This window comes from Nyctibius grandis, chromosome 15, assembly GCF_013368605.1.
Source record: "Nyctibius grandis isolate bNycGra1 chromosome 15, bNycGra1.pri, whole genome shotgun sequence".
Classification (NCBI taxonomy): Eukaryota; Metazoa; Chordata; class Aves; order Nyctibiiformes; family Nyctibiidae; genus Nyctibius; species Nyctibius grandis.
In genome coordinates, this window is record NC_090672.1 from 6,955,551 (window position 1) to 7,009,946 (window position 54,396).

The 54,396-nt window shown below is 57.8% G+C and overlaps 8 protein-coding genes across 8 annotated transcripts; 6 read left to right on the forward strand and 2 right to left on the reverse strand.

The window, feature by feature from the left end:
- Positions 1 to 614: 614 nt before the first annotated feature.
- Positions 615 to 2,763, forward strand: LOC137670633 (uncharacterized). Its single transcript, XM_068413562.1, has 4 exons — positions 615 to 772; positions 1,139 to 1,602; positions 2,081 to 2,109; positions 2,178 to 2,763. Exons 1-4 carry the CDS (start codon positions 739 to 741, stop codon positions 2,761 to 2,763), a joined length of 1,113 nt encoding a protein of 370 aa, XP_068269663.1. The 5' UTR covers positions 615 to 738.
- A 1,684-nt stretch (positions 2,764 to 4,447) lies between these two features.
- Positions 4,448 to 5,296, forward strand: LOC137670634 (CMRF35-like molecule 6). Its single transcript, XM_068413564.1, has 3 exons — positions 4,448 to 4,531; positions 4,641 to 4,979; positions 5,145 to 5,296. The coding sequence occupies exons 1-3, from the start codon at positions 4,495 to 4,497 to the stop codon at positions 5,294 to 5,296; spliced, it is 528 nt and encodes a 175-aa protein (XP_068269665.1). The 5' UTR covers positions 4,448 to 4,494.
- A 297-nt stretch (positions 5,297 to 5,593) lies between these two features.
- Positions 5,594 to 6,725, forward strand: LOC137670606 (CMRF35-like molecule 2). The gene is given in 5 exon segments (XM_068413525.1): positions 5,594 to 5,633; positions 5,755 to 6,093; positions 6,260 to 6,338; positions 6,341 to 6,388; positions 6,575 to 6,725. Coding segments are annotated over 5 exon segments (657 nt in total).
- Positions 6,726 to 7,016: 291 nt separating this feature from the next.
- On the forward strand, positions 7,017 to 11,618 carry LOC137670550 (CMRF35-like molecule 1). The gene is made up of 7 exons (XM_068413454.1): positions 7,017 to 7,092; positions 7,214 to 7,552; positions 8,198 to 8,348; positions 9,188 to 9,294; positions 9,840 to 9,892; positions 10,800 to 10,937; positions 11,206 to 11,618. The coding sequence occupies exons 1-7, from the start codon at positions 7,053 to 7,055 to the stop codon at positions 11,341 to 11,343; spliced, it is 966 nt and encodes a 321-aa protein (XP_068269555.1). The 5' UTR covers positions 7,017 to 7,052; the 3' UTR covers positions 11,344 to 11,618.
- Positions 11,619 to 14,972: 3,354 nt separating this feature from the next.
- Positions 14,973 to 28,643, forward strand: XYLT2 (xylosyltransferase 2). Its single transcript, XM_068413510.1, has 11 exons — positions 14,973 to 15,124; positions 20,758 to 21,229; positions 21,700 to 21,875; positions 22,205 to 22,407; positions 22,795 to 22,875; positions 23,030 to 23,246; positions 23,665 to 23,841; positions 24,754 to 25,016; positions 25,154 to 25,349; positions 25,795 to 26,128; positions 26,490 to 28,643. The coding sequence occupies exons 1-11, from the start codon at positions 14,990 to 14,992 to the stop codon at positions 26,810 to 26,812; spliced, it is 2,577 nt and encodes an 858-aa protein (XP_068269611.1). The 5' UTR covers positions 14,973 to 14,989; the 3' UTR covers positions 26,813 to 28,643.
- A 7,491-nt stretch (positions 28,644 to 36,134) lies between these two features.
- On the reverse strand, positions 36,135 to 39,730 carry MRPL27 (mitochondrial ribosomal protein L27). The gene is made up of 4 exons (XM_068413472.1): positions 39,663 to 39,730; positions 37,843 to 37,965; positions 37,025 to 37,092; positions 36,135 to 36,555 (listed from the first exon to the last, which is right to left on the reverse strand). The coding sequence occupies exons 1-4, from the start codon at positions 39,682 to 39,684 to the stop codon at positions 36,349 to 36,351; spliced, it is 420 nt and encodes a 139-aa protein (XP_068269573.1). The 5' UTR covers positions 39,685 to 39,730; the 3' UTR covers positions 36,135 to 36,348.
- Positions 39,731 to 39,997: 267 nt separating this feature from the next.
- Positions 39,998 to 44,371, forward strand: EME1 (essential meiotic structure-specific endonuclease 1). Its single transcript, XM_068413565.1, has 9 exons — positions 39,998 to 40,483; positions 40,577 to 40,703; positions 40,786 to 40,913; positions 41,103 to 41,195; positions 41,648 to 41,769; positions 42,006 to 42,141; positions 42,661 to 42,776; positions 43,642 to 43,831; positions 44,195 to 44,371. The coding sequence occupies exons 1-9, from the start codon at positions 39,998 to 40,000 to the stop codon at positions 44,369 to 44,371; spliced, it is 1,575 nt and encodes a 524-aa protein (XP_068269666.1).
- Positions 44,372 to 46,269: 1,898 nt separating this feature from the next.
- Positions 46,270 to 50,834, reverse strand: LRRC59 (leucine rich repeat containing 59). The gene is made up of 7 exons (XM_068413385.1): positions 50,639 to 50,834; positions 49,990 to 50,049; positions 49,314 to 49,472; positions 48,890 to 48,994; positions 48,222 to 48,294; positions 47,603 to 47,776; positions 46,270 to 47,065 (listed from the first exon to the last, which is right to left on the reverse strand). The coding sequence occupies exons 1-7, from the start codon at positions 50,741 to 50,743 to the stop codon at positions 46,821 to 46,823; spliced, it is 921 nt and encodes a 306-aa protein (XP_068269486.1). The 5' UTR covers positions 50,744 to 50,834; the 3' UTR covers positions 46,270 to 46,820.
- Positions 50,835 to 54,396: the final 3,562 nt, after the last annotated feature.

A 54,396-nucleotide genomic window follows, 5' to 3' on the forward strand; every position in this document is an offset into this window, starting at 1 on the left:
CAGGGCAGCGGCTTTGCTTTTTGTGTTTGGGTTTCTGAAACGTCCAGTGGAAACATTTAATTTTGGGAGAAAAACAGCGCTGCCACTCAAAACCCATTGGCTGTGCCAAAAAAAGGCTTTTTTTGGGGGAAATGAGGCACTTCTGCTTGAGAAAACAAACAAAAGCAGCCCAGCTTGTACTGGCAGCCAGCTTGGGAACCCGATGGCTGTCCATCATCCCAGTCCACCATCCCAGTCCATCATCCCAGTCCATCATCCCAGTCCATCACAACCAGGAGAGCATCTTGGCCATCCCACCAGCAGGGGCTGACCTGCATTTGCTCTACCCCAGTCCCTGGACCCCAGCTCTGACCCAGCCCCCCTGCAAAGCCCCCCGAAGCCCTTTGGGCTCTGTACATGGGGAAGGGGCTTCATTCCCCGCTGGAACAGACATCGCAGCAGAGGAACCCTCTGCAATTTGGTGTTTTGGTGGGAACGAGTGGCTGTTGCAGGGTGAAGGCAGAGTCCTCATGAGACACCCCCAGAGTGAGTCATGGGCCCTGGGCAAAGGGGAGGAAGCAGCCGCCCTTAAAAACGACATCCAGGGTGTGCGGGTAAACACTGCCCAAGGAAGCGACAGGAGAAGGAGGCTTGGGAAACTCCTGGGACGCCGAGTGTGTGCGAACCTGGCTCCGTCCTGCTGGGTGCTTTGTGAATGACCACAGGGAAAAGTTCACCTCGGGAGCGAGCAGCTGGAGAATGAGGATTTTCCTGGTTTGGACCCTTTTCCCAGGTGAGACCCGGGAGCACAGGTCAGGAGGTTCCTACCCCACAGTCAGGGCAAGAGCCCAGCTGATATCATCCTTGTCTTGTGGCCAGTGGATGGCTACAGGGGTGATCTCGGAGATATGCCTGTATTGCTGTCATATGAACCCTGGTAATAAGGCTTTTTGCTCAATTAATAACACACACGCTTGATGGGGACCCTTCTTTTAATGACTGGGGACATCTCACCTCAGCTCCGCTCTCCAGCGCGGCGGGTGCACGGGCATGGCCCCCCTTGGGACAGGGTGTCCCCAAGCATCTGGGGCTCAGGTCCCTCCTGGCTCCCCGAGGTGATGCCAGTACATGCTGGCAGCACCTTTCCCTGTCCCCGCAGGTGGCTGGGCGGTGACGGGCCCTGCGTGGGTGACAGCCGAGCAGGGCGGCTCGTTGGCAGTGTCCTGCAACTACGAGCCGGGCTATGAGCTCTACCCCAAGTTCTGGTGCCGCCCGGGCTTCCTCTGGTTTTGCTTCACCTACATCGCCCAAACCGACGGCTCGGAGGTGATGGTGACACAGGGCAGGGTGTCCATCGGGGACAACCACACATCACGCTCGTTCACGGTGACGCTGGGCGACGTCGCGCCGGAGGACGCCGGCTGGTACTCCTGCGGGGTGAGGAGGAGCCAGTGGCTCCGCCCGCGGCACACCACCGAGGTGATGGTCTCTGCAGGTAAAGCCAGGCTGGGAGGAAAGCAGGGGCGTGGGATGGAGCCCGTCACTTGGTCACAGCGCTGGGGACAGGGCCTCCCCAGCCAGGGGGACACGGGGGCTGGCAGAGCAGGGACGAGCTCCTTGCAGGCACCGAGACCCGCTGGAGGCAGCCGCAGGGCCAGTTTGGACAGGGACGGAGGAGGCTGGACGGAGCTTCGTGCAGGGCGGAGTCTTTCTCTCGCTCCAGTTCAGTCTCTGCTTCCACAAGCCCACCCTTTGGGGTTTCCAGTCCCTCCCAGTTAAAGCCACCTTTTAGAATCACAGACTGGTTTGGGTTGGAAGGGACCTTAAAGATCATCTAGTTTCAACCCCCCTGCCACGGGCAGGGACACCTTCTGCTAGCCCAGGTTGCTCCAAGCCCCATCCAGCCTGGCCTTGAACACTGCCAGGGAGGGGGCAGCCACAGCTTCTCCTCCACAGTGCCCAGTGCATTGCCCGGGGATGCCCATCTCCACCTCCTTCTCCTCCACAGCCAAAGCCCTGGGGCGGACACCCCCCACACGAGGGGCAGGATGGGATGCAGGGGGGTGTCCGTTTTGCTTTGATTCTCTGTGTTTTTTCGCAGCTGATTCAACCACAACCGAGGGCAGCAACGTGAGCCCATTGGCCACCAACTCCCTGTGCCCCACGGGCTGTGGGGAGCCTCCAGCACCGTGAGTCAGGGCCTGGGATCTGGACAAGCTCCCAACAGCATCCCCTGACCTAAGACACCTTTTCCTTCGCATGCACCCCCCAGTCCTGGGTCCCCCCTGTTTGCAGCATCCCCAAGGACCATCCCGGGGACAAGCGGGGCAGCTGGCAGACATGCAAGTGCCCCAGACCCCATCCTCGTTGCCCAGACCCTACTCAAGTTCTAGCATCATCTCCTTTCTTCTGCCCAGGTCCCAGCTCAGCGTCACCCACCTCCTGTTCTTGCTCAGCATAAAGGTGCCCGTGGCACTGGCCCTCGTGTGCGGGGCTGCCTGGGTGAGGAGCCGGCGCAGGAGCCACCACCAGGAAAACCTGCAGCTCTTGGAGGTGGCTGGCAGCACCGGGGCACCGAGCTGCCCCCCAACCCCGGAGCCACAGGGACGCCCGCCTGCCCCTTTGCCCCGCACCCTGCCCGTGCTGCACCACCCGCCACGGCCACCCCACGCCGGGAGCCGCTCAGCTCTGGGTGCGTCTCCCCGTGTGAAGCCTTGGCCCCTCCTGGCAGCCCCTGCGCTGGAGAAGGGGGGGTTTGGGGTGCAGAGAGCCCACGTCTGCTGAGCTGGAGCTGCCACCTGAAGGCAATTTTGCAATAAAGCCTGGGTGTCCTGCAGGTACCTGTCTGTCTGTCCGTCCGCCTGCTCCCTCCCTTGGCTGCCGGCACTGCCATGTCCCACATTTCATGGCACAACCAGCTTCACTGGGGGCCCCCAAAGAAAGCTTTGGAGAAGAGCTGTTCCTCTTCAGCTCTGTTTAAGGAACCCAAATGCCCGAGGTGCCGGGAGCAGGCGCGAAGCAGGAACTCGCAGCCCGCTCCAGCCCCGCGCGGCAAAACCTCCGCTGCAGCCGCAGCAGTTGGGCTGCCTGGGGGGGAGCGGGCTGGGGACCCCGGCCACGCACCCCACACCTCGCTCCCCCCAGCTTGGTGCTGGGAGCCCCCGGGAGCACAGGGGCCGGGGCTGTGCTTCCACCCGCTGGGACCCCAACTCCTCCTCGTTTATTGTCTGCTCCCGGTGGGTTTGAACACGTGGGAGCAGGGAAGCTCCAGGAAGGGGACACCAGGGGAGCTGGTGAGACGTCCCTTCCCCGGAGTGCCCCGTCCAGGGACTGCTCCTGGCACTGTCAGCTGGGGACAGCCCTGCCCCAGAGCCACCACGTGTGGAGGGGACAGAGGTGGCAGCTCCGAGGCAGAGCCACAGGGAACCGCAGGGCTGTTTCCTGCAGGGGAAAGGGACCCGGGAGCAGTTGCACAGGGATGCCCCGCAGCCCAGAGCCTGGCCCAGGTGATGCTCAGCACAGGGACCCTTTGCCCACAGAGAGCTGCTGGCAGGGGCCAGGGCTCAGGGCCAGGCACAAGTCAGGGACAGGGACAGCTCCGTTGTGTCGCCACCGAGGAACACCCTCAGCACTGCTAAACTAGAACCGACCGTGGCTGTAGGAGAAAGACCCTGTGACACCCAGCACGGGTCTGGTCCCTGTGCACGGGCTGCATTTGTCCTGCCTGTCCCCACGTGTCCCCAAACCCTCCCTCACCCATGGGAGCTGCTTCTGAAGGGTTTGCCCAGCCCAGCACAGGCTCAGTAAGTCACTGATGGGTGGGAGGGAGAACGTTGGGGGGAACTAGTACTTCCAGGAGACAAGGGATGGGGACGGGGAAGGGGGGGAGGCTTGGAGAGACCCAGAGACACTGGGCATGGGTGTGCTGAGCCGCAGAGGGGCTGTGCTGGGGACAGCCCGGGGGGACTGGCTCACGTCCAGCTTCACAGGGACAGGAGGTTGGCGCTCCCCCTCTGCATTTCCCGTGGCGGGGACGGGGTGCCAGGCAGGTGCACTGCGTCACCCTCACAGCCCAGCCTGGGGGTACGGCTGGGGCTCAGGGGGGTCCTTGTGCATGGCTGAGCCACCCCTTGAGAGGCAGATGCCCCGCCGGGTGCCCTGCCTGGCCAGAGAGGCTGGGCAGCGTGGCAGTGAGGCAGGGAGAGACAGGACTGCACCCCACCAAGGGATCCGTGCCAGGGGCAGAAAGGGGAGCCCCCTGGGGCAGGGGAAGGAGCAGGGGCAGGAGTGGGACAGCAGGGCTCAGGGGGCAGGGCATGGCAGTGATCCCAGTGACAGGGGAGGCAGGAAGTCAGCTGAGACCAGAGGAAACAAGAAACCTCACGCTCTTGCTAAACCTCCAGCAGCAATTTGGTACCCCAGGCAGAAGAGGAAGCAAAGCCCCAGATACAAAAGGAACACTGACCGTGAGGGGCAGGAGGGCTGCCCTGACCCACAGCCCCGGCCAGCCTGCCCATGCAGCTCCTGCTGCTCACCTGGACACTGCTACCAGGTATGGCTGAGGGGATCCCTGGGGCTCCAGCCCCGCGCTGGACGGGCCCCATGGGGCAGGAGGTATCGGTGCAGCAGCATCACTCCCGCGGCTCCGTGTGTCTCTGCAGGCTGCTGGGCGGTGATGGGGCCCGGCACCGTGCGGGGATTCGTGGGGGGGTCCCTCTCGGTGACCTGCAGGTACCGGCCCGGCCATGAGAGAATGCCGAAATACTGGTGCAAACCGGGAGCACTTTACACCTGTGCTGAAGAGATTGTCATCACCTCGGAGCTGCAGCCCCTGGAGTGGTGGGACCGATTCTCCATCTGGGACAATCGCGAGGAGCGAGTGTTCACGGTGACCGTGGAGCGCCTGTCCGAGAGGGATGCGGGCACCTATCGCTGCGGGGTGCGAACGGGCGTAGCCCAGTTTGATGAGAGTGCCGTTGTTGAGGTGATCGTGTCTCCAGGTCAGTCCCTGAACAGCCCCCCCTGCACAGCACCACTGACCATGTCAGGAGGCCAGGGCTGGCTGCGGGAGGAGGTGGTACCCGGGGGTGAGGGGATGGAGAGGGACAAGTGCGGGTCAGTGCCCGGCGGGCACCCGCTGCATCTGCCGCCCTTCGCATTTCCAGACCCGGCGCTGAGCCCGGCCCCCGCCCTCCCTCCGCCCGCGGTGGGGACCCCCGGCCCCTTCCGCTACTTCCCGGTGCTGGCTGGGCTGCAGGTGCTGGCGCTGCTGGCCATGAGCGGAGCCGTGCTCTGGGTCAGCCTCCGGGGCCGCTGAACTCCCCGGCGGGGACCCCCGGCCGCAGCCGGCGCCGCTCCGCCCCGGGACGCCCCGGCCCCGACGGCGCGGGCAGCGGGGGCAGCACCGGGGCCCCGCCGGGCCCTTCCCGCCGCCGCCGGCGGCTGCAATAAAGCTTCTCCGCCACCTCTCCGCTCCTCCATCTCTTCTTTCCGGCGGTCCCCGCGGTCAGGCAGCCTCCGGGGTCCCGGCGCTCCGCCCCGAGGGGGCGGGCGGGGCATGGCGGAGAGGAACCGGGCGCGGCAGGAGGCCGAGCCCCGCCGTCCCGGAGCGGCCATGCAGCTCCTGCCGCTGCTCGCCTGGGCGCTGCTGCCAGGTAAGGCCGGGCCGGAGCCCCCGAGCCCCGGAGCGGCTCCGTGGGGGCGGCCCCGACGGGCGGGGCGGGCGCGGCGGCGGCAGCAGCAGCATCACTGCCGCGGCTCCGTGTGTCTCCGCAGGCTGCTGGGCGGTGATGGGGCCCGGCACCGTGCGGGGATTCGTGGGGGGGTCCCTCTCGGTGACCTGCAGGTACTGGCCCTACCGTGAGAGAATGCCGAAATACTGGTGCAAACCGGGAGCACTTGACACTTGTGCTAAAGACATCGTCGTCACCTCGGAGCTGCAGCCCCAGGTGCGGTGGGGCCGATTCTCCATCTGGGACAATCGCGAGGAGCGAGTGTTCACGGTGACCATGGAGCGCCTGTCCAAGAGGGATGCGGGCACCTATCGCTGCGGGGTGCGAATGGACATGGCCTGGTTTGATGAGAGTGCTGATGTTGAGGTGATCGTGTCTCCAGGTCAGTCCCTGAACAGCCCCCCCTGCACAGCACCACTGACCATGTCAGGAGGCCAGGGCTGGCTGCGGGAGGAGGTGGTACCCGGGGGTGAGGGGATGGAGAGGGACAAGTGCGGGTCAGTGCCCGGCGGGCACCCGCTGCATCTGTCCCCGCTTCGGATTTGCAGCCCCGGCGCCGAGCCCGGCCCCCGCCCTCCCTCCGACCACCCCCCGGCCGCCCGCGGTGCGAACGGCCAGACCCCGGCGTGATGAGAGTGACGACGTGATGACCGTGACCGAGGTGACCGCGTCCCTAGGTCGGTCCCTGCCCGTCCCCTCCCCGCACAGCACCAGTGCCCACTCTGCCACATGCTGTGACCACAACGTCGGGGGTCGGGTGGTGGGAGAAGATGGCACTGTGGGTGTGGGGGGATGGAGAGGGACAAGAGCGGGTCAGTGCCCGGCGGGCACCCGCTGCATCTGTCCCCTCTTGGCATTTGCAGCACCGGCGCTGAGCCCGGCCCCCGCCCTCCCTCCGCCCGCGGCGGGGGCCCCGGCCCCTTCCGCTACTTCCCGGTGCTGGCCGGGCTGCAGGTGCTGGCGCTGCTGGCCATGAGCGGAGCCGTGCTCTGGGTCAGCCTCCGGGGCCGCTGAACTCCTCGGCGGGGACCCCCTGCCGCAGCCGGCGCCGCTCCGCCCCGGGACGCCCCGGCCCCGACGGCGCGGGCAGCGGGGGCAGCACCGGGGCCCCGCCGGGCCCTTCCCGCCGCCGCCGGCGGCTGTAATAAAGCTTCTCCGCCACCTCTCCTCTCCTCCATCTCTTCTTTCCGGCGGTCCCCGCGGTCAGGCAGCCTCGGGGGTCCCCGCGCTCCGCCCCGAGGGGGCGGGCGGTGCCGCGGGGGCAGCCCAGGAGGCGGGCGGGGCGCGGCGGAGAGGAACCGGGCGCGGCAGGAGGCCGAGCCCCGCCGTCCCGGAGCGGCCATGCAGCTCCTGCCGCTGCTCGCCTGGGCGCTACTGCCAGGTAAGGCCGGGCCGGAGCCCCCGAGCCCCGGAGCGGCTCCGTGGGGGCGGCCCCGACGGGCGGGGCGGGCGCGGCGGCGGCAGCAGCAGCATCACTGCCGCGGCTCCGTGTGTCTCCGCAGGCTGCTCGGCGGTGGCGGGGCCCGGCACTGTGTGGGGATTCGTTGGGGGGTCCCTCTCGGTGACCTGCAGGTACCGGCCCGGCCATGAGAGAATGCCGAAATACTGGTGCAAACCGGGAGCACTTTACACCTGTGCTGAAGACATCGTCATCACCTCGGAGCTGTATCCCCAGGTGTGGTGGGACCGATTCTCCATCTGGGACAATCGCGAGGAGCGAGTGTTCACGGTGACCGTGGAGCGCCTGTCCAAGTGGGACGCGGGCACCTATCGCTGCGGGGTGCGAACGGGCGTAGCCCAGTTTGATGAGAGTGCCGTTGTTAAGGTGATCGTGTCTCCAGGTCAGTACTTGTGGGTCCCCCAGGTCCAGCGTTGGTGGGTCCCCCTGCCCAAGTACCAGTGCCGGGAACGGGGGCTGCAGGGAGGGGCAGCGTGGGGGAGGTGGGTGCCCACAGCCCCAGGGTCAGCCACCCCCATCGCTGGGGTGCAGCACCCTGCTCTCTGTGCCCCATTTTCCCCTCTCATCACATCCTTCGTGCCCTGTGTGTGCTCTCCCTGCCTTATTTTATAACACCAGGGAGACCCTCACTCCCAGCCCATGTCACCCCGTTTCCCGGTTTGGGGCAGCCAGTGCCCAGGGACACCAGGCCCTGGGCTTAGGGAATGTCCCTCTTCATCCCCTCACCCTGGACTAGCCCCTGTGGTGGGACACTTATATGGGGCTGGTGTGTTGGTACCGGGCTGGGCATGCGGTGCCCAGACCCCCTTCCCTCGGGGTGAGCTCTACTGCATACATGTGTGCATTTGGGGGGGGTACAGGGACTGCGAAAAGCCTCCTGGGCAGGGGATTACAGCCCTCCCACCTCGAGGAGTGTGCTCTGGACATGGCAGAGGGAACCCACTGTCTCCTGGTGTGACAGTAAGTGAGTCACTTCTGACTTGCTGCAAAACCCACACCATTACAGCCTCTCCTCTTTTCATTACAGCTCCTCCCTACTCCCCGGAATTGCCCTCTGCCCCAACCCAGCACCGCGATCTCACCAGCTCTGTATCAGTCACCGCACAGACAACTCCCCACGGGGAAGCCGTGCGACCGGGATCGAACTTCTCCCACCATGGAGGCTCCAGCCCTCCACGGTGAGTACCAGCTCCTGCCTGGGTCAGCACCAGCTCCTGCCCACAGCAGCCACCTAGGAGGTCTCTCTGGTGCAGCTGAGGCCCTGCAGCCTTCCGCTCTTTACACCTCCTTTAAGGATTTAGAGACCAGCATTTCATCCTCTCAGCCAGCCACTCCACATGGAAAATAATCCCAGCACCCCTGGTCGCTTGGCTCCGGCAAAGCCCTGCTTGTCCCCCATCCATCTTGCAGCTTAAGCAAGGTGGAGGTTACCACCATGCGAGAAGTGGTTTCTGGCTGCACTGAACCCGTTTCCTTCCCCAAAACTCAGAGGGATTGTTTGGTTGTGGGAAACCAAGTGCTGAGCTGGGTCCTATTCTGCTTCGTAGTCACATGCAACCCTGCAGAGATAGTTGACAAAGCATGAGACCGGAGCAGCAGAGCTTCCTCCCTCCTCTTCTGCCTCTTGGAGGTGATGCAGGCAGCGGGCAACGCTGAGGCTTCTTGTCGGCACGCTCAGGGGGTAGCTGGCACACCAACCTTGCCTGGTTGCCCATTACAACAAGGTCAACAAACAGTGGAGCTAAACTAGAGCAGAATTGGGTGCAGGAACTGATCCTTAAAGCAGTGAAGACGCAGCAGCTGCCAGACCTGAGTGTCCCTTTGCTTCTGCAGTTTGCAGTTTGCTTTGCTCCGTGCCCAGCTTGCAGCCTGACCCCCCCACGCCTGCTTCCCTCCCTCCCACGGCAATCCCCCTCACCCACAGCCACTTCCCGCGTGCCTGCTCCACGCTGGTTCCTCCTAACTCTGCTTCCGAGGAGAAGTGTGAGAACAGAAACTCTTTTTTTTTTCCTTGCAGCTTGGACGTGGTTGAGCACATTCTCGCTCCAGGCATCGTAGTGGTTCTTCTTTTGCTTGCAGTAGCTGCTGCCATTTTGGTAATGCTCTCCAGGAAGAAGAAGAAGGGTAAGCGACGCTCTCACACGCTGCTTCTGCCCCAGAATCTGTCTTCTGCTCTGTTTGGTTTTCTCCCTATATTTCTTTTTCCTCCTCCATTCCCTCCCTGATCCATCCAATTCCTGGGTCCATCACTGAGACCCCCACCAAGGTCTCCTTCCCCTGAGCAATGGGAGCGTCCCACAGGTCTGATCCCCGCGGGAGTGGGTTATGGCAGCACTTGGGGTGGGTGCTGCCCGGCACAGCACCCGCTTGAGTTTGTCTGGGCACCGTCGGCTCCTCCAGACACGCTCAGTTGCGTAGGCCAGGCTTGCACTAGGCTTGATGCAAAGTTTAAGGCCAGTGTGAAGGATGGGGAGGGACGGGGGTGTACGTCACCAGCTGGCACGTGGGGTGTGGTTTTATTTGAAGAACTGCTCCAGTTTAGATGGTTGATGGGGCAACAGGTTCCCTTCCTGCTTTACAGCGAGATTCACAGCGGCAGCGCAGTTTTTTAACACGTTTTTTTTCCCTCTGGTTTCGCTCGTGCCTAACCACATCCGTGCTTCATCCAGCCCTCTCCGGAGCCGCTGTAGAGATGGACAGGACTCGCAGTGCATCTCATACCGTAAGGCAAACTGCACGAGCTCTTGGGACGGCGTGCTCTGAGCTCGCCTGGGGAGGGGAAACCTTACAGCCCGAGCTGAGCAAACAAGCTGCCAGATCCGTTTGCTTTCAGCCATGTTCACAGCCCCTTAGGCTGCTGGGAGGGATCCTTCGGGCTCCGTTCACCAAGAGAAAGACCCAACCAGGGATTTTCTGTGACTATCACAGAGTATTCCTGGGAAGGGAATTCAGGATTGAGCTTCAGTACCTGAAGGGGCTACAGGAAAGCTGGAGAGGGTTTTTTTATAAGGGCATGGAGTGACAGGACGAGGGGGAACAGTTTTAAACTGAAAGGGGAGATTGAGATGAGATATTAGGAAGAAATTCTTTACTGTGAGGGTGGTGAGACCCTGGCCCAGGTTGCCCAGAGAAGCTGTGGCTGCCCCCTCCCTGGCAGTGTTCAAGGCCAGGTTGGATGGGGCTTGGAGCGATCTGCTCTGGTGGAAGGTGTCCCTGCCCGTGGCAGAGGGGTTGGAACGAGATGAGCTTTAAGGTCCCTTCCAACCCAAACCAGTCTGTGATTCTATGACTCTGAGAGGTCTCTCCCAAAGCCCCTCCAAGCAGGGGAGCTGCTTCTCTGGGTGAAACGGCCTTGGGAACCTGCAGCAAAGCACACCTGAGGAGGCTGCGGGGCAGCTGATCTTCCAGCACCACTTGGGAAGTATTTTCTAGTGTTTTCTGCCAGCTTTCAAGGAGGGGCCGGTGTCAGTGAATGTTGAGCCAGCCCTTGCTGCAGGTTGAATTTTCCCCCAGTGCTCCTGCAGCCATCTGGGCTCTCACGAGGAAAGGCAGCGGGATGGGAGCTGTTCCCAGCCCTGCGGGCAGGGGAGCAGCGGTAGGTTAAGGGCTCACCCCTCTCATCGTGTCAGGGAGTGGATGCCTTGAACTACGCAGACATTAACCACCGTGTGGGCACAGCCGAGAGCCAGCTGTACAGCAACGCCGAGGCTTTCCGCTGCCTGGCCAACACCGCGACCGAGTACATGGAGGTGAAGCAGCGCAATGAGGTAGGAGGGTGCAAAGCAGCGCCGAGCTCGAGGCCGTGGGTGGGAAGGCAATGGTGTGGGTTGGGTGGGTTGGGTGTGCAAGGAGGGGGCTGCAAAGGGACACGCCAAGCCGGGGTATAAATGACCCTGGATAATGTGGGTGCCCTCTCTGGTCCCCACGGCTGCTCCTGGGTGCTTAAAGCAGCCGAGAGAGGAGGTTCCAGCAGACGGTGTTGCCCTGGAGCAACCCTGTAAAGGATGTTTTTTGTTTATCCCCCTCCTTTCCCAGTGTCTGGAAGAGAAAAAAGAGGCGGCTCTATATGCCAGCGTGCGGAAGTCCATGCCAGAGCAGCAGGAGATCTATGCCAACGTGCCATCAGCCCCACAGCCCAGACAAGAGCCCTGCAGCGCAGTGCAGAGGGTGTGAGCCCCCCCCCGGCCCCGCGGGCTGCTCCTGCCCCGGCCACGCCAGCGGGACGCGGGCTGGCTCTCCGCTCAGGAGGAGCTGGTGTGGCAGCGGAGCTGCTGCCCTCGAAGGCTCGACGTTTCCTTGGGGCAACCACGAAGAGGATGAGGTTGAGCAGGATGAGGATGAAATCATCCCTCTGCATTTGGAGACCTCACCCCTACAGCAACGGTGCTGGGAATAAACAACTGCCCCTTGCATCGGTGTAGCCCAGGCTAGAGACCGGCCAGGCAGGGCGTGGAAGAGCCCGGTGGTGGGAGGCGAGGGTGGGCTGGGGGTTGTGGGTGGGCTGCCTGGCTCCCTGCACCCAGCACCCGCCCCGCTCACCCCTTCAGCTGCGTTATTCACATGGGCTGAAGCTCCTAAACCTGCTGGTTGCCTCATACTGACTTTTTTTCATGCCGATGCCAGGCAGAGCTGGCAGTTCCTGGGAAGCAGGACAGCGAGAAATGTTATATCCAAACACATTTGTTACATCCAAATGCGGGGGGGACCCAGGTGGAGGGTGCGGTGCGTTACGGTCTCAGTGCAAAGGGAGATGACAAAGGTGCTCCTGTCCCTCCTGCGCAGTGGCTGCCCCAGGGACCCCCCGGCTGGGAGCACACGGACCGGCTGTATCCATCACCCTGCTCACCCTCTTCTCTACTTGGCTGATAATTTATTTTCTGGCACCCAGTAAATACATTGTTCTGGGTAAAGTATCTCTGCTTTATCAGTGACAGCAACGGAGGGTCCGATAGGATCTAACGCTGTATTTGTGTGGCAGTTTTCCACCTCACTAAAGGGTTTATTGCAGAGCATCACCCTGAAAGTGGGTGCCCGGGCGGACTCTGGCAGCGTGGGAACCCAGATCTCTAAGGGCAAGGACTCTGCTGCTGTAGCACGAACCCGCAGCCCCACCACTGGGCAATTCCTCCATTGTGACAACCCACTCCCCCAAAAAACGGGTCACAGGGGTGAGCATGTATTTGTGAGGCTGAGTTGGGTGTCTTTCAAGGCTTCGTTTGGAGAGAATTCCTTAACTTTAACTGCTGCAAAGCTTTGTTTCAGTATTTTTCTAATTATTTTATTCGAGAAGCCACGTGGAGCATCCCTGCTCTGCCAAAACCAAAGGCAGCTGGAAGCAAATGTCTGTGGTACGGCAGTTGTGATTATTCCTATAGGTTATTCCTATATAAGCAAAATTCCTCCTGTGTTCGGTCAGGAGGTGGGATCCCCCCTTCCCACCCCGGCATGAGGCTGGGCTGCAGAGGAGGCAGCACACAGGGAACAAACAGTGACGGCACAGACAAGCATCGCTGCAACGTGTCATGACAACCTGCGTCCAGACAGGCTCCAGCCATTGCTGGGAAAAAAGGGAAAGGAAACCCCTCTGCACACACGCAGCCGAACTTCTTCTGCCACCAATTTCATGTGGAATAGGGGAAAAAAAATGATATATTTCTCTTCTTGCTCCAACATTTATTACTGGAGATAATAGCACCCCTCTCGGAAGGAGCTGGGAGGAGGAATGAGTTGGATTTTTTTTTAGGTGACTGGGTCCCGTTATGCCATATCTGGAGGTAGTTTTCATGCTTGAAAAAAAAGAACTAAATGGTCTTCTTAACCGTTTGGTATCTGCAGGGAGGTCCCACCCTTGCCCGTGGTCACCCTTTTCCTGCCGCTGTGGAGATGCCGAGGCAGTGCTGCAGCTCTCGGCCTTCAGGGGCACGGACCAAATTGCTCCTGTACAAGGGGAAGCCCCCCTGGAGCTCCGCAGGCTGGGTGAAGCCCCCCTGGAGCTCCGCAGGCTGGGTAAAGCCCCCCTGGAGCTCCGCAGGGAGCCCCTCTTAGCTAAACCTCTACCCCTCAAACCCCTCCGGGCAGCGGGGGGCGGCAGTGTTCCCTCCACTGTGCCCGCAGCATCTGCCCAGGAAGCTCTCAGGAGGTCCCAGAGCTCCCCGGAGCTGCTATCGCCACCCGCACACTCCTTCCTATTTCCCCTGCTGAGCTATTTGCCCCCCCCGGAGGTTTTACGGCGGGGGGAGGCAGGGCTCGGCCCGTGAGGCTCTGCCAAGGAGCCCGGGCTCCATCCCGGGCACTGCTGCTGCCTGCGGCCACCCCGGGGCTCAGCCCGGCTCCTCTCGCTGGGTGCGGGTCCCGAGGGAGGGTTTGAAGCTGTTCATGTTTTCTTGCAGCAGGAGCAGGACTGGGGTGGGCTTTGGCCTGCAGGAAGCTTGGCAGCAGGACGGGCCGGGGCAGGAGCCCCCGCCGTGCCCACGCCGTGCGGGTGTTGCCTGCCACGGGGGCTGCTCTCGCTGTGACCACCACAGCATCACGGAGGGGTTTGGGTCGGAAGGGACCTCAAAGGCCACCTGGTCCCAGCCCCTGACGTGAGCAGGGACATCCTCGACTCGGTCAGGTCACTCTGAGCCCCGTCCAACCTGGCCTTGAGTGTTTCCAGGGATGGGGCATCTCCCACCTCTCTGGGCAACCTGTGCCAGGGTCTCACCACCCTCATCATAAAAACCTTCCTTCTGTCTAGCCTGAACCTCCCTCTGTTAGTTTAAAACCCTTCCGGAGGCTCCGGGGCAGCAGCACCTCGGCACTCACCCCTGGGCACCCAAAGAGTCTCCTCTGCCAGCGCGGGGGCCTGGCATGAACACATGCACACATGCACATGCACAGGCATGTGCACAGCCCCAGCCGCACACGCACACAAGCACGCACACCCCAGTGCACACATGCACATGCGTGCATGAACATGGATGGATACATGCACACCCCAGTGCCCACACGCACAGGCACGCACACATGGCACACACAGGCATGAACACATGCACACTCCAGCGCACACGTGCAGACATGCACACACTCATGGTGCAGTCATGCATGCACATGGATGGGGTACATGCACACCCCAGTGCTCACGTGCACAGGCGTGTACACACGGCACACACATGCTTGAACATATACACAGCCCAGTGCACACAGGCACACATACATATGCATACACTCACACACATGCATGTATACACACACCCCCCAGTGCCCACACGCACAGGCACGCACACATGGCGCGCACAGGCATGAACACACGCACACCCCGGCGCACACATGCAGACGTGCATATACTGATGGTGCACGTGTGCACGCACATGGATGGATACATGCACACCCCAGTGCTCACGTGCACAGGCACGTACACACGGCACACACATGCTTGAACACATACACAGCCCAACGCACACAGGCACACATACACACGCGTGCACGCACACGCATGTACACACACATCCCCCGGTGCACAAAGGGCACACACATGCGTGCGCACACGCACACACACGCGCGCACACAGGGCACACACATGCGTGAACACACGTGCACACCCGGCGCGCACACACACGTGCACGCGCACACACTCGCGCACACACTCATGCACACACGCACACACACTCACGCGCACACACACACACTCACGCGCACACACGCGCACGGCCGCCCCCCCCCCGCTCCCCCCCCGCCCCTCGCGCCCCCGGCCCCGCCCCTCCGGCCCCCGCCGGCGCGTGCGCGCGGGAGGCGCGCGCCGGCGCAGCCCGCCCCCTGCCGCGGCGGAGCGGCCGTGACGATGGTGGCCAGCGGGCGAGCGCGGAAGCTGGCTCGGCGCTACCGGCTGGCGGTGGCCACGGCCCTCGCCATCCTCCTGCTCCAGGGGCTCGTCCTCTGGACCTCCGCCGGCCTCGACGAGGAGGGACCGGCCGAGGTGCGCTATGGGGAGGCCGGGCCGGCGGCCCGGGGCCTGCCGGCAGGGGCCGGGGGAGGCTGGGGGGGGGGCGATAAGGGGCTGGGGGGGGCTGAGGGGAGGCTGAAGGGGGTAGGGGGGTGATAAGGGGCTGGGGGGGCGGTGAGGGGGCTGAGGGCGATGGGGGGGGGACATGGGAGGCGTTGAGGGGCTTGAGGTGGGCAGGGGGCCTGGGGGGGTCAGAGGAGGGTGGTGCGTGCTGGGAGGGGGCTCTTGGGGGGAGGCCCTTGGGGTGGGGGTCCTTGCAAGGAGGCTGGCATGTCCCCTTGGTATGGAGCTGGAAGGGGACACGCAGGGGGTGCCCCCCCCCCAAGGTGTCTCTGTGGGACTGGTGAGGCCCTGTCCCAGGAGGGGGTCCCTGGGGGCGGGGTGAGGGTCCCGCAGGCTCCAGGCTGCTGGGGGTGGTGGCTGTGGGGTGGGCGGTGGGTTATCGCCTGTGAGGGGACTCCGGCTGCAGCCTTGTGGGGTTGTGGCGGCTGAGAAGGGGACCTTGTGGCCCAGGGGTTGGGGTCTGGCATGAGGTGGGGAGCGCGGGAGGCTCGACGGGGGCCTCGCACTTCTCTGTGGGTTGGGAGGTGTGGCGGAGAGCTGGGGCTGGTGACACCCAGGCCAGCAAATGTGAGAACCTACGGTAATTCGGAGAGCTGGGGAGAGCACGCGCAGCGGCTCAGGAAGTTTGTGGCAGCTCCTGTGTAGCTGCTCCAGTCAGGGATATCCCTGCGGAGTGCGAGGGAACAAGGGCCCTTTGCAGTCATGTGTTGCCTTTATACCAGAACACTCTGCTCAGGCAAAAGGCGTCACCTCTTTTGTACGTGTGGGGAAACTGAGGCAGGGGCTGGCGAAGGTGTTTGCCCAAGGTCATGCAGGTATCAAGGAGGACCCAGGCCTCTGGAGAACACCGCTGCTACCTTCAAACAAAGCTCTTGACCTTTGGGTTGCTTATTTGGATTTATTTATTTGTTGTGAGCTGCCTGGACCATGCCCAGGCCCGCTGCGTCTGGGTGAGCCCGTGGCTGAAGCTGGTTTCTCCAGGAGCATCAGGGAAGGGCTGAGAGTCCCTGTATGGGCTCCCTTGGCGAATGTCTGTGTGGCACCAGAGCCCCTCACCTTGGGCAGGACCCTCGTGCTCCAGGGGCTGTAGAGACTCTCCAAGAGCTGCAGACAAGTCCTGGAGTGATGATGAAGCCAGGTTTGGTGGGAGAGGGGACAGCGAGAGCTGGGAGATGTGTGGGGGCAGGTGTGGGGTGAGCGCGGTGGCTGCGGCAGAGCAAAGCCAGTGGCCCTGAGGTGAGAGGTGGGGATCTCTGGAGGGGCAAGAGCTTCCCCTCCCCGTCATGGGGTGCTTTCCTGGCGTGGAGGGTGACCCTGTCATCGGCAGGTCTTTTCACGGGACTAGAAAGTTGTTTTCCCTGAGAGCAATGAGGTGAGAAGGAGAACTGGGCAGCCCCTTGCTGGGGGGAAGGTCTCTAAGGTGACCAGTCACTCAGCAGATTAATTTCCAGCCCCAGGCCTCCTCTTGGGACATTGGGAACGGCCATGAGCTGCCGTACACCCACTACCAAAACACAACCAGGGAATAAATGTGGCGAGGAGTGGGGACACGGAGTTGCCTGTGATCCAGAGGCACTGGGAGCGTGTGAGCAGACCAGTCTGGCAGCCAGAAGTATCTGACTGCCCCTTTCCTGTGACCTTGATCAAATCACCTTCCCCGTCCCAGCTTCCCCTTCCCTCTGCACCGTCCTGCACTGCCTGTCTGCTTTTCTCTGCTCCTGCCCTGCGCAGCCTCCCACGTTGTCTCGTTCTGCCTCAGTCCTCACCTGGTTTCCCCATGTCTCTTCCCAAAACTGAGCTGGGCAGCTGACAGGTTTGGCCATGGGCCCCCTCGCCTGGAGAGGGGATGGTTCACCAGCAGCAGCCCTGACGCCAGGGCTTGGGAACAGACAAGCCTTTTCGGAGAAGGCAGGAACCATCCTGAACTTTACAGACAGCCCAAACCCATTAGCAAGCTGGGAAAAGTCCAATCAACCTTTATTTCTTATAAAACGGCAAACCTCTTGGTTTCTGTGCCCTCCTGCAGCTTCTGATTTTGGCCAGACCTGGAGGAGCCGCCGTTCCCCAGGGGCATTTCTGGTAAAGCTGGAGGAACCCTCCCAGGAGAGCCAGACCTTGCAGGCGTGGAAGGATTTGGGGAACCTTGGGATCTCTTAATTGCTTGAGTAAATGGCTCCTTCCCGCTAATGGCCACAGCTCTAACCTGGCTCGTCCCCACCACGAATGGGCTGAGACTGTTGTATAGAGCAAAAATGAGACTCGAGTCCTGTAAAAGCCGTGGATTGTCTGGAGCTGGGTGAGCTCGCCTTCCCCTCCAGACCAGCGCCTTCGGCTGCGCTGCTGCCCTGGTGTTCCCAAAAGGGCTGCTGTGATCCCTGCTGGTGGCAGCCCCTTTCTCCATCCTGCTCAGTTCTTCAGAGCCTGCTGGTTTCCTTGTCTTCCCTTCATAGGGGAGGGAAGAGCTTCCCCTGCTTGGCCGGCCCCATCCTTGGTGGTTCCCTGGTTTGAGCTGAGCAGAGGCTGAGAGAGGCTCTTTGCCCTTCACTGGGGCAGGTTGTAAACCCACCTCGCTCCAGCAGCGCCGACCGCTCGCTGCCCTGTAACGGGCTTCAGCCACATCAGAGCCACCAGCCCAGCCCTCCTGGAGAAGGCCGTGCTGCTTGAATCATGTCGCTTCTCTTTGCAAGCCCGATGTCAGGGTCCTACGGGCCCCCTTTATTCACCAAGCAGGTGCTTTATGGCGTGCAGACCAGCAGAGGTTGGATCAGTCTCCATCCACCCAGGTCAACACTGTGTTTCCTACCTCCAGGAAGCCAAATTATCTTGTTCTGCTGGGATCAAACACCACAGTCCTGTCCAGACTAACAGATGGGAGAGGAAATTCCCATCGGTACCAGCCCTTTGCTGACAGCATCCCCGCTGCAGGCAGTGCGAGCCTGTCTGCACACAAAGGTGGGCACACCAGAGCGGTCCTGCCTCCATCGCGGTGACACCGGCAGCTCCTGAGCGAGCGTCTGAGCTTCCTGGAGCGCTTGGTCTGTGGTGGAGCTGGCACTGGGAAAACGCACACCGCAGCGTGTCCTTGTGGGCGAAGAGGATCTGTCAGTTGGGAGAAGTGTTTTAGCCCAGCCACGTCTCTTCTCCCACCTCATCTCCTACCTTCCTCCTTCCAGGCAGGAGGCAGCACCTCTCTGGGGCCTGTGTGTTGGTGTCCTCCATGTGCTGCGCCTCTAGAGAAGCTTTCTATGAAACATCTTTTCTTCCAGCTTTGCTGAGATGCCTTGATTTTTATTTTTCCCCTAAAGAGCTTGTTTTTAGGGGGCTTTCTCCAGCCATTTTAGTTGTGAGGTCTAAGGCTCTGCTGGCTGCAGCAAGTGGCAATCGAGCATCCACATTCCTCTGGTGACTGGAACGTTTTGGTGCCAGTTTTGGCTGATGAGCGCTCGTATGTGGCACACACGAGTCAATCGACCAGAGGGGGAATCCTGCAGGACACCAGGTGCTGTTAGCTCTGCTACTCGCAATGGCAGGCAGCTTGGAGACATCACCGCAGCCGGACCTGTGCTGGGGACGGGGTGCCCCACAGCTCTGTGGCACTGTGGGGACAGTGGTGTCACATCAGGGGACCCAGGACAGGAGACGTGACCTCTGCCTGGCGCCTGGAGTCATCTGTGCGTGTCGGGAGGAGTCTTAAATACAGCAGAGCAATGTGGTTGGAGTCGTTCCCTGCCAGGCTGGGGTGGAGGGATCGCTCTGCTGTGGTGCAGTAATTAGAAGCCATTGAGTTTGTTAACTGGCAGCTCCGGAAAGGCTGGCGATGCTCCTAACGATTTCCCTGCTGGGGAAGGCAACTGGGTGTCCTCGTGAGCCGGGAACAGGGCTCCTTCCAGGGGGACAGGCAGGAATGTATCGTGCGGGGGCTGTCCCCGGAGCCAGGCGTGCTGGGGAGCAGTGGGTGTGAGCGGGGCCGGTGGGTCTCTTCCTGCAGGAACAGGGCTGAGCCCGCGGAAGAGACTCGCTCCTCGCTTGTCACCTCCTGTCTCCCCTCTCCTGTGGTGCTCGGCGGAGAAAACAGGTTTATAATTCTGGAACAGATGGTCCTGTGTGGTGACTGGTGAACGGTTCGCCGCCTGTGACGCCTGTCTGGGCAGAAGGGGACTCTGCTGATGCTCGCCTACGCCAGCCCCTCGGAAGTTAAGCGGTGGCTTGGCCCCTTCCTGGGTAGCCATAGGCTACCCATAGCCATAGGCTACCACAGCCAGGCTGTGCCACCACAACATGGGTAGTTCAGGGACACCGGAGCGGGCAGATCTTGCCAGATGCCTTCCAGCCTCTGCACGGCGTGGTTTCTCCTGGCTGTGATCTTCCCAGCAGCTGTGCCCACAGCAGGGCTTGTGCGGGGGGCTAGTTCGGTCCCGCTGTCCTTGTGAGGCATCTGCCCGTCCTCAGAAGATGCTGCTGCCCAGGAGCAGCCCCCGATGCGCTCGCTGCCTCCCGCGGTGCCCGGCGCAGCGGCTGGGCAGGCAGGGTTTGGAGGGCGGTGTGGGATCGCCCTGCCAGGCCTGGCTGGAGCAGGCAGCTACTTCACTGCCCGCCTGTCGGCCGGGAGTGCCTGCGGTGGGCTGGGGGCATGTGGCCCGGGCCCCACGGGCACAACTCGCTGGGAATGTCCTTTCCCACGAGTGCGGCTCTCGGAGGCATCCGAACTTCCCAACTCTCCCCAAGGCTGGCTCCTTTCTGCTCATCAGCCAGCCTGGCAGAGGTAACGAAGCGTAATTAACCGCTCCCTTTACACATCCGCTTGGCTCGGCGGGAGGGTTTGTTAGAGGGATTTCTAGAGAAGCTGGCGATGGCAGCGACTGCTCCAGCCCAGCGCGGGGAGCCGGGGCCCAGGGAAGGGAGCGCGGGCAGGACCTCGTTCAATGCCTCTCTGGTGCTTCGAGCCCCAGAGAGCCCAGCTGCGGCTGCCTGGGACCGTGACTCTCAGATGGACGTGCTGGGCTTGGGCTCACAGCGTGATCATGCCAAGGAAGAGCTGGTCCATTTGCCTCCCAGTGAAATCACCATCGCCAGCCAGGGCAGCCCCGTGCTTGTCCTCACCATGCAGGGTGCCCCTGCCCACGCAGGACCCCAGAGGTGGCTGCTGCAGACACAACTGACCTTGGCCATTTAGTCTCGTGGCGGGCCTGGCAGCAGAGAGGAAGACCCTCTTTGTGCGTCCGGGGTGCTGTGACCATGGGGTCTGCAAATCAGGGTCTCCCTCGCTGGCATATAGAGGGGTGTCCCCGTGAGGGGGTCACAGGACCATGCAGGGAGGTGCTGTGGGGTCTTAGCCTGGGGTTTTAGGTGGCGGAGGGGTGGTGTGATGCCCTTTGCTGCAGAGTGGCTGCTCATGGAATGTCAGCACTGAGCTCTGTGGGGACTGGGAGCATCGAGCTCTGGGAACAGGGATGCTCTGGGGAGCGTGCTGGCAGCGCCAGGGGGAAGCAGGCCCGAGTTAATGCTGTCCGTCCTCTCTTCTGTATCACCTGGAACGGGAACAGGAGCGGCAGAAGAAAGCCAGGTTGCCTGAGAGCAGTGACGGCTCCAAGGACTCGGACAGCTCTGCGGGGCGCCGGGGCAGTGCCAGCAGGAAGCACGGGCGATGGCGGGGACGGCCGGACAGCCCCGGGGTGCTGGTGTCCAAGGTGGTGAGAGCCGTCACGGCGAGACACAAACCGGGACGGAGGCTGCCGGCCGCGCCGGACTCCTCGAGCCGGAGGAACCTGACGGAGCCGCGCGGGGAGGCCCAGCTGGCTGTATTCCAGCAGGGCGACACGGGCAGCGTGGAGGGGGCTCCCCAGCCCACCGAGAACAGCTTCACCCCCAAGTGCGAAATCACGGGCAAAGACGCCCTCTCGGCGCTGGCTCGGGCCAGCAGCAAGCAGTGCCAACAGGAGATCGCCAACGTGGTGTGTCTGCACCGGGCCGGCAGCCTCATGCCCCAGTCTGTGCCTCGCCACTGCCAGCTCTCGGGTGAGTCCTGCTGGGGCACTCCCGGTCGCCCCTGGGCATCGGGGATATCCCAGCCACCTTCCTTATGTCACCAGACTGTCCCACCTGCCAAAGGCGGCCTCAATCTGTCACTGATTCCCAGATTACCGCAGTCTCTGTAATCCAATCAAAGCTGCGCCAGCCTCCTTCAGCTGGGCTGTTCATCCCAACCTGCGGTGCCTGCAGAGGTCAGAGCCAGCCCCAGCTGCATCTTCTGTTTTGAGGGGCCGGAGAAGGACACCCCTGCCCTTTCCCAACACGGCCCTGTCAATTTAACGTGAGGGGCTGCGTGTGCCACCATGCCCTGGCACTGCAGCGTGATGGGGTTTGCCTGAGGCTGAGCTCTTCCCTGCTGTCCCCCACCTTGCTCACGTCTCCCTGGTTTATCAGGAGCTCTGGGTGGTGGGTGCCAAGGCTGCGGGTGGCTGACAGCCCTCTCCCTCCCCACGCAGGCAAGGTCAGTCCCGTCATCCAGTGGGACGAGAGCCGGCTGCAGCAGGCACCCCCCAGCAAGCCCGTGCGCATCGCCTACATGCTGGTTGTGCACGGCAGGGCCATTCGCCAGCTGAAGCGGCTCATCAAGGCTGTGTACCACCAGCAGCATTTCTTCTACATCCACGTCGACAAGGTATGCAGGAGGGGCAAGGGGAAGGGAGATGCTAACAGAGCCTGCATCAGTCATCGGGACAGGGTGCGGAGCTGGGGCGCAGGTGGGTGGTGAGCAGAGGAAGTGGCTGCCTAGGATTTGTCCTCGCTGGTGGTGGAGCTGTGACCCTCCCACCCCTATTTCTGCAACCCCAGAGAAGCAAGATCTGTCGCCCTGCCCAGAGCAGTCTTGTCTTGCTGCTCTCCTCCCTGTGGAGGCTGCCGTAAGGGCTGACCCCAGTCTGGCAGCAAGGGGGGCAGGGCCCTGGGAAGACGAGCTCCCTGCTAAGCATGAACCGTGTTCCCCGGCAGCGCTCCAACTACCTCCATCGCGAGGCGGTGGAGCTGGCCCGGCACTACCCCAACATCCGCGTGACACCCTGGCGCATGGTGACCATCTGGGGAGGTGCCAGCCTGCTGAAGATGTACCTGCGTAGCATGAAGGACCTGCTGGAACTGGCCGAGTGGCCCTGGGACTTCTTCATCAACCTGAGCGCCACCGACTACCCCACGAGGTGAGGACCTTGCTGGGGCAGGGGAGGATGCTGGAGGTGTTCAGGCTGCGTGATGCTGCAGCAGCCTTGGGAGGGGCAGGGAGGAGGTTGCACCCACGCGCTGGCGATGATGCTCCAGGGCCAGGCTGGTCCCATCTCTGCAGAGGAGCCCAGCCAGTGCCCCGGAGGCTGTTTATTCTTGCGGTCTGGGTGTTGCAGGGAACACGCGTGTGAGGCGCCAGACAGCAGAGCGGCCCTGTCTGTGTCTCCCCAGCGATGGGACAAGGGTTTGAGTCAGCACCCACCAAGCGGCTTTAGGCTCCTTGTGTCTGGTGGCTCTTGCAGTATGAAGGTTGGCTGGGCTGCTTTACCCCAGGGGCTGTTAATACTTTCTAATTTGCACCCCAGGACCAATGAGGAGCTGGTGATGTTCCTGTCCAAATACCGAGATAAGAACTTCCTGAAGTCTCATGGCCGAGACAACGCCAGGTAATCCCAGCTAGGGGCAGAGTAGAGCTGGAGGCACAGAAAAAGGAGGGGTTTCAGAAAAGAACCCAAACCAGTTGGGGCAGGGGGGATGTTCTGGATGGAGCTGCACCCGGCAAAGTGGGTGACGCTCCTCACCCCTTGTCCCCGTGCCCAGGTTTATCAAGAAGCAGGGTCTGGACCGCCTGTTCCACGAGTGTGACTCCCACATGTGGCGGCTGGGCGAGCGCCACATCCCCGAGGGCATCGTGGTGGACGGGGGCTCCGACTGGTTCTCGCTGACGCGCAGCTTCGTGGAGTACGTGGTCAAAGCCGACGACCAGCTCGTGTCCCAGCTGCGCCAGTTCTACACCTACACGCTCCTGCCAGCCGAGGTGGGTGCTGGCTGTGGGCACGGGCTGGATTTTCTTCCCACTGTACTTAACATTTCTGTCCTGCTTCATCCCCGCCCTGGGTAGCTGCGACGGGCCCTGCTTTGTGCAGGCAGCTTTGTGCCTCCCTTTTGCCCAGACCTGGGTATGAAAGAGGGGAGACAGGAGCAGACAGGCCAAGGGGCATGTTTATGTCCAGCCCTGCTTTAGGTCCAGATGCCCCCCTGGGCCTGATAAGGACCAATGTGGGCACACAGCCTGGTGCCGTACACGTTGCCCTGTGCAGGGAACAGGGGTAGGTTTCTGTTCAGGAGCTATCAAGGTCCATCCTGTTCCTCTGTGAGTGACAGTGGGGGGGTCTCTGTGAACCACCCGTCCTCCATCCCCACTGGGTGTCCTGTCCCTCCTCTGCCCTGCACAGTCCTTCTTCCACACGGTCCTGGAGAACAGCCACGCCTGTGAGACACTGGTCGACAACAACCTCCGAGTGACCAACTGGAACCGAAAGCTGGGCTGTAAGTGCCAATATAAACACATAGTCGACTGGTGCGGGTGCTCCCCAAATGACTTCAAACCCCAGGACTTCCTCCGGCTACAGGTGAAAAAGATCCTCCTTTCTCCTCCCGCTCTCCCCCCTCCTCCCTGTCTCTCTCCTCTCTGGGCTCCCCTGCGGGCACACCCCAGGGTGCAATGCCAGCTGCTGTGTGTGCCCCCGCGAGCCTCACCCCAGCCCCCAAGGGACAGGAGCAGGATTGTCTCCCCAGCTGCCCTGGGGCTCGGCACGGACGTGTCTGTGACCGCTCGGGCAGTGGGATTGCGCTGACTCTTCTGCCCAGCAGCCAGGCTTTTGCTTGCACTGCTGCTCCTCCTCCCAGGCTTTCTCTCTCATTTTCCTGCTCTTGCCCCTTCAGACCTATTACTTGGGCAAACACCTTTTCAGTAAAACCACTCCAGAGTGCTGTCCTCTGTGGCAGGACAAAGTGCCTTGTGATGACCTGTCTCCCACGCTCTCGGTGTGTGGGGAGGTAGGGCTGGATGAGGGGGTTTGGGGGCAATACACCAGCCCTGAACAGAGAGGTCAGCAGGATTTTCGAGCAGTCCTGGGCTTCTGTAGTGCAGGGCCCTGACCCTGCAGGCTGTGCCACACGGCCAGGGCTGCGCAGCGGCTCTGCGGGGTGGGGGCTCATCTGAATACAGAGATTGCAGTGAAGGAGCTGGATGACACGTGGCTGCTTCTGAGCACAGAAAGGGGGAGGCAGGGGGAGAGAGGGGAGGCCGTCTGCGTTATCGGCAAGCGTACTGTGTGCTCCCACTGATCCTGCCATAGAGGATCCCACAAGGAAGCTGGCTGTGCTTTGCTGCTCCTTAACCTGTGCTGTCAGAGCACAGTGCTGTCAGGGTGGGTCCCAGCATGTTTCTTCCCAGTCTGTCCCACTCCCAGCTGCCCCGCTGAGGTGGGAGGGTGGAGGGACTGCAGCCAACGCTGTTAGAAATGCCTGTGCTCTTCCAGCAACTCTCCAGACCCACCTTCTTCGCCCGCAAGTTTGAGTCAACGGTGAATCAGGAGGTGCTGGAGATCCTGGACACGCACCTCTACGGCAGCTACCCCCCCAACACGCCGGCCCTCAAGGCGTACTGGGAGAACGTCTACGACCGCGTCGATGGGCTCAGCGGCCTCAGCGACATCACCCTCACCTTCTACACGGCCTTCTCCAGGCTGGGGCTCCGCAAAGCCGCGGCCGCGCCGGCAGCGAAGGCCGACAAGCTCTGCAGGTGGGGTATTTGCCACGGGCTCGAGCCAGGCTCCCAGTGGTGGCCTGCATCCTGAGCTGGGAGGATGCTGGTGCTCAGATGTGTGACCTGTCCGTCTCTCTCTCTCTCTCTCTCTCTCTCTCTCTCCCCCCCCCCAGATTTGAGCCCCAGGGCTTCCCATCCAGCGTGCACTTGTATTTCTATGATGACCGTTTCCAGGGTTACCTGGTGATGCAGGAAGTGCAGAATTCGGCAACTGGGCAGGCAGAGTCCCTGGAGGTGTGGATGATGCCCCAGGGAGCTCTGAAGCTGGCGGGTCACGGAGGGCAGGCAAACCGCTTAGAGAACCTTGAGGTAAATGGGGAAAGCTTCCCTTGCAACGCCCGCTTTCCTCCCCAGCTTCCTCACACCGCGCCGCCCTTCCTCCTCTCCCCCACCCGCACGCTGTGGGGACAGAGGGACACGGTGCCGCTGTCGTGTTTGAGAGCAAACCTTTGTCCAGGAGTTTGGCTTCTGGGTGGGGTGTGGAGCTGATCAGTGGGGAAAAGGCCTGAAGGGGATCTTTCGAGGGGGTAGCTGAGGCTGTGGTGCCTAGCACCTTCAGCTGCAGGAGGCATCACACAGCTGGATTAGTGCTGGCATGGTGCAGGCAGGCAGGAGGGCTGTGGAGGGTGGGGTGTGCGCTGCTTTGGGCTCCAAAGTTTCTGTCTTCACTGGTTCGGGGAGGTGAAATGCAAAACCTGAGCTGGTAGTGTCTCTGTGCCCAGCATCCCGCTGCTCATGCCTCCCGTCCCTCCAGGTGGGCACAGAGTGGGACCCCAAGGAAAGGCTCTTCCGCAATTTTGGAGGCTTGATGGGGCCTTTCGACGAGCCGGTGGCCATGCAGAAGTGGTCGCGGGGCCCCAACCTGACGGCCACGGTGGTGTGGATTGACCCCACCTACGTCATCGCCACCTCCTACGACATTACGGTGGATGCCGAGGCAGAGTTCACCCAGTACAAGCCCCCCCTCAATCGGCCCCTGCGCCCCGGGGTCTGGACCATCCGCCTCCTCCAGTTTTGGGAGCCCCTGGGGGAGAACCAGTTCCTGGTGGTGCCCCAGACCTTCAACCGCAAGCAGCCTCTCAGGAAAGGTGAGGAGGATGCTCTGGAGGGTGAGGCTGGGTGGGAGGGTCTCCCTGCGGGCAGTCCCAGGCGCTTCCCCCTGGTGCTGGCGTCTCTGGGCTGCAGCTGATGACAAGGCAGGAGCCATCCTTCCTGCTGGTGTCTCCTTGCCCCTCTGAGACCTCAAAGCAGGCCCCTGGGCAGCTGTGGAGGGCCCGTTTGTAGGTCAGATCCATCCCTCTGCTCTGCAGCAGCACCCCTCTCCTCGGGCTGGGGTTGCAAAGGGACGGGGTGCCGAGTCCCAGCAGAAGGGTGGCGGCAGGAGGGGCAGGGTGCTGGGGTGGTGCTGCGCTGCTGATGCCCTCTCTCTTCTCTCTCTGTCCCGCCCAGACGACAGCACCTGGCTGCACGGTGGGCCCCCCCGCAACGAGTACATGGAGCAGAGCTTCCAGGGCCTGGGGGGGATCCTCAACCTGCCGCGCTCCGAGGAGGCGGAGGCGGCTGCGGCGCGGCAGGCGCAGCTGACGGGCCGGGCGCTGGAGGACTGGGCGGACGGAGCCATCGGCGCCTTCTGGTCTGCGGCCGACGTGTGCGTCAGCGGTCCCTCCGCCTGCGCCTCCCTGGAGACCTGCAGCAAAACCTCCTGGAGCTCCCTCTCCCCGGACCCCAAATCAGAACTGGGGCCCGTCAAACCTGACGGGCGGCTGAGGTAGCAGGAGCAGCCGGGGGGGCGGCCTCGGGAGCGAGGAGCATCCTCCGTCACTGGTGTTGGGGGGCTCCGGACTGCGTCACCCCGTGCAATTTGCACCGTAGTCACTCGAGGAAGAGAGAATGGGAACCTCCGGGTGGGGGGAAACCTTCTCCTGTGGGGTGTTTTGGGCGGAGAGGGAGGGGTGAGGTCGGTCTTGCCCCCTTCCCCCAGGAACGGGCCGGGGGGAGCGTGCTGGGGCACCCCTCGCCGCGGGGACACGGGCAGCTGGGAAGAGCTGCGTGTTTGTTACCGCAGGCCTGGGAGCCTCGGGAAGGGGTGATGGGAGGGAGGGAAGGTGGGTGGATGGGCAGGCTCTGGAGCAACTCAGCACCCTGCCCAGCCCCGGGCTGGATCGCTGCAGGATCAGGCCCTGCGCTGCTGGCTGCCCCCCTGGAGGGCTGGTGAGGGGCTCTAGGGAGAGGCAGAAGCAGAATGGGTCGAAGCCTGCTGTGTGCACACGGCTGCGGCTGGGCCAGCGTTTGCATCTCATCCCCTCCACCCCAGCCCTTTAGTTTGTATTTTTATAAATATCTATATAGAAATATATATGATGCAAAGTGCAATAGAGAGGAGACCCCGTGTTGGCCGGGAAGTCCTCGTGTCTCCATCTCCCCTCAGACTGTAACGTACCTTGTTCTCTTGGGCGTCCTGGCGCTACAGGGCAGGGTGCTGGGTCGTTTACATATTTTTTATTAGTATTATTATTGTTGTTTTGCTGTTTCCCCATCTCCTGCTGGGGGCTGCTGGGGAAACGCCCCCTCCTGCCCCTGAGGCAGGGTTGGTTGTGGGGTGCTGCCCGCCCTCCGAGGCAGCCGCCCCACGGTGCCAAATGTTTGGAGCTGCTGGTGTGTGTTGTGCGACGGCGAGCGGGGGGAGCGCTGGGTTCACGGTTCAAGCCCAACATGCCGCTGTTAGACCCTGCTGCCTCCATCTCCACTTCAGCAAAGGGACGCCCTGGTCCCCTGCCAAAATGCTGACGTCCCGCTGCCGATGAGACCGCAACTTGCTGCGCCTGGAGGGCTGCTCTGTGCCATGGCCCCTGGGCCCAACCTTTTGTTCTCTCCCAGGTTGGCAGAAGCTCTCGGGATCTGCTGTGCTTCCCTGGCCAAACAGCAAAGAGGCAAGACGAGGTCCGGCTGGCTCCATCTGCTGTTTCTGCTTCCCCCCTCCTCCAGGGAAGGGGTGCAGTGGAGCATCCCCTTCCCCGCCATCCTCCCAGGCTTGGGGACTGCCTGTGACGTTCCTTTCTCGAAGACCAATGCTGCGTGGAGAAGTCTGGGTTTGGTTTTCACCCAGGGAAGATGCTTCACGTGTGCCATGTGGGACTGCAGCGGGAGCTCGCCTGCAGCCTGGGACGGGGCATGGCCTGTGCGTGGGGCTGGGGCAGGGCAGCTGCTGGGGATGAGCTGGAGATCGTCTGGCCTGACCCCTCTGCTCGAGGCAGGCTCAGCAGGAGCTGGTGGCTCGGGGCTTGGCCCGTCGGGTTTTGCCCTCTCCAAAGATCTGTGCCATCCTTCGCCTTCCTCCAAAGCCCCGGACTTCCCCAGCTCGTGTTCCCCATCCCGTGGTTTAAGGATGCTGGTGCTGCAAGAGGCACGTCGTAAAATAGAGGGGGTGGAGACCTTGGTGTGCACCCCAGCCCACTCTTCCTGCCCTGCTCCCTCGTGGGGGGCTCCAGGGCTGGGGAGGGACGTGGGGTGAGAGGGGCTGCGCAGGGCCTGGCCCCGCTGTAGGGGAGGACGGCAAAACTGTGTTGGAAGCATTATGTAAAGTTGTCTTAAATATGCAACATCACCACAAATATATCTGTAACTCCACGGTGCGGTGTGTTGGGTTTTTGCAGCCTGTGCTGGAAGGGGTGGGGGGAGCTGCTGGGTTTCAAAAAGGCTTCGGAGGGGCTTTGTCTCCACAATCCACCATGGTGAGGGTGTGGGTCTGCCCTGGGCACCAGGCCATGGGGTGTTGGGCAGGGCTGGGCTCGCTCATTCACGTGACGGACGCCTCAAAACCGAGCGTTGGGTTTTCTTTGCCCGTGGCCAGAGCTGGGGCTGGAGCCTGTGGTGCGACCCGTGTTTTCACCCGCTGGTTTGCTGGGCAGAGGCCGGCCCTCTGCACACCTGCAGGTGCTGCCTGATACATTGCACTTAGGTTAAAATGTTAATTAGCTAATGAGCGGGCACCTCCTGTGCCTGCAGGGCGGGGGCAGAGAGCAAGGGCTGGCAGCCCGCCTGTCCCTCCCCAGGAGCCGGGGCAGCGCTGGGGCTGGTCCCTGAGCCAGGGAGCGACACGGGACCTGGCCCCGGCTACGGGCTGCTTCTCGGCGGGCTGGGGCTGCTTCTCGGCGGGTGCTCCAGGACCTCTGGAACGGGTCTGCGTGGGGCTGGGACACCCATGGCTGTGCTGGGCTGGCCTGGGCGTCACTTCGCCGGGGGCCGCTTGTCTCCAGAGGGGAGAGGACAGGAGCCCATCCCTCCATAGAATCGTTGGGTTGGAAAGGACCTTTAAGATCATCGAGTCCAACCGTTAACCCAGCACTGCCAAGCCCACCACTAACCCATGTCCCTCAGCACCACATCTACAGGGCTTTTAAATCCCTCCAGGGATGGTGACTCCACCACTGCCCTGGGCAGCCTGTCCCAGCGCTTGACGGCCCTTTCAGTGAAGAAATTGTTCCTGATCCCCAATCTAAACCTCCTCTGGGGCAACTTGAGGCCATTTCCTCTTGTCCCATCACTTGTTACATGGGAGAAGAGACTGGCACCCGCCTTGCTACACCCTCTGTTCAGGTAGTTGTAGAGAGCAATAAGGTCTCCCCTGAGCTTCCTTTTCTCCAGATTAAACACCCCCAGGTCCCTCAGCCGCTTCTCATCACACTTGTGCTCCAGACCCTTCACCAGCTCCATTGCCCTTCTCTGGACTCGCTCCAGCACCTCAGTGTCTTTCTTGGGGCCCAAAACTGAACCCAGGATTTGAGGTGCGGCCTCACCAGTGCTGAGTACAGTGGGACGATCCCTGCCCTAGTCCTGCTGGCCACACTAGTGCTGCTCCAAGCCACGATGCTGGTGGCCTTCTTGGCCACCTGGCCACGCTGCTGGCTCATATTCAACCACCCATCAACCAACACCCCCAGCTCCTTTTCCACCAGGCAACTTTCCAGCCACTCTTCCCCCAGCCTGTAGCGTTGCACGGGGTTGTTGTGCCCTCCCTCCATCCCTCCATCCCGGCCGGGTGAGCGCTGAGCCCGGATCGGGGCCACCTTCGCACGGCGCTGCCAGCGGTTGCCATGGCGACACGCAGGGGGCGGGGCCGGGGGCGGGAGGGGCGGCGTGCGCCCGTCCCCGCCCCTCCCGCCCCCGGCCCCGCCCCTCCCGCCCCCGGCCCCGCCCCCTTCAGCCGGTGCGGCGCGCGCGGCGGGATGGCGCACCCCAGCGAGGTGTCGGCGCACACGGCGGTCACCGGCTCGGTCATGGACAGTAACGTCTTGGCCATCGTTATCGCTGCGAGTGAGTGGTGGTAGGGGAGTGTCGGGGGGGGCCGAGCCGCTCCGGGATGGGGCTGAGCCGCTCCGGTTTCGTCCCCGGTCTCGTAGGGAGTGAGAAATGTCGGGCACAACGGGGCTTTGGGCATCCTCCGGGCGTTGAACGCGGTTTCTCCGCGGTTTTTCCAAGCTGCTGTTTGTCGGGACACCTTGCGGGAGGTGCGGAGCCACCGGTGCATTCGCCTCTTCTCCTTTTCCCCTCGGCAGCCGTGTCCTCCTCCGTCTTCATCGTGGCCATCCTCATCCTGCTGCTGCTCCTGTACCACCGGGACCCCATGTGCTGCCAGTTCCTCTGCTCCTGCCGCTTCTTCCAGACCCCCAGCCAGTATGTGAGTGTCCTCCCTCTCCTCCTGCTCGCAAGTCCCTGAGCTCTTGTTCCTTTGTGCTGGGGTCTTCGAGGTGGGGGTCACCCGGCTCCTCTCCTGCAGCCTGGCTGGGCTCCCTGATGGATGTGGGACCTCCGAGCAGAGCTGGGCTCTGCCACCTCCTTGTTCCCATCCACCCAACCCTGCTGCTGGGAGTCATATCTGCAAGGCCTGGCAGGTTCCCCGGCTCCCCACACAGCTCAGGAGGGGTGTCCGCCTCCCCTGGCACCGCTGTGTGTGGGGCCGGGCTCTGTTGTACAGGGAAGGGGCCCAGCGGGGAAGGGGGCTGGAAGCTCGGGGCGAAGGCAGACAATGCCGCTCGCAACCCCAGCAACTGGCTCTCTTGTGCACAGCTCCCAGGCGCGGAGCAGCGAGACAAAGCCCTTTCGCTTGCATCTGTAATTTCCTGGGGCTGGCTTTCGAGCGGGGAAGCTGGTGGTGGAAAAAGAGCAGCGTGTTCAGCCAGCTCTGCCTTGGTGGTGGTGGTGGCTGCCTGGGGAAAGCTCGGCTTCCAAAGGCCGCGGGGATGGATGCTCAGCGGAGGGCTGCGGGTACTGCGGCAGAGTCCCTGGGAGAAAAGGGGACACCCAGCCTTGGCTAGCAGGGACGGAGAGACTTGTGCCATGAAAGGCAAGTTTAATAGTCCAGCACAGGCTGGGAAGTCCCCAACAGAAATCACAGTGGGAGTGGGCGGCGCTGCTGGTGTCCCCTGCCCACTTTGCTGCCTCCACTCCTTTCCCCCCTCTTCCTCCCCGCTCCCCGTCCGTGGCACGCGTAGGGGAGAGGGCTGGGACTCTGCCACACTCCTCGCCCTGCAGAGCTGCTCCCCGAGGCCGTGCAGGATGTGCCGTGAGCTGCAGAGCCTTCGCTGTGCTTGGGCCTGGCCCTCGGGTGGGTGGTGAGAGGAGAAGGCACCTTGCCTTTAGCAAAGGGCTGCATGGGCAGATGGATGTGGATGCAAAGAACTTTATGTGGAACAGGAATGTATATAGGGTGTATTTCCATCGGAAAAGGTGAGGCAGTTGTAGTGGTGTGAGGCAGCATTCAGGCAGGTGTAGTTGTGCTGGTTGTGCTGGTTTTGCTCATCAGTTATGAAAACAACTAGTTGCACCCCCAGCCAGCCTCGTGTCCTGCAGCCCCTGTCATTGCACCGTAGGGCCGGGGCAAACGGTTCCTCCATTGTTAAAAGTAAATCTGTCAGTCCTAGTTCCCCCTGCGGATCCCTGGCTGCTCTGGGAGTCTCTGGACTGTTTTCTGCTGGCAGATGGGGCTTTTCGGAGAGTGAGGGACAGCCCACAGCTCGAGTCCTGGCCCTGGCTCGAGGGGCTGCTCGCTGCGAGAGGGATTTCTGCTGTTGCTCAACACCTTGACAGGGAATCGAGTTCCCCGGAGCAAAACTGATCTGGAACAGAGCAGCTCTTGCTCTGCAGATTTGCTCACTGCGTTATCCTGAGGTGACTACCTTGTAGATAAGCGCTCACAAATCCTGTAACCCTGAGCACGTGACGCAGCTCTTATCTGCACTAGCGGAATGGTTGGGTTGGTATTTTGTCATCCCCCAAAGAGACGTGGTTCTGCTGAGTCTGAACGAAACCCTGCCCTGCACCTGGGCTGCCCGGTGAGGATGTGCCTGAGCTGTCAGCGTCGGCAAACACACGGGCAGAGGGTGGCTATCAGCGGCAAGCACCGCGTGAGCCAAACGGGCAGAGGCAGCAGCTCTCCCCTCTGCCCAGAGTCCCGCTTCCCAGGCTGACCCGTGTGAGCTGCCGGGTGGGATGCGAGGGATTTCGGCTTTGCTGATGTCCTCCTCCCTCGTTACAGGACTGTCCCCCACCCTACTTCAGCAGCAGCCAGCGGCTGGTGGGTCCCCAGTGTGGAGCGTCGCGGCTGGAGAGCGGTGCCGAGAACCCCGGCGTGCAGGTGACGGCTGGGTCCCTGATGGGAGCCCGGGTGGGGAATGTTGGCGAAGATCCTGATGATTTTGGGAAGACACTGTGGTTATGGGGACCTGGGGAGCTCCTAGGGCATAGGGGAGAAGGTGCTGGACAGCAGGAGCAACTGTGGGAAGTGCTGTTGGTGTGTAAAAACCTGGGAGGTGGCGTGGGGGGACAGGGGTACTGCAGAGGACACCACGGTGCCCTGAGGCGTTTGAGTATGAAGTGTCAGGCTGATCCCTTGGTGCTTGGGATTTGCAAAGCAGGTTGTGGTGTAATTACCTCCCACAACTTTGAACCCCCAAGTAACCCAGGGTGTCACCAGGCCATGAACTTCCAGCGACGAGAGCCACCGCCGCGCTCACCTTTCTCTTCTGGGCTGGCCATTTCTAGGGAGACGAGCTGTTCTGCGTCGGACCCCCCAGCAGCTACCAGCTCCCTTCCTGGGAGCAGCCCCGCTTGCCAAGCTACGAGAGCGTGCGGAAGAAAGATCGCCAGCGGGAAATCCATCAGATGATTGCCGAGAGGTTTGGGCTGTGGGCAGAGCCTTCCCAGGAGGTGAGCTCTCCCTCCCCTGCACGAGGGTGCCGGCAGAGGCCCGGGGACAGTCCCCGCTCTGGTCTGTACCTGGGTCTTGCTTCAGCAATTTGCAGTAGCTGAGGACTCTGTTCTCTGTGATTGCTGTTCTCCGATAGCCTTTATCTCTGGGAAAGGCACAAAATGTACCGGGAGGCTCCTTTGGTGCACATCTGTGCTGGTTAATGATCAATCCCTCCCCGTGCGTTTGCAGAAATGCCTGTGCCGGGAGGAAGGGCAGCGGCTGCTGGAAGGGCAGGCGCTTCGGATCATCTGCTTGGTACGAGTCCAAGCCGGGAATTGTATTTTTAGGTCTGTAAGGCTTCCACGGTTTCTTGCTCCCTTCTCCCTGCAGGACACCTCTGAGCGGCCCCTCGCTATTACCCTGAAGTGTTTATGGCTTATTTATGAGCAGGAGCCTTTGCCTGTTACGACATTTAGGATGTGCACTCCCGTAATACAATAGAGAAAAGCGAGCGCATCTGCCAAGTAGGTCTTGCAGCAGCGTCCCGAGAGAGGACAAAGAGACCTCATTGACTAAAGCAGAACAGAAACGTTTGAAACCCTGAGCAGAGCACTAAAGGTTCACCGATTTACCTGGATTTTGGGCTCTTAAAGCTGCACCGTAAAGTTTGCCGTAGTCAGCACTTGCCGCGCAGCGTTTGGAGCTGTAACGTATGATACCTGCTCTGAAACCAGAGCACCGAGGGCACGGGAGAGTGAGGAGTAGCTGAGGAACTGCAGTGGGAGCCCTTCCACACCATCCCTGTGTCACTCCTGCCACTTGTTATGGGGACAAAGCCCAGCTCTGCCAAAATATGACAGCCCGGGGGTTCGTCTCTGCTGCTGCGCAGTGAGACTCGCTTCCAAGCCCTGGGCAGAAAGCCTGGTTGGAAGGTGCTTGTAGAAATCCCAGTAACTGATCCTTGGTCAAAGGAAAGCGAACAACAGTCCTGTTTTGTCAGAACTCACATCTTTTCTGGCCTTGTGACAAGTAGTGACACATCCTGGAAGGGGGACAGGGAAGAGCAGGAACCTGGCACAGAGGGGGAGGGGGGAGCTGGGGGAACGTGTCTCTCCAGTGGATTTCTGCCCTGCCGCGATGCAGAACGCTGATCTTCCAGGTGATCACCTCGCCAGCAGCGCGCTGCTCTGAGGACTGCAGGGATTTCATTTCAGGCTGGTGGTGGCTACGAGCCTTGTCAGCTGCTCTGCAAGCAGAGGTGGGACAATCTGGTTGTTCCTGATCCGCTGTAACACTCTTCCTCTCCCCTCAATAGATGCCGCCTCCCTATGAGCACGCTCTCAGGCATCCTCCAGCTTTCTCAGGAACAGCAATGAGGTCAGAGATGTTGGACAGACGTGGCGTGCCAGACCCCTTCCAGGCCCCTCTCGGCTACCAAGCTCAGCGGAACACAGCCGTGTAAGGCCTCGGCCTCCGCGCACTGCTCCTGCCCCTTCTGTCAGCGACAGAAGTGCCTGTGACACCGTTCTTGTGCACAGCAAGTGGCCGACCCTCAGCCCTCCACCCAGACTCGCCATCAGCCGAGACACAGGCCGAGTCGGACCCAGCCAGCGGAGACGTCCCTCCCGCAGCACCAGGACAACCGCAGAGCCACCGCCAGGCACCGCACTCTGAGCGGCGTGACCGGGGATGTCTGCTCGCCCTCCTCTGGCAAACGTACTGTTACCAAAGGCGACGGACCAGCTGCTTGCTCCTACCCAGGGGGCAAAGCCAAGGTGAAGGTCTGCTCGGCCAGAGCTCCTCCAGGCAGCTGGTGTTACCACACCTCCGTGAGGCAAGCACTGCCCGGCGTGCCGAGGGTCAGACCTCAGGCAGTGGGCGTGTTGTGCCACTTATTTCTTAGGTTATAAAATGTTTTATTTTATTGGTTATCAGATACCAGGTGGGAATGCTCACCTGTGAGCGGCAGAACGAAGCCGCATCAGAGCATTGCTGCGTGCTCTCACAGCCACGCTCCTCTGTGACGGAGCAATTTTGTATGGATTCAGGTAAGGATTCGGAGAGATGCCAGGGGCTGCGTCACCTGCGATACGCAGACACCGACCGCTGCCATGAACTGTGTGATACACGAGGTGGGAAAGGACAGGAGAAGCATGGACAAAATAGCTGGTGGTCTCCATGAAGAATGTCAAGCGAAGGTGGATGTGTGTGGCTGACCCAGTTTACCTAGTCGTCTTCTGCAAAGCAGACAATCTAATAACATCAGAACTGGTGTCCTTACACCACCAATTTTGATAGAACCCGTTTTCTACTGCAGAGCCAATGTTTCAAATTGTTTACAAACCTGTAGCTGAAGTGAGATCAGTTTGGCCACGGGGCATTTGGCCTCCTTTCTTTCGAGCAACATAAGCTCGAGAATGTCACAGAATGACTCGGGGAAGACCAAAGGCTAAGCCTTCGGGATTATGGCTTCATCATACACCTCCAGCCGCTGGGCCTCAAATACTGCCCCAGACTTGTGCCTCTTACCAGGCACTCTAAAATTAAGTCATGAGTTAGCTTTTCAAGTGTGAACTTGCCTCACGTGGCAAGTAAATGGAACACTTTTGGACATTTGAGTTAATCATTGAGGTGAGTTAGACAGAAGGAAGAATCTAGCTTCCTGGGATGCAGCGTTCGGTGCAAGTAGAAAAGGATCTGTCCTCTTCTGCAGTATTTTGAATTAAGATACCAATATAACAGCAATATCTATAAATGAGTAAAAATAGAGGGAATTATTAGTGGGGCAAGTACTGACATGAGTGACTGTAAGGAGAACTCACCCCATGGTGCAACAGAACAGGTTCTCCAGAGGAAGGCAGCTCCAGGGAATGAACGTAAGAAACAGTCTCTGAGCAGCCAAGACCTTCAGCAGCCCCACAGCATTTATTACACCCTCTTACAAATGCCAGCAGGTGACCCCAGTGCCTGAGCACTGACCACATGTGCATTAGGAGCAAGAAAACAAACTCCTAAACTGGTGTCTTCCGAGCTAGAATATTCCTGTCCTCGATGCCAGTCCAGCTGGAGCGGTCTCTCCCAGCCGCTCCTTCCCATCTGTCCCTACGTGATGCAGGAGGCTCAGAGCATGGTGAGGAGTTTAAAGCTTCCCACTTCTGTGGTAGGGACAACACTGATAAAGGTTTTATAAAGAACTGCTCCTTTGGGGAGGCGACAGATCACTTCCCTGCTCTCGCTGCTGCGGGGCAGAGGTACGTAGACCTCTTTGGTGTATCTCACAATCCCATCCTCCAGGGCGTAAAGTGTCTTGTTACGGCCCATCCCCACCTGGAAGAGGACGAGAAGTGTTAGAAAGGAAAGGCTGGAGGCCCACCACTAAAGCAGATCTGCTCATTGGTCTGCCTTGTTTGATATCCTGCCTTCAACAGCATCTGTTGCTTTGTACTTTAAAATAAAACCCCACTACTTGCTTCCAGCAATCAGTATGAAATGGTGCTCATTACAAGGGAGGAGATACAGATTCCACCCTGAAGCACAATAATCCAGTTGGGTTACAGACGTGTTTGGGATAGCCATAACTTTCAGACCTTCCCTGAGTAACATGAGTACAGGTGAGCCTCTGAGCAGGCTCTGTGACTAAGAAATACCAGGTAATAAAATCCAAAATTTCAGGATTGTATAGAATATAGGGAAAAGCATGAAGAACTAGCTTGAAAGAGGGGAGGCACTGAGTACAGGACTCTGCTGCGGGCTGCTGTTCGCTGAGAACCAAGAAGGAGATGGAAAAGCAACTTACGTGAGCCCCTGGATGCCAGCGTATCAACCGCTGCGTAGCCAAAGTGTTGCCTGCGTGCACAAACGCACCTGCAACAGAGTGACAGAGTCAGACTGCAGAGAAACGGAGCTCCCTGGAGCCCTGGCAGAACACAAATGGTTCCAGGACTTACAAACCCCAGCTTTCTGTGGGAATTCTCTAAGGAAAAGGTACTTCAAATGCTAAAAGCATCTAAAAAAAAATTGCTGTTAGCAGGAAGTGAAGGGCAATTGATAACACAATGGCAAAAATCTATTTTAGGCTCTGAAAAGATTACTTTAGGGTACACGGCGTTTTCTAGTTGCTGAAGGCATTTGTTTTATTACCTTTTATATCGATATGTTTTCATCAGCAAAGCTAATCATTATGAAGCACTCAGCTGCAAGAATCTGTACTTTGACTTCTGCTAAACCTCACAATTCTCCCCTTTGTAAACATCCCAAATGCTCAGCTTTTCAGCGCCGCGTGGGGGGAAGTGCATTTAAGCCATTAGGTCTCCCACAGCACACCCTCCTCCCAGGCGCGCCGGAGAGGCAGAGTCAGAATCAAAGTGTGTTTTTGGGAGGCAATTTTGGCTGGCTGCGTGCGGGCCCATCTGGGAGGGAGGCTGATTCACCCTGCCCTCCCGCCGGCCACCCCCGATCACAAGGTTTCACTGAATCTCCCCTTTCCTTTCTCTTGGAAGAGCGCCCTGGCCACCTCCTACTGAAATGCTCAAGAACTAACCCCTGTACTGGGGGGAGAAGCTGTGAAGAACCCAAGGAAACACAAATTAAGCCTCAGCAGATACTCAGACCTACCTTCTACTTTTTTGAATCCATAGCGCTTCCCAGGGCTGCGGCCACCTAAATTTTTTGAGCTGCCTCCAGTTTTCTTAGAAGCACATCTGATGGCAACCAGGCTTGTTTGTGGAGCAGTTAGAACTAGGTTTGGAGCAAGAACAACAATGTCAGCTGAAAAAAACTATTACACTTTTTTTTCCCCAGATTTAAAGGATTTCAGTTAATCCAGGCTTTAAAGCCAAAGACAAAAGAAAGCTCTGAGGAAAAAAATAAGTACTTCCAAGATAAACCATAATTAGACCACCGTGGCCTAAGTCCCCTGTAAAGATGCCACATCTCCAGTACTGCTGCTGCCCAGGGAGGAATAAAACTCTCGGCAACGATGTTAAAGGACACGAACAAATTCATGTTTCAGCAAGGCCTTGTAAAATGAGGTGCAGAAGTTACCGGTTGCTGTGGATTGGCCTTATATTGCTTTGAGAAAAGACAAGTTGTGATCTCTGTTTCAGTTTCCCCTTCGATCGAATGGCATTTACTTACAGAGTAATATTTTGAAATCTTACAAATGAGAAGACTCCAATTCAGGACAATATATAAGCATATATATAATTGCTTTCTGAACATACTAATTCAAGTATTTTTGTGCAAATCCTTCAGTTACAATCAGCACAAGTCAAGGAAAAAAAAATCAGTTGTTACAGACGCTGATTGTCTCTAGAACACAAAATATCATTCACACCACAAACTTCTTCCTTAAACAAACAAACAAAGATACTGGCAGAAAACACACTGGTTTTCATAGCAAGAAAGCTGACCCTCTAGTGAATTTCTCTCTGTAAAAAAAATGACTGAGATATAATTAGTTCTTTTTAAAAATCTCATCAGTGCCTCCTTCCACGCAGTTAGCAGACAAATCCAGTTTTTCTGAATCCCTCTATTCAACCTCTTAAGTAGCAGGTTAGTATGGAAGAGTGGTTACCATAACATTCTTTTCTTATCCTGAGTAAAACCACTGGATTAATTTAATCTTAAATTATCATAGATACTCAGTGAGCTAGAATATTTGAGAGAAGGGTAACTGCTCTACAAAGCACCATTAATTTCAGAAGCTTAGCCGTTAAGTAAAAGAAAGGCTCCGAGACCTGACAAACTAGAGGGAAGTAGGCAAAGATGAATGATAGTTACAGTTTCATATATACAAATTCTGCGAAGTTATAGTCTAATTAACTTTTATCAAAAAAAAACTCCAACAGCTTGATGCCAGGGTTACATTCGGTGTTGCATGAAAGAAGCTTGCGAACAAAAAAATGAACCTCAAAGCATCAGACAGGTGGGGAAAAGCGGTTATCTAGAGAACACTGAGACAGAGAGTTTGTAACTTGACTGAAGTCACATTGGAAATCAGTGGAAATAATTCCCAATCTGATGTCTCACCAAAGCAACCATGAGGGCATTTCTACCTGTAACAGATTTAAAAAGGGATTTTTAAAGCCTCCTGACTTGCACTGCGCAAGGAGGGAGCAGCACCCCTCGCTGTTTGGTCTCTACCTAGCGCACACGAATACTGTTTTTCTAAAGACGATTTTTTTCACCGTGGGGGCAGTCAAGCAGCAGCACAGAGAGGTTGTGCAATCCCCATATTCGGAGACGCTTTCAAGGCCAGAAGGGATAAAAGCCCTCAGCACCCCGGCCCCTCACCTCACAGCTGACGCCGCTTTCAGCAGGTTACACTATAAAGCACCTGAGGGGCCCCTTCCCCGCACGAATCACCCCGCGATGCGGTAGCTCTAAGGGGGCCTTAAACCCTCCCATTTCACCACAGCAACCGCCTCACTCACACAGACGCCGCAAGGCCGCCATTTTCCTTAGCACCGCCGCCTCCTCCTCTTCCGGTGCGGAGGGCGGAGCGGGCGTGCGCGCGACTGGCGGCGATTGGTCCGAACGCGCGTGCGCGCGCGTTCGGACCAATCGCCGCCAGCCGCGCGCGCGTTCGGACCAATCGCCGCCAGCCGCGCGCGCGTTCGGACCAATCGCCGCCAGCCGCGCGCGCGTTCGGACCAATCGCCGCTCCCGCGAGCTTCCCCTCAGCCGGCGGCCGGCAGCGTCCCTCCCGCCGACGGGCGGTTGCCTCCTTCCCTCCGGCGTCCGTGGCTTCACCTCAGGGGAAGGCGCCATGTCGGAGAGCGAGGAGGAGCTGCCTACCTTAGCGTTCCTGCTGCAGCCATCGCCATCGCCCCCGCTGCCGCCACCACCACCGCCATCACCACCCCTCAGCGAGTTGGGCCACCGGCGGTCCTTGTCTCCCGCTCCCAAGCCGGGGACAGCGGCGGAGGTGGTTGTGGTGGTGAGCAGTGGGAGCGAAGAGGAGGGGGAGGAGGTGGTGGAGATTGTCCCTCTGCCTGAGAGGATCAAGAGGAGGGTGGAAGCAAAGGGAGAGGCGGCTTTTGAGCCTGCCCAGTCAGGCGGTGGGGGTGCAGCACGGGGAGCTGGCCTTTCTGGCCTGTTGGCACCTGGCAGCCGAGGGCCGCGGGAAGCCCTGGTGTTGTCTGGAGAGGTGTCGTGTGGCAGCCAAAATGGCACGCGCCGTGCTGAGAGGCCTTCCGTGTGCCCGCTGCCAGCCTCTCAGTCTGACTCTGCAGACCAGCCTAATAGGCTACTGGTAAGCGGAACAAGCCCAGAAACATCCTCCCCTCCCAAGAAAACCAAATATAGTCAGAAGGAAAAAGAGGTAATCTGCCAGGCTCTTTGGCAGAAGGAGCAGGAGCAAGAAGCACGGAGGCAGCAGGAGGAGGAGAAAAAGAGGAAGAGGGCCGCTGCTGAGATGCTGTCAGCTTGGCGACCACGGACGTGCCAGGACATAACAGTGGTGATAGATCCAGGTACTTGTCCTCACATCCTGCATCTGCTCTATACTGACCATCAGTCCTTGCTGTGGAGGCCTGACCCCTGCACCAATTTCAGCTCTCGTACTAGAAAGTGATGATGGACAGATCGTTAGTGCTTTGCAGGCTGCGAATTATTCCTGTGTGGTTGAGCGCCAGGCTGTTCCCCGCAGCATCACCTGGAGGAGAAAGACTGTGGCATGTCAGGTGTGCAAGCAAAATCTCTATGTTCTTGCCTTTTTCTTCCTCTGTTATTTGCACTCATTAGTAATTGTATTTAACAACCCCAGTAAATGCCCTCTAATCTCCCTGCCTCAGTGTTCTGAGTGGGAGCACCAGTGTGAATGAATTATAAACAGACTGTTGGTCTGTCTGTTTGTTTTCCTATCTGGACAGATTGAAGGAGGAGGTGAATGGACAGAAGACCCAAATGTCCTGGTTCCGCTTCGCTTGGAGGAGTTTTTATCCATGGTTCACAACTACAAACAAGTGAGAGTGCTTATGACTTGTTCTTTTGAACATGCTTTGCTGCAAGGGTGGTTGGTTGTTCTTCCTTTTCACGGCAGGAAGGTTTTGATGTGGGATGGAGCCATAGTTCCAGTAAACCAGAAGTCTGTTTTCAGAAGCCATTAATGTATCAAAAACACTAGGGTTGTATAATGCAAAGTGCTGCCAAGCTTTCTTTCCTAGTCACAATTTTGCACAGATTTTTGAAGAGGTGACATTGTCAGATTAAGTGGGATTTTAAAAAATCGGGGTTTTTAAAATTTTTTTCTGCCATAAATTTATACCGGGTCAAGTATTGCCCTTTTGCCCCTGAAGAGCTGCGTGAACAGACTTTTTCATCTGCAGACCCAGCTGCAGAATCGGAGCCATGGGTTGCTGTGCTTGCATGTGTACCTCAGAATGGTTTAACTCATTTTTTCCATTGATCTTTGCAGGAGGCCCAGGGCTGTACAGAAGGACAGAAGGAGACTCTACAGAGCTATGCAGCTCGTGTGATGGAGAAAATGCCTGGGAAAATTCTGGCACTGGCAGTGGCTGAAGTAGAAAATTATTTCAGGTTTAAACTTCTTTCCCTCCAAATGTTTCTCTGTTGTCTCTGGCCTTGAAAAATACCGTAGGTGTTCGCATTAAGTCCTTCTAGCAAAGCCTGGAGCATAAGAGATATTCCCACCCCAAATTGCTCCATTATTTGTTATACAGAAACAGAAGCAAAGGTCCATCCAGCCTGTCACCAGAGAGACCAGTGGCAAATACCTGGGGAAGAGAATGTACTCCCAGTCTTTCTTTTCTCAGGTCTCTCAAGGTTCAGTCAAAAAAGAGACTGCAACAGGCAGCAGTGAGTGGAAACGAGGAAGAGGAACAGGGAAAACGGAGAAAAAAGAAAGTTAAGGATTCTGGCCTGGACATAACCAGAATGGATGTGGAAGAAGTGAGTACCTTAAAAATAGGCATGCAGCCACCCTCTCTTGTCTGCCATTGTTTGAATGCTTGACCCAATCACACTCTTCCTTGGATGGGGGGATTCAGCCTTTGTGGACAGAGCTCTTTGGGTTCAGTTCCCCAGCGCTCAGGTACGTACCTGCTCTCCCATGGACTGACGTGCCTCGTTCACCATGATCCTGGGCGGTGAAACGTCGGTCTCAGCCAGCGTCTCTCGCCCTTCGTGGCCTGCTGGCAAAGCACATCAGTGCTGCGCTGGGCTGGGCAGCCTGTGCGTAACGAGAGCCTGCCCCTAAGGACCTGCGGCGGCTGAAATGGCACTAAACTGGTATTAACTGGCAGGCTGCCCCTAAATACTTCAGTGCCTTAAATTAACTGTTCCCAAAATGGGGAGAGAGTGTTCTTGTCCTATAGCAAGACGTTGTGACCCTTTTTTGTTTCAGACAAGAGTGGGGTTTGGTGTGAGAAGATTAATTATTCCATTTGTTGTTTCCAATGATGTTTACAGGCCTTGGTGGATCTGCAGCTGTCCAAACAAGTCCAAGTCAGCATTTTTGAGAGCTTGGAGGAGCTCGGAGAATTTGCCACTATGTTCACAAAAGCTGTAGCTGAAGCACCGTACAAGTGAGTAAGCAGATGAGGTTTGGTCATTACCTCTTTGGAGGGGCTGCGCTTTCACAGGTACCGGGAGGGAACAGCAGGTACACGGCTGCACTGCAGTACCACACGGTATAATGATCTTTAAAGGAGCAGTCGACACAGAGCAGCTGCTAACGCAGCTCCTTCAGCACAGGATCAGTTTGTGGAAACTGATGTCTTGCCTGGGGAGGGGTGAGGACAGGCCCAGGTTTCACGTTGGAGTCTTGACGTAAAGTAAAGCTCTTGTTCTCAGTCTGATTTTAGAAGTGGGAAGGGAATGCAAGTAGGGTTGGGCTCGTACAGCAACAGCTTTTCTTCTTCAGTATGTAACCAAGAGGGACGTTACTGAGAATGAACCATTTAGCTGCTTCCACGGATGAGGAAGGACAGCAGCACGTTACACAGCGATAGCTCAGAAAGCCATCTCGTGCAGTCTCACACAATCCTAGCATTCCTGTCACGCCATCTGATGTATTTTACATCTCGGCCACAAGAAGAGATGAGATGTCTTTAAAAATGACATGTAAAAGTGTTTTATTATGGTTGACAGTCAGAAAGTGAATTCTTGTTTACCACTTTGTCTGCATGTTGACTTGTGTCAGGATTCCTCCCAAGTACAGGATTGTTTCTTTTCCTTTTTCAGCAGGAAATCTGGGTCTTAGACAAGGAAATTGGTAATGTATGTAAAGAAAATAGGGTCAAATTTTTAGCGTTTACTTTGATGACAATGGTGTCTATAACAGCACGGAGTGAGAAATGGCTCTTTGGCTTTGTGACAGAGGATGTGGGAACAGGATTTTCTTCGTAGCCGCCTTGTCTTATTTGTTTTCCCATCCTTTGTTCTCCCTAGGCGAGAGCGAGAGAAGACGGGGCTCCCCTTCTACTTAGAGAAGGGGGGGTGCAGAGGGGTGAAGGTGGATCATTCTGGAAAGGGTCTCTTGGAAGTTTGGAAGAGGCAGATACAACAATTTAACCGGGTCAGCCTCGAGATGGCTGAGGCTATTGTGTCTGCCTATCCTTCTCCTCAGCTTCTGAAGCAGGTAAGGATGCCCCAGGAACACCGTGTACTGTGTGCAGCCAGCAAACTAACGTAAGGAGTGGAAGAAATCATTGAACTGGTATCAAATTTGACACAACGATTCTGTATGAGCTGTTCAGTAAGGTAGTGAAGGGACCGATTCCTTGGCACCCATTGGTTTGGCTTTACAGAGCAGGCTACTGAGGGAGCAGTATTGGTTCTCCATCAGCCTCTAAGCTCACAAATGAGATCTGAGGAGAGACCAGGTGAAAAATGAGCGTACGCTGTGAAAGGGTAGAGCAGTCACAGGTGCAGAGCTTTGATTATTTTTTTCGAGCAGTGGATGCAAACAGATGATACCGTTGTTCCTTTGTGTTGCTTTTAGGCCTATAGCAGGTGCTCCTCAGAGCACGAGCAGGAGAACATGCTGGCGAATATCCCCGTGCACCGCGGTGACGGCGTGACGGCCACCTCCCAGCGCATCGGACCAGAGCTCTCCCGACGAATCTATCTGCAGATGACTTCCCACGATCCCGATCTCTACTTGGATTCCACTGGGTAGCCCCAGGGAATGAGGATTTTACTGTTTGCTTGGTTTAAGTATTCATTATCCCCCTTCTGGGAAACCGTTAACAAATAGAGTAATTGATCCTAGTTTAAAGACTTAAAACACATTTAGACTTTATTGTAGCAGAACAAGGTTGGATAAAATTGCTGAATGGCTGGGGTTTACACAAGAAAGATGGTGAACATCTCCCTTAAGGGCATGAGTTGGGCACAGCTTATAGTACTGATAGTTCCTTTCATTTGTCTTCCTAGAAAATAAATGTTTTTGAATAATAATAATGATCTTTGCTTCTTAATATGCTGTCTTGAGTATAGACAAGTATGTCATCTGTTGAAAGGAATACTTTCTACTGCTATCCTAAACTCCAGCGTGAAAAATCCTAATGCTAAAAGAAACGTGGTGCTGGGGGGGCCTGCTCTAGTGATGTGGAAGAACTGTACCTCGCAAAACAGACTCTCGGTTTTCCGCTGTGGCAGATGGGAGTGAGTAAGACTAATTTTCAGATATAAATTTAGACTGCCCTGATTCAGTCTCCAGACGACTTAATCTATAGAGGGTCTTGAAATCTGATTATATGCACTGGAATTATGAGGTCTAACCAGTTGGCAGAAAAAGGCTTTCTTTTAATTAGCTTGGGGAACACACCTCTCCACGGAGCCATTAGTGCTTGTGCGCCCACAAGGACAGCTGAGGTCTTTCATGACAGCGGCACTTACTGAGATGAGCTGGGAGTGAATTAAACTGCACCCAGCGGGTGGACAGCACCCTTTGGAGCCGCGCTGCCTCCAACGAACTAACACCCACCCGCTACACCAGCTCCAGGCGGTCAGCAGGAGCCCTTGCCTGGCCAGCAGCGCGCTTCTGGACCTGAGCTGATAAATCTGATCAGCCTGGCACTTGCGAACTTAACAGATTCCTGCCAGACGCTGGCAGGAGCGTCTGCAGAGAGGAAATGTCGCTTTGAATGTTTGCTGTGTTTCCCAACATTTCTGGGTAGTAAGCAAGGGCCTTTTAGAAAATGTGGTAACTAACTTGTTAGATACCAAAAGCAAAGCCTAAAGCTGTTTCAAGGAAGCTTAGAAAACGTACGTACTGCCAAGCCAGAGACAGGCAGCCTTTCCTTCTCTTTATCTGATGTTCATGCTGTTGTTTTTTTCTGTGTGGTACGCGGGGAGCCGCAGCCTTATCGTTAGGTTACAAAAAGGTGAAGGCTTACTGCTTCGATGGTGACCTCGGTATGAAATGCTATAGATGATTATCTCCTCACAGCACTGCTCTTATCAGCAAGAATCCCAGGTACTAGAAGAGAGGGAGCGATTCTGGTGAGTAACGTGGGTGTGTCTCAGTGGAGTCTGTACCGTGGGTGTTCTCTGAAACCTGCACTTACACCCTTGTGTGTACACTTCGTTTTAGCACTACAAAGCCCTTAAGGACATGACAAATTTTTGTTTGGTTTTCTCTGGAAGGAGATGATAAATAATTCATAGGCCTTTGCACAGGCGAGTTTTCTTCTCTAGGTACAAGCTGCCAAACCTCCCAGCCCTCCCAACAGCCCCAAGGCAAAGCTCTTCTCTGCCTGCCCGCCTCATGCTGCCACAGTGCCACCCACTGCTGCCTGCCGCTGCTGCAGCCAGCAACAGGCCGGCAACTGGCCCACTGTCTGTCCAGGGGTCTCAGACACCCCCCTGCCCCTCATTACACACACCAAACCAGCCTGCAGACTGGCCACTAGCCCTTCTGAAACTGTAGCCGCTTTGTTGGCACTAGCTGGTTAAAATAAATGTGCTCAGAAATCATTGCTGTACGCACTCAGAAATCATTTTTGTCTGTTTCTAAAAGACCTGATTAAAATTCAAACTGCATTAGCAACACAAACATCCAGCTCAGACAAATTGCTGCGAAAACTGCTGTATTGAAAATTTTCAGCTCCTTTCAATAGTACATCAGCTTCTTCGCTCCAACACGCGGACGCACAGCCATCCCACGCGCTTGTAATTGGTCCTGCAGTAGGCCTTAATGTATTATTCCCGTACAGCCATATCACCAATTTTAGCACGAATAGAAATGAGAGCAAGGAACAGATATGTATTAAAATCCTTCTACCTCCAGGACAGAGCTACAGCTACCTCGGTAACGCAAGGGCTGGGTTTTTCCACTCCTATAGCCAGGCAGCTTTCGTGTCTCACAAGCTACGTAAGCATCCCTTGGAGGTAAGAAGCGTTAATGAGTTTACGTTAATGTGGGCAAAGAATGGGAGTTACAGGCCAACTGTGAAACATGCACGGCAAAGATGATCTGAACAACAACTGCTCTGTGTGGAGTGGCCCAGCACACCAATGCTGACTGGTTAAAAGCAGTTTCATCAGAACACAATTCCATAGGAATTCTGGCTGCGTAGATGGTGGAGGGAGATGCTGATGAAGCAAGTGCCCGTCCAGGACAATCACTGCTGCGAGTTCTGCTGTAGCAGATTTTGCAGGGTTTTGTGGTTCTGCAGAGCGGCCAACACGTCCTCGTAGAGAGTGTTCACGCTGATGCACAGAGGTTGACGCTGCAGCTCTGTCAGCTTGCAGGCGGCCAAAGTACAGAGGACGCACAGCAGCACAAGGAGCAGCACCCGCAGCACCGACCGCGACCAGGAGTGCTTGTGCCGGGGCGGCTGAGGGGGACGAGAACTGGAGGCGGGCTCTGTAACGGGAACATTCACAAGACAGAGAACGCGAGGAATTAATCAAATCTCTTTAACGGTCTACATTCAGAAACAAGCTGTTCAGGTAAAATACTTTAGCCTGTCTTTAGTTGTCTTTTGTCATGAATTTTCATGACTTAACTCTGGTTAATTAATAGATGTGCAGGTTCTAGCTGTTTAGGATGAAAAGTTTCAGATTTAGTTTCACAGGCAGCAGTGAAGAGGGTGTAACGCACCTGTGTGTCACACAAGATCTGGTTTTGCACAGAGTTCAGTACACTTAAAAAGAAATGAGTGGAGGGAAGTTCTGAGGAACGGCTGAAGAACTTTCTGAATCTTGTCGCTCAGCAATTCATCGGGAACACGGACGAAGGGGAAAAGGGCACAGCAGCAGAGCTTATTGGAAGTCCTACAGGTTCCCCCCACCACTCCCACCATCTCCCAGTACCTGGGCTGCGTAAAAGCAAATCTGGCAGCACCAAAATGCGACGACGATGAAATCTGATGCAATCCCACCCAAAACGAATACTACTTACTTCGGGTCTGCACGGTTTCTTTTTTAGTTTTCTTTTCCATCTCCTGTTTTGCAGCTTTCTGAGCATCATACTCCCTTCTTCTGCGTTCCTTTTCTTCTGCCTTCTCTCGCTTCCTCACCTCCCTCTCTTGAGCCTCCTTTGCTCGCTGTGCTGCTTCACGCTTCTTCTCCATTTCTGGGGATTAACAGGAAGTTTCTCCTTTTACGTAAAGGGATCTCATTGCCTTCTTCCTTATTACCTGCTTATCTGTGCCCAATTGGCACGAGGAAACCAATCAAATAACTATCCTTTTTTTCATCTTTTTCTTTTTAATATTACATTACTTTGCATTTTGCTCCCTTAGAATTAGGCTTCCCTTAAAGTAAACCCTGTGCTCTTCTTTCATATTTTTTATAGCTAACCTACAGCACATTCCATCTATTATTCAGGCAAGAAATCACATAGTTATCCCTGGCTATATTTTCCCCTCCAACCCTTCTACCCTACTACTCCCTGAGTCCTCAGGATTCTGATAGTTCCAAGTATTTGTTAGATGGCGATTTGTTAGATGGCAATCAGTATGTTTGGGCGTGTGAGAGAGATCAAGAAGAGTCCTCACATGAGGGCTTCTTGTGCTTACCTCGCTCTGCTTGGAGCTTCCACTGCCGTTGTCGGTCCTGCTCAGACTGGATCGCTTTCATGTGCTGCAGTACCTTCAAGGGCCAAGAAAACAACCTGAGGTCTCCGCAGAAGGCTCGTTGCACCGTCAGTTCAAAAGAGAACAGCCGGAGTGTGGCTGAGGACAGTCAGCTGGGGCTGACCACCCACCCTGCCTCACCCCTACGGGTACGGCTCTGAAGAGAAAGAGAGCTCGCACCTTCCTGCGTGAATCTTTGCCGTTAAGAAGTGGAAAACAAACATGGCAAACTGGTGCTAGCCACCACGCAGGATCCCAGAACACTTCTATTCACATGAGCCTGTGGTTTGCCAGAACTTCTCCAGAGACTTTTGTACTCTGGACTATAAGCCTAGACGTGGATTATTTTGTCTGATTATGCCTTCACCTCCTTGGCAACCAGCATTTAGTCCTCTCTTAACTCCAGTGATTGCAGAGAATCCTACTCAGCCCCGTGTTTGCTCTCTACAGGCACAGAAGCGGTGAAGGCAGCGCAGTGAACCTGCACCTCACTGGCTGAAGAAACTTCAAACTGCTGCAGCAGCTTCCCAGCTTGCTAAGCAAAAAGAGGAAGAACCACCACCGACAAAGCCAAGTAAGGGGAAAAAAAAGAGTAAAAGCAGGTTCCTTACCTTGACAGCAGCCTGTTTACACTGCTTCTCATCCAGACAGTCTCCTGCTACTTTAGCTAGGACAGGATCCAGGGGATTGTCCTTCAGATCCAGCCACTTCAGGTTCTGCAGAAAGGAACGGTAAAAGGGAGGCTGTAAGAGCACAGTAGTCCTGCAATTATTTAAGAGATCCAAAGCAGAAGCAAAGAACTACTTAGTTTTCACATGACTGAAACAGGTACAGAAGACAAGCAGAGCGCTTGAGCAGAGGCGTTTTCAATAGATGCGAGAGAATTTCCACTGAGCCGTGGTGCAGAGCCAGCTGAATTTTGGAATGGGTAGTCAGCAGGATGGATGCTTTACCAGAGAAATCAACTTGAGAAGGATCACAAGACCCTGGGCTCCATCCCAAAGCTTTACGTAACTGCCCAGCAAACAGTTTTACCTTGAGCTGTGCAAAGCTGACTGGCAGGTTGACCAAACGATTGTTCAGAAGGTCCAGGTGCTGCAGATTGACCAGGCGGCCAAAGTCCAAGGGCAGCTGTTGAAGCCGATTTTTACTCAAATCCAATTTCACCAGGTGCATCAAACTGCAGAAGTCGGACTAAAACCCAAACACAAACAAAACCCAAAAGCAGCTTGTCAGCACCTTTATGAAGGAACCTCAGTGAGGAGTATGACCAGATAGCCTGCACCTTACATAAGCCACAAATCCTTAACTTTACTACAGAAAAATTCACTCTTCTCCTTTGCCTCAGAAGATGGAGGTGGAAAACAGTGGGACAGGCAAGACAGGTTGACAGACTGACAAGGTGACGTGAGGCAATACAACTGAAACAACACCAAGCCTCCACTGCTGACCAAACCGATCTGTATTTACGGGGGGATCATCTGGCAGGAAGACACCGCAATCCTCACGCAGTGCAAACCTCTTCTCTCCCCTGCCTCGGCCAAAACCACCCACCAGTACCACCCCATCACTGACAGCGGAGTCATTCAGCCACCCCAGGATGAGGAAAGTGCCTGTTCCAAACCTCCCGGTGAACCTTTACTGAAGCACCAGTTACCTTTTTTACATATTTCCCAGCAGACTCATCCCCACAAAGCTCCCTTGCACTTACCGGCAAGGAAATGAGGTTGTTACAGGACAAATCCAATATAGTAGCTTTGGGAAGAGCGGCCTGAAAGAGAAAAACAAAGCCCTAAATCACCATCGAGGCACACCGGTACCCTGCCGCCACCTGCTAGTTTTGTTTCAGCCTCTGTGGTTTCTCCCACGTCGGTCTGTCCGTCCCTCCGAGGTCACGCCACGCCTTGATCGATTTCGGGGGCTAAAGGCAGTATTTATCCTGAAACAGCCCTGAGCAGCGGCTGCCGCTCGGCCAACGCAACCTCCCTCCTCTGCTGCTCTACATCCCTGCAGGCCAGGTCACACACACACACCCCTCCAGCACATCTGCCTCCCCCGTACACATCTGCCTCCCCCGCACACATCTGCCTCCCCCGCACACATCTGCCTCCCGCACACATCTGCCTCCCCGCACACATCTGCCCCCCGCACACATCTGCCTCCCCCGCACACATCTGCCTCCCCGCACACATCTGCCCCCCGCACACATCTGCCTCCCCCGCACACATCTGCCCCCCGCACACATCTGCCTCCCCCGCACACATCTACCTCCCCGCACAGCCCCTTCCCCAGGGACCGAGCTGGCAGAGCCGGTCCCCGGCGCCGCGGCCCCGTCCCCGCCGGCCAGCCCGGACGCTCACCAGCTCCCGGACCGGCACCTCGTTCAGGTCGCAGAGGCTCAGATCCAGCTCGTTACCGTCCAGCTTGTCCTTCAGGCTCGGCCCCTTCCCACCGCCCCGCGACATGGCCGCCGGCGCCGCCGGGCTCCTCCGAGGGCCCAGAACACGGCGATGGGGGTGCGGGTCCGGACGGGCGGCAGCTCAGCTCGACCCGACTCTGCCACCCACTTCCGCGTCCACGTCCGCGTCCACGTCCGCGCGGGGCCGAGCGCGCCCCCTGCCGGCCCGGAGCGCCCCGCCCGCCGCCGCAGTCCTGGGGCTCCGGTACCGGCAGCGCTCCGGGGCAGCCTCGCCAGCCGCAGGCGGCCGTTCCACCGCCCCCCGCGGACCCCTCTGTGCCCGGGGCTGCTCTGTGCCCGCCTACGGGGAACGGTCCCGCGTACGGACGGGGATCTCCCAGCCCGACCCCACGGGCGGGTGACGTTCACACCCGTTTATCCGACCGGTCGCTCACCGCCCCGCGAAAACCCAACCGTTTAGTGACCAACGATCCCAACGTGAACACCGAGTGATCCATACCTGCTGGTACCACAGACAGGAGCGCGGCTCCAACCTCCTCGCAGGCGCCGTGACCCGCGCAGTGAATCCCCCCTCGCCGGGCTGTCACGCCACGATGTGTCTCCTCACGGCGAGGAGCGTGCGATTAACGTCCCCGCTCTGCCCCGAAGCTCCGCCGCCGCACGAGCACGGCGCTGTCTTGTCTCCACTGACCTGCTGTGGAGAAAGTCAGGGAAAGAGAAAAGGAGCCTGGGGCAGAGCCAAATTAGTATTACCCGGTAATGGGATTACAGCGAGTACTAACCTTGAGTTTCCTGACCCCTATGCAAATCGTGACGTACAGCACCTCGCAAAGATGCTTTAACTGCTCCAGCACAGCTACCCCGTGGATGCTTTAGATTTTAAGTTGCCAGTAGGTCTCTTCCAACACCCAGAGATCTGCGTCAGCTCAGCACGGAGGTAACAGAGGCCACAGGAGTCTCTGAGCAAAGGCACCCCAAAACAGCAAACAAGGATTTGCCTTATAGAAAGTATAACAAAATCTGCCTGAGGTTAATGCGCTCTCGTCCGGGAGATTATAGAAGTTTCTCGGAGCAGGTTATTGTTCCTCCAAAGGTGAGCTGAAATTACAGAGCCCTTGTTTGAGAAAAACGAGGTCTAGTTGTGCAAGAACCTCTCCTGTCCCTCAGATTTTCACAACAACGTTCGGAGGGTGAGGAGGGGCCAGAGGAGGACCCGCTCCAGGGATGGGTGGGGAAGCCTCACATTGCCAGAGCTCCCAGCACGGACACCGAGGGAGGCAGCCGATTGCTGAGCCCCCCGTTACCCCGAGGCAGCGAGGGGCTCACGGGAGGTGCTGTGCAGCTGCACAGCCCCCTGCTCCCTTCCTCAGCCGGGAGCTACCACGTACAGTCCTGCTCCCGAGGGCAAAACCCAGAAGGGCTTTGGGGGACCCGAGCAAGTCCCTCTGCGTGGCTGGAGAAGGCCTTTGTCCATGCAGTGCTGCAGAGGCTGAGATCTGTGCTTTGGGGCTCGGGTCCGAGAGCCTTTGGCTCTTAGTGGAAGGAAACGAGGGTGTAGGTCAGTTACAAAACCTACCTGTTTATTTGGGATTAACTTGAAGGCAGATTTTTAAATCATTAGAAAGAAATATCTTAATGGTGTGTGAAGTGTTACTGGTTCAGCCTGCCTTTGCTTTGACCATCTCGAACAAATGTACCCAAATGTCAAGGCCACATTAACTTCTGCATAATTCTCGGTTTAATACCTAACCAGGATTCACCCTGTAGGCTTCTGATCAGAACGTGGGAAGATCAAACTGAAAGTCAGCTGTACTTCTGTTTATTAAAGGTGAGGGGTTTTTGGATCCCAGATGTTGGGGTTTTTTTTCTCTGTGGTTATAGAACACTGAGCACACTTTGATGCTTCTGAAGTACAGAGAAAGATAATTGTTCTGTGCTAAAATAGTGAAAGAAGTTCTGGCCATGACTGTCACACAGCCTTACATCGTCTGCGGAAATGCATAAACTTTTTTCAGTGGTTTCAGTGGGACTGAACTGTAAATAGAGCTCCTGTGCATGTCTGAAAGGGCTTCAACCCCCCCGAAACAAACCATAACACGGGGCACGTTTGCATCCTCTGCGAGAGGAAGATGCGAGAGCATTAGCGAGGAGGAGGGAGCCGAGGGAAGCGAGATGAACACTGTCAGTGTAATCCTGATCTAATCATCCTTCCTGTGGCCCAGGGGCATGAGCTGGCCATGCCAGCCAGGGGCTGGAGACATTTCCAGACCCTCGGCAGATCTCACACAGCGTCCTCTCTGCAGCCACCGCCAATTTGTCACATTTCAAAGACAAAAATCTCCCTTCCCCTGCCAAACAAAACACTGTCACCGCTGCCACCAAACTCCTTGTGAACAAGAGGCACATTGGGGAAAAATCCTTCCTGCTTCTAAACCCAAGTATCCAATGCCGGAGGTCTGGCCGCAGTCAGTATTTCACTACCTGGCTGTGTTATGAGCATATTTATGGTTTGGTGTCTCAGATTCACCATTCTGAGGCCAATATCGATGCCATTGTTCGTCAGCACCATCGTGCTCGCCGTGGTACAGGTGCGCTGTGCCCAGACACGCTGCACGCCAGCTTCCACCCGGGCAGAGCTGCACCAGCAGGTCAGCGGCTGAGCCAGAAAGAGCCCGTGCCTCAGCCAGCACCGACAGCTCTGTTTGGTTACTGCCCATATGCTGTTTAAAAGACACAGACTATTTTCTGGGATCAAATTTATACCCCAGCCCTTTCTCGAGGATTAATTAGCTTTTGGCCATCGCTGCAGGCAGTACCCGGAAAGGCTGTCAGTCATTTTATACACGGGGAACGATGTGTGTGTCACCTCTTCTCCTGCAGCGCTGCTCCTACGGCCGGGTGCTCGGCAGAGCTCAGCACTGCTGCGCTCCTCGCCTGGGTGCCTGCCCGTGCCTCTGCCCTTAGCTGAGGGAATCAGCCTGCCTGGCTCTGGGGTAGCTCTGCAGCCCCTCGCTGATCTCTCTTGCTCCCACAGCAGGGTACGGGCAGTCAGGGAGTGCCTAGAGCTGTTAGTGAGGTAGGAACTGTGATAACTCATTAAGTGGACAGGGCTGGAAATCAATTAGTGACTCATAGGCTCAGGCACTGAGAAAGAGGGAAACTGGGGTGTTTACTCTGGAGAAAAGGAGGCTGAGGGAAGACCTTTTTGCTTTCTACAACTACCTGAAAGGAGGTTGTAGCAAGGTGGGTGTCAGTCTCTTCTCCCAGGTAACAAGTGATAGGATGAGAGGAAACAGCCTCAAGTTGTGCCAGGGGAGGTTTAGGTTGGATACCAGAGAAAACATCTTCACTGAAAGGGTTGTCAGGTACAAGAATGGGCTGCCCAGGGCAGTGGTGGAGTCACCATCCCTGGGGGGATTTAAAAGCCGTGTAGATGTGGTGCTGAGGGACATGGGTTAGTGGTGGCCTTGGCAGTGCTGGGTTAATGGTTGGACTCGATGATCTTAAAAGTCCTTTCCAACCAAAACGATTCTATGAAATACAGATGAGGAGAAGTGGAGGTGAGCGGTGTTGGCTGCCTTGCACCAGGGTCCGTCTCAGCTGGGGTGGGGGGAAGGCCAGGGTTGGGGTTAGGCAGGAGGTGGCTGATGGGGCAGCCTGGGCGGAGCTACTGATGGGGGGACACGGAGACGGAGGGGC

Bases quoted from the DNA above. Each gene is read 5' to 3' on its own strand.
- MRPL27 (XM_068413472.1), bottom strand. From the start codon at position 39,684: ATGGCGGCCTTGCGGCGTCTGT. The intron at 37,966-39,662 runs GTGAGTGAGGCG...CTCCAAACCTAG, and splicing joins GGCGGCCTTGCGGCGTCTGT to TTCTAACTGCTCCACAAACA. The intron at 36,556-37,024 runs GTAAGTTGCTTT...GTCCTCTTCCAG, and splicing joins GCTGGCATCCAGGGGCTCAC to GTGGGGATGGGCCGTAACAA.
- EME1 (XM_068413565.1), top strand. From the start codon at position 39,998: ATGTCGGAGAGCGAGGAGGAGCTGCCTACCTTAGCGTTCCTGCTGCAG. The intron at 41,770-42,005 runs GTTTAAACTTCT...TTCTTTTCTCAG, and splicing joins GAAGTAGAAAATTATTTCAG to GTCTCTCAAGGTTCAGTCAA. The intron at 42,142-42,660 runs GTGAGTACCTTA...TGATGTTTACAG, and splicing joins CCAGAATGGATGTGGAAGAA to GCCTTGGTGGATCTGCAGCT.
- XYLT2 (XM_068413510.1), top strand. From the start codon at position 14,990: ATGGTGGCCAGCGGGCGAGCGCGGAAGCTGGCTCGGCGCTACCGGCTG. The intron at 15,125-20,757 runs GTGCGCTATGGG...GAACGGGAACAG, and splicing joins ACGAGGAGGGACCGGCCGAG to GAGCGGCAGAAGAAAGCCAG. The intron at 22,408-22,794 runs GTGAGGACCTTG...TTTGCACCCCAG, and splicing joins GCCACCGACTACCCCACGAG to GACCAATGAGGAGCTGGTGA.
- LOC137670634 (XM_068413564.1), top strand. From the start codon at position 4,495: ATGCAGCTCCTGCTGCTCACCTGGACACTGCTACCAG. The intron at 4,532-4,640 runs GTATGGCTGAGG...GTGTCTCTGCAG, and splicing joins CACCTGGACACTGCTACCAG to GCTGCTGGGCGGTGATGGGG. The intron at 4,980-5,144 runs GTCAGTCCCTGA...TCGCATTTCCAG, and splicing joins TGAGGTGATCGTGTCTCCAG to ACCCGGCGCTGAGCCCGGCC.
- LOC137670550 (XM_068413454.1), top strand. From the start codon at position 7,053: ATGCAGCTCCTGCCGCTGCTCGCCTGGGCGCTACTGCCAG. The intron at 8,349-9,187 runs GTGAGTACCAGC...TTTTCCTTGCAG, and splicing joins GGAGGCTCCAGCCCTCCACG to CTTGGACGTGGTTGAGCACA. The intron at 9,295-9,839 runs GTAAGCGACGCT...TGCTTCATCCAG, and splicing joins CTCCAGGAAGAAGAAGAAGG to CCCTCTCCGGAGCCGCTGTA.
- LOC137670633 (XM_068413562.1), top strand. From the start codon at position 739: ATGAGGATTTTCCTGGTTTGGACCCTTTTCCCAG. The intron at 773-1,138 runs GTGAGACCCGGG...CTGTCCCCGCAG, and splicing joins GGTTTGGACCCTTTTCCCAG to GTGGCTGGGCGGTGACGGGC. The intron at 1,603-2,080 runs GCACCGAGACCC...GTTTTTTCGCAG, and splicing joins CAGGGACGAGCTCCTTGCAG to CTGATTCAACCACAACCGAG.
- LRRC59 (XM_068413385.1), bottom strand. From the start codon at position 50,743: ATGTCGCGGGGCGGTGGGAAGGGGCCGAGCCTGAAGGACAAGCTGGAC. The intron at 50,050-50,638 runs GTGAGCGTCCGG...TTTCTCTTTCAG, and splicing joins AGGTGCCGGTCCGGGAGCTG to GCCGCTCTTCCCAAAGCTAC. The intron at 49,473-49,989 runs GTAAGTGCAAGG...TTTGGGTTTTAG, and splicing joins ACAACCTCATTTCCTTGCCG to TCCGACTTCTGCAGTTTGAT.